We start from the raw sequence: 72,089 nt of genomic DNA on the forward strand, positions 1-72,089 counted from the left end.
CTACCACATCCTTAAGTGATTCCTCTTTGTTCCCCGAAGAATTCCCTTGCCTCTGCTGATAACTCTTTTGATAACCCTTATTGTAACCCCCAGAATCTCTTTGATTGTACCCACTCTGATCGCTTCCCGAACCATTACCATACTGTTTCTGGTTCGACTGATAACCTGTTTTTTGAGAACTGCCTTGAAAATTCGGGTTCTGTTATGTGTTCGGGTTTCCATAGCTGAAGTTTGGATGATTCCTGAGGCCCGGATGATAAGTATTTGGGTTCATATTATTGTATTTCCTTTCACCCTGCACATAGTTGACCTCTTCTTCTTCTTCCATTTCCTCATCTTGCACAACCCCAAAAGTAGCAACCTCGTGTCCTAATTCACCACAACTTTCACATACCGGATATGTTTTCCCCGACTTTCCGGCTCCTTGTACACCTGCCACCAACAACCTATCCACCTTCTTTTCGAGTCTATCCATTCTATCATCTAACCCATGACTTTCAACTGCTTTTACGACTGACCTTTTTGACATCCTGTTCGACTGTGCCTTTCTCTTTGAATTAGTCGCATGTCTATCCAAAGGTCCCCAATCCTCGTTTTCATCATTTGCTAGAAAAGATCCATTCGTTGTGGCTTGGAGGTCACGAACATAATCATTTGAGAGACTATCATGGAATGCCTTTATTAATTCCCATAAGGCAATCCCATGATGCGGACAAGTCCTTAATAATCGTTTAAACTTTTGGAATGATTCATAAAAAGTTTCACCGGTGATCTGCTGAAAGTTTCGAATGTTGTTGCGGGCCTCTGTGGTTCTCTGGGGAGTATAATACTCGTCTAAAAACTGTTATGCCAAGTCTCCCCAAGTGAAAATACTAGCCGATGGCAAAGATATGAACCATTGTTTCGCTGCATCTTTCAAACTGAACCGGAAGACTATCATCTTTACCTCTTCCGCAGTAAATCCTTGACTTGAGATGAGTGCGCATATCGAGTTGAAATCACTCAAGTGTAAATATGGTTCTTCTGTAGCCTTTCCATAAAATGTCAGTAATCCCATTAAACTGTTCTGCCTTACCGAAAAAGTACTTCAATTTCTGACCGGGATAATGATTGGTAGAGGGTTTGTGGCCACTTGTGGAATGAAATGACTTCGAACTCCTCTGACTGGTGGTGGGACATATGCTCTCGACACTCCATCATTAAACTCGTAATACGGTGCCCGTTTTTCACGATCTTGCTGGCGTCTCAGTTCCCAATCTCTATACTGATTTTATGGATGATTATGTCGAATTTATTGGTCCTCACGGGGATCTTGTTGCTGATGTCGACTCCTCTGTTCATCTCTACGCTCCTCCTCATCCTCGGAATCGGGACCAATATCGTCCCCTATGTGCCAATTTTCCACCCGTGCACGAGCACGATCAACCTCGGGTCTTTCCTCTCTCAAATCATCGTGTCTTTGACGGTTCACTAGGGCTGATCTGATTGACAAATTGTCATCAATGTTCATGGGATTACGGTTAACATTTCTTTGGTTGAACAGATTGCGGTTTCTGTCACGGTTAACATTTTGGTTTTGTGGAATTGGCTGTTCTTGGTTATTTGGTTGGTACATATTCGGGTCCCTTCGGCTTCGGTTACTCATGGTTTCTTCTTTTGGTGTTATGATTTTGGGTATTTGGTTTAGTGTGGGTTTTTTAGCTGCTCGGTTCTGTCTTGTTGTTCTCTCGATTTCGGGATCAAACTGAAGCGGCTCTTTCTCACGGGAATATCTCGTCTGCATCAACTTGTGAAGTTACCTGCACAGACACAAACACTAACACCCCGCGTATAATCAACGAAGAAAAATTAAAATCAAAAACGAAAAAACTAAAAACTAAGCTAAACTAGCACTTTGCGCGTTGATTCCCCCGCAACAGCGCCATTTTGATCGATGTCGAAAGGTCAATCAAAAATACTTATAAACATACCTTTACTAGCTATGGCAAGTAAGGTGTCGAATCCACAGGGAATCAGTGCAAAGTGCAAGTGGAACTCAAATTTTATTGTAAAAATAATTAAAGTGGACAGACGATGTCAAGCGGTTTAAATGAGTAGTTTGTAAACAATGATATGAAAATAACCAAACTCCAGGGTTCGGGTTTTGCAACAAGTTAAGGAATTGATAAACTTCTTTGGGAGTTTTCTTGTTAAAATATATGAATCAAAAGGCTTAATGAAAATCTAATTGATAATTGGTTTTACTTGTTAAAACACAAAATCAATAATATGGTTAACGATAAATGGGTCAATGACGAAAGAACTTAATCCTAATTGTTGATGACCATAAATCAATTAACTGATAAAAGATTAAGTGATCAATTAATAAAAACCATTTAAGCACAAAATCAAACACAAACAATTGATCAACCGAATGATTGATCAATTACAAATCCAAAGTTAAAGTTTAGAATATCAAAACCTAACATGCAACTCAACCCTACACTTGGAGATGGTTATGAAGCCTTTAGCCTTGTATCTTGATCTTCATGCTCTTGATTATGATGTTGGAGATGGTATTCATGGATCAATCTCGTGATTAGGATGAGTGTTAATGGTGTAAGATAGCCTCCAAGAAGTCCAAAAACTGATTATGAATGAATGGGGTCGACCTTAGGGTTTTTGGGCTTAAATATGGAAGAAAAATCCACAATCCTTTTTTTCCGTCAGAACAGACCGTAAGCTACGGTCTGGCCACCGTAAGGTACGGTCTGGAGACTCTGCTTTACGGTCTGCTAGGCCAAAACACTGTTTCCTTCATAGAATCTTCGTTTCAACTCCGTTTTCCTCCCCGTTTGCGGCCACGTCTTCGTATTTCAATTCTCTATCATCTCATAGATAATCACTTTCATTTCCACTCCATCATGAATGCTCCAAATTAGCTTCTTTAAGCTCCATTAAGCTCCGTTAAGCTCCGCACACCTGTAAACATAAAACCTATCAAAGTATTTGTGTTCGATACATATAAACAAGTAAAACACACAATATAAAACACTTAAGGCGTATACTTTTACCCACACATCAGAATCAACACTTATAGAAATGCTGAGACAAAAGGGAATGCAAACCCAATGTATGGACCATGAATTCAACACTAAGATCGTTTGGATCACGTGGTTTTGTTTTTTCACTTTTAAAACTATGTTTTTTCCCAAATTCTATTTATGTTGTTACGCCGTATTTGTATGTTTCGACGTCACTTTTAATAGAAACGCAAACATACAAGTTATTAAAACATCTCCATGGTTTCCCTTTTTTTTGTTCATAAATGCGTTTACAGTTTAGTATTACCTTTTGTAAGAATTTTATATACATTGTTAATATTGTTGTCACGTTCTTATTTTATTTGTGTTCTGATATGATTATCCAAAACTGAGATACTCGCCGCAACGCACGGGTTCTCTTACTAGTTATTATTATTATGTTTATTTTTCTTGCAACAATAATTTTTATTAATTTTCCTTTTGTGTCTTTTAAACAAAGTTAGATAGTACACAAAAGGCTTGTTTAAACACCTCATATTTCAATGAGTCATTTTACTTACTACTTACTCGTTACTAATATTTGAAATACAGATTCCAAATATTTTAGTTTTATCCACAAAATACACTACGTGAATATCGACCTTCGGCCACACATGTGGTCTTGGCGATTTGCCACACTTCGGCTTAAATGTGTGGCTAAAAGGTCTTTGACCATGTTTGAAAACCTTCCAGAATGTTTTGGCCACACATATTATTCTTCATGTGTCCATTCTATACCAACTCAGGTAATTTTCGCCACACTTTGAAAAAAACTGTGACAAAAACTAGCCACATTATAAAAACGTGTGGCGAAATGTAACCTACAGTCTAGTTTGTTTGATCATTGATACATGTGACCAAACACACATGCATTAGCCATAAACTGTGACATTTAACTAGCCACATGTTTTAATAGTGTGGCCAAATGTGACAAACGGCTACGGTATTGATAAGAGATGTGTCTAAAAGGTAAAAGATATAGCCATTTATATTACACTGTGTGACCTAATGTCACATTTTCTAGCCACATTTTTAATAAAGTGGCGAAATATGACTAACCACCATTGTATTTATTAGTAATGTGGCTAAAACGCTTAAAATATATAGCCACTTATACGAGGTTGTGTGACCAAAGAGTAGTTTACTTTTATTTTTCCTAAGTTTTTTATTGTCACAGATACACTTATTATGTGTGGCTATAAGTGATAAATTGTCACACTTAAATATTTTTAAGTGTGTCCAAATGTAATTAATGGCCACTTATACGAGGTTGTGTGACCAAAGAGTATCTTAGTTTTGCTTTTTATAAGTTTTTTATTGTCACGGATACACTTATTATGTGTGACTATAAGTGAGAAATTGTCACACTTAAATATTTTTAAGTGTGTCCAAATGTAATTAATGGCCACTTATACGAGGTTGTGTGACCAACGAGTATCTTAGTTTTCTTTTTAATAAGTTTTTTATTGTCATAGATACACTTATTATGTGTGGCTATAAGTGAGAAATAGTCACACTTAAATATTTTTAAATGTGTCCAAATATAATTAATGGCCACTTATACGAGGTTTTTGTGACCAAAGAGTATATTAGTTTTATTTTTTCTAAGTTTTTTATTGTCACAGATACACTTATTATGTGTGACTATAAGTGATAAATGGTCACACTAAAATATATTTAAGCGTGTCAAAAAGGTAATTAATGGCCAAACGTTGATTTGACGAGCGGCGACGTCATCATTGCCTTTACAGTTTCTTGTGCCGCAAATTTCAAATTGTCAGGGAGATGTACCGCCGGGTTCCGATGGTGTTTAAATACCAATCACAATCACAATCCACAAATCATAATCACAATCCATAATCACAGTCCACAATCACAATCACAATGCACCTTTCTTCCGATTATAATTTCCGATAATGGCTTCATCATGGGTCGAACGTGCACCGGGTGCTCATGCCCCTATCTATTACGATCCCACATTTTTCACCATACGATTCCACTTTTCTTCCAGCGCTGTCCGGAGGAATCAAAGGGTGAGGTATGTGGACTATTTCCACACTCACACCTTCACGTACCAACAACTTAACCGAATGGTTAGGTGGCTTGGGTACACGACTGCTGATTATTTCAGCATTGATATGGTAGTGCCGGTAATCGAGGTGGCATACATCGAGTTGAACGACTTGGAGCACTTCAAGGCGGTGTCCGTTTATGGGGCATTCCGTAGTCAGGTGAACCTTCGCCTCCAAAGGCTCAGGGACTCCACCTATACCTCGGATGGCATGTACAAGAGGATCATGCCCTCTCATACTCTAGAAGAGAATCCAGATGTAGATTCGGATACAGAATCTACAGGGAGGTCTACGATGGATGTCGATGTAGATTCTAAGATGGGTCGGATGCTAGGAGCTAGTTAGTTTTATGTAATTTGGTTTTCTATATTAATGTAAATGTTATTATATTTTGGTACTAATAGGTTATGTGAATTGATTAATCATATTTAATTTTTTTAATACCTAATCACTTATATTATGTGAATGTTATTATTGTAAATGTTATTATTAACTGTAAAGCGTGGAGCGTTTCCAAAGCGTGATATATATAACTGTTGGCTGAAATTTAATGACTTCTTTTTTTTAATACATAATCACTTATATTATGTGAATGTTATTATTGTAAATGTTATTATTAACTGAAAAGCATGGAGCGTTTCCAAAGTGTGATATATATAACTGGTGGCTGAAATTTAATGACTGCTTTTCTTTTAATACATAATCACTTATATTATGTGAATGTTATTACTTTAAATATTATTATTAACTGTAAAGCGTGGAGCGTTTCCAAAGCGTGATATATATAACTGGTGGCTGAAATTTAATGACTGTTTTTTTAATACATAATCACTTATATTATGTGAATGTTATTATTGTAAATGTTATTATTAACTGTAAACCGTGGAGCATTTCCAAAGCGTGATACATATAACTGGTGGCAGAAATTTAATGACTGCTTTTATTTTAATACATAATCATTTATATTATGTGAATGTTATTATTGTAAATGTTATTATTAACTGTAAAGCGTGGAGCGTTTTCAAAGCGTTATATATATAATTGGTGGCTGAAATTCAATGACTGCTCTTTTTTTTAATACATAATCACTTATACTATGTGAATGTTATTATTGTAAATGTTAATATTAACTATAAAGCGTGGAGCGTTTCCAAAGCGTGATATATATAACTGGTGGCTGAAATTTAATGAGTGCTATATATTAATACCTAATCACTTATATTATGTGAATGTTATTATTGTAAATGTTATTATTAACTGTAATGCGTGGGGCGTTTCCAAAGCGTGATATATAAAACTGGTGGCTGAAATTTAATGACTGTTTTTTTTGTAATACATAATCACTTATATTATGTGAATGTTATTATTGTAAATGTTATTATTAACTGTAAAGTGTGGAGCGTTTCAAACAAACAATATATAAAACTGGTGGCTGAAATTTAATGACTACTTTTTTTATAATACATAATCACTTATATTATTTGAATGTTATTATTATAAATGTTATTATTAACTATAAAGCGTGGAGCGTTTCCAAAGCACGATATATATAACTGGTGGCTGAAATTTAATCACTACTTTTTTTAATACATAATCACTTATATTATGTGAATGTTATTATTGTAAATGTTATTATTAACTGTAAAGCGAGGAGCGTTTCCAAAGCACGATATATATAACTGGTGGCTGAAATTTAATGTGACAATCGTCAATTTCAGGTTAACTCCGTTAACTCAACTCCGTCAATTCAAACTTAAGATCACTGAATCTATAATGCACACTTCATTACATTTAAACTAGGGTTTAAATGACGCTTAACACTTACTACATGTGTAGTCTTTCGGGATTTGCACCGAAACGCAAACGAGTTGACGCAAACGATTGATAAATAAACGATAAACGTCAACATAATAGTTATGTGTTAATTATGTGTTAACATATGTGTTACTTGATTATATTGTGTGTAATGCTAGACAAGAAACAAGAACTAAGTTAGTTAAGTTAGAAAAACAACAATTGAAAGTGGAGGGACTTTAGTGTAACTTGTATGTCTATAAATATATCCTTAACACTTAACCCTAACTTATTATTATTAACCCCAAAGCTCCGATCGGCCTCCCTCCCTTGCTCTCCTTGGCTGCCGTCCACAAACACACACATATACACCATCAAATCAAGCTTGTGATTGAAGAACTAGGTGCTAGGAAGGTATATTTGATTATCCCTTACATTCTTGTAGCTTAATTTTGATGTTTGTTGGGTTAACCACAAACCCTAGACCTGCCGATTTTGTGTATGTAGATAGCTAACATGATTGTGGTTGATTGAATGATGATTTGATAAGTAGATTGAATCTTGTTGCATGTTGATTGTTGTGTCTTTGATTTGAGTTCAAACACAAACCCTAATCAAGTATGTAATATGTAATTGATGTGTATAAATGGTGTTTATGGAGTCTAGAGGATCATATGAATGCATGATAGTTCATAGGTTGTTAATATATGGAGTTTGGATGCAAACAGATTCTGGACAGAATGTGTATACGATGTTTAAGTGACTGTAACAACGTGTAAACGTGAAAGTTGGTTGAGATTGTGGGTACTGCAGTAAACTAGGTTGAGTCTAGTTTCTATAAAGTATAAGTTTGTAATTTTTGGACAAGTAGAAGTTAACTTTGATGATTTTACAAAAACGTTGTGCAAAGCTGAGCTGTTAGACCTGCTGTTAGGTTATGTTGTAAATGTTATATCTCATGAACTACGAGACCAATTGGGTTGGTTCCACTTCTGGAAGTTGACTCATTGAGTTAGGAACCAAACCCAAGTGGTCTTGCATTTATTGGATTTTTCGTTTAACGGGAATTGCAAATAACATTCTGTTGTGCATGAATCTGACTGTTATGAGTTTGCTGTAATGATTTGATGATTGTGAGAAAACTATGAGAAATAATAATGTCATAAAATGCGTTCTGGAAACCTAAGACATATGTGCTTCTGTGATGATTTTTGGTAAATTAATTGAGATGCTATGATCAGTGAAATAGTACAATCTTTCTAGTAGGATTTCTGTCTCGGTGAAACTAGCTGCTGAGTTGTGTAAGAATGCATGAAATATGATATTTGTTATATAATTGTTATGTTTTGACCAAAATACCCTTGCGGGGAATAGTTGCTAATTGATTGCCATGATTTGACCAAATTGCCCTTATGGGGAATAATGGCTAGTTAATTGTTATTTGTTGACCAAAATGCCCTTACGGGGAATAATTGTTAGTAATGTACGTTATGAATACATGACACGTATATGATTGCTTACACATGTGATGTGTCACACAAACACTTGTGAAAGTCACACACGATTCACAAACGAAACACGAAACATGTTATGTGCATAGGTATTATGTGCCGGGTCTAGAGACTCGATAATATTCCGACACTTAGAAAAATCTCTTTGTTGTTTTAGAACGTTAGAGAGAGTTTTTCGGTGACGCGCATCTTGGTGATTATTTTGGGAAATTCTTCGCAAACAGTGAGTTTCACTTTCCCCGTTTTAAACTGTTTTAAACGCTTTTCTTTTGGGGGAGATAACATACTCCACAACGCATTTTTAAGATTTTGTTAGTAAATTATATATCACTTGTAAAGACTAAGTGGCAAACGAAACAATTGAAGTCCTACACATCGAACCGGTTAATATTTTGAATAGCGAGTTACTGTTGAGTAGTACTACTGGGTTTGACAAACCCCACCCAACGCTAAACTCGACTGGAGGTCGAGCGGGTGTAATTTTGGCTAACACGTACCATGGTCTGGAGGACCTGGTGACAAGGCACCTACTAAACGAGTCAGCTTCGGTGTCGAACACTTAGTAATACTTGTTGTATAGATTAGCTACCTAACGATATATAATTTGACATAACACTATCTGGTAACGCAAAACGCCGTAACGTGGTTACGCAAAACGCTTAAACGCCGTAACGTGGTTACGCAAAACGCTTAAACGCCGTAAAGTGGTTACGCAAAACACTTAACGTAAAACGCTGAACGCAAACGCTAAATGATTTATTTTATATAACTTGTGAACTCACCAACCTTGTGTTGACACTTTTAGTATGTTATTCTCAGGTAGCCGAGGCGGGCGCGCTGTTTAGGAGCATGCATTAAATGAAAACACTTTTGTTCTGCAAACTTATTTTTAACAGTTATCTTTGGTTTTAAGTCGTCCTGCGTGACGCAACTTTTGATTAAAGGTTTTTACGCTTCCGCATTTAATTACTCGTAAACGTTTTCATGGTTTTGAAACTTTATTTTATGGTTTGATTATAACTGATGATTCCGATCCTGCCAGTTCACACCCTCTGACGGTAAAACTCCGTTAGTGGATTTTGAGGGTGTGACAGATTGGTATCAGAGCCATTGGTTATAGCGAACTAGAAGCTGCATGCATACTAGACTATAACCGCGACGACCCATTAGTTATAATGATACGCACTGCATAGGTTTGTGTAGTCTTGTAATCTTATCTCTTTACCTCTTTCACTCATACGCGCGCGCATACACGGCTTACCTGTAGGAATGTCGATGCCACCCTCATCATCATCCGATTCGATGACGCATGCTCACGGGAAGGAACCGCAGTTACCTACCGCCTCGCCACCCCGCGTAGTCCCGGAACTCGAAGCTCCCGCACCGAAGAGGTACCGCCTATCCGGAGGCATTTACGAAAACGACGTTAGCTGGGATTGGTACCCTAACATGATCAGACGTATGGTCTATCGCGAACAAGTTCCCCCGTTGCCTCACCCGAACCACCCTGCTTATCCCAACACCCTACCACCCATAACCGAACCTGTAGAGAGAGTTCTCGCAGCTGTTGTTTCATGCTTGGAGCGTGACGTGGGTTACATGCGCTATACGAGGGAGAACGTTTCCAGAATGTTAAAAGACGGAACCGAGACTAAGGAGGAGATTGCCCGCATGGCAGCGGCAATGAAAGATATGCAAGAGACTACTGAGCAACAGATGAAGGTTATGATGAAGATGCAAGCTGAGATGATAGACTTGAAAGAGCAACTCCAAGAAGCAAGGACCCGAACCGAGATAGCTCTAGAGCGTTGCGATGTCTTACAAATGCAACTTGCTCAGAATGCAGCCGAACCTGAGGCAGAGCCTGAAGTAGAACCTGAAGAAGATCTCGAAGAGGAGCCTGAGGAAGATCCCGAGGAAGATCCCGAGGAGGAACCCGAAGAAGAACCGGAGGAAGAACCGGCTGAGGAGGAGGCACACTCAGAGGTGTCCTCAGATGACGACATCTAGTAATGATGACACTTAGATGGAGGGGTTGTCTCCATCCGAACTATTATTTTTCTATGATTTTAAGGATTGATTGGAAATACTTTGTAGCGAATACAATGGTTTTAATCATGAATTTTTTTAGACTAATATGTGGTTGTGATGTGATGTTGTTTCTTACTTTCTTTCTTACCTACCTTTTTATTACATGTATGGTGTGTTGTATATGAAAGAAAAATTCATGTTTAACATTTGATACTGTGATTCTAGGAAATGGCTGGAAGAAACGCTAGACGAGGACGTGGTAACATCAGCATGACTGCAGCTGAACTCCAAACTCTGCTGAACGACCATGTTGTGGCCGCTTTAGCCGCACACGTTCAGAATCAAGCTGGAGGTCCGAGTGGAACGTGTACCTTCAAGAACTACCTTGACTGCAAGCCCAGTACGTTTAAGGGCACTGAGGGAGCTATAGGCTTCCTGCGTTGGGCTGAGAAGGCCGAGTCGGCCTTTGAGATGTGTAATTGTCCCCCTGCCAGTAGGGTCAAATTCGCTGCTGGGACACTTGAGGATTCCGCCCTCACTTGGTGGAATTCAAACGTCCAGATCCTTGGGTTAGAACTGGCTAACGCGATGAACTGGGAGGAGTTCAAAAACATGATGCGAGAGGAGTATTGTCCGAGAGAAGAGATTTCAAAGTTAGAATCAGAATTTTGGTCGTTGAAGATGGTGGGTTCGGAAATCGAAGCCTACGCTACTCGTTCGCATGAGTTGGCTGTGATGTGTCCGCGGATGGTGGATCCGCCGAGCAAGAGGATAGAAATGTACATTGATGGATTAGCACCGCAGATTCAGGGCATGGTGACGTCTTCCAGGCCAGCCACGATCCAACAAGCGATCCGTTTAGCTCACAAACTGACGGATCAGGCTGTGACCCAAGGTACGTTACCACCGAGGGGTTCGACTGTTAAAGCCCGTGACAACCAGAGTAACGACAATAACAGCAACAGCAACCCGAACAGCGGGAAGAGGAAGTTTGATAACACCAGATCTTCATCCTCGAACCTCCCACCGCAACAACACTACCGTAAGCCCGAATTCACTCGGAGCTTTAACACTCTGAATCACAACAACAACAACAACGGTAGCGGGCAGGTTTCGAGCGGATATGCTGGGAAATATCCAAAGTGCAACAGGTGCAACTATCATCATGTTGGCCAGTGTGACCGTGTCAAGGGTCAAAGATGTGGAAAGATTGGTCACCAAGCGAAAGAATGTAGAGGAGACCTTGCGGCAAAGGGTGCTCCTAAGCCACCGATGACGACGAAGGGATGTTTTGAATGTGGGCAGGAAGGCCATTTCCGGAAAGATTGCCCCAAGCTGAAACAGAATGACAACAATGGGGGTAATGGAAGTGGCAGTAATGGTGGAGGCAATGGCAAGGGAAGAGCGTTTGTGATTGGATCGGGTCAAGCCCGCAATGATCCGCATGTGGTGTCTGGTAAGTTCCCTGTAAACGATTGTTTTGCTTCTGTTTTGTTTGACACTGGAGCTGATAGGAGTTTTGTGTCGAAAGCCTTTAGCCAACTTTTAGACTTAACTCCAACCCCGTTAGATGCTAAGTTTCCTGTTGAATTATCTAACGGTAAAACTGTAATAACAACTCATATACTTGCGGGATGTAAGTTGAAACTGTCAGGTCATGTCTTTGACATCGACCTTATTCCTTTTACGCTTAGTAGTTTCGATGTCGTTGTCGGCATGGACTGGTTATCCGAGAACCGAGCGGAGATTATATGCCATGATAAGATAGTCCATATTACCACCCCTTCTGGCGAGATCATTTCGGTCCGAGGCGAGAGAAGCGGCATGACCACCAGCGTCATTACCCTTATGAAGGCACAGAAGTATTTACGAAAGGGTCATCCAGCAATTTTGGCGCAGATTGTTGAGAAACCCGCGGAGGAGAAACGAATTGAAGACATACCGGTTGTGCGAGACTTCCCGGAAGTTTTCCCGGAGGATTTACCTGGACTCCCTCCTATTCGTCAAGTCGAATTTCAGATCGAGTTGACACCCGGTGCAGCACCCATAGCACGAGCCCCGTATCGGCTCGCACCGGCGGAACTTCAGGAGTTGTCCACTCAGTTGCAAGATTTGTTGGATAAAGGTTTTATCCGACCTAGCTCATCGCCATGGGGAGCCCCTGTCTTGTTTGTCCGAAAGAAAGACGGGACTTTCCGAATGTGCATCGACTACCGGGAGTTGAACAAGGTGACGGTCAAGAACCGTTATCCTTTACCCCGAATTGATGATTTGTTTGACCAGCTTCAAGGATCGAGTTACTACTCGAAGATCGATCTCCGATCCGGTTACCACCAACTGAGAGTGCGCGAAGAAGATATCTCAAAGACGGCTTTCAGAACACGGTATGGTCACTACGAGTTTTCGGTTATGCCTTTTGGCCTAACCAATGCGCCAGCCGTATTTATGGATCTCATGAATCGAGTATGCAAGGCGTACCTCGACAAGTTTGTGATTGTTTTCATCGATGATATTCTCGTCTAATCCAAGAACGAGACTGACCTCGAAGAGCACTTAAGGGTAATTCTGGAACTATTGAAGAAGAAACAACTGTATGCTAAACTCTCGAAATGTGAATTTTGGCTTCGCGAGGTTCACTTTTTAGGACATGTGATCAACGAGAATGGTATCCATGTCGATCCCAGTAAGGTAGAGGCCATCAAAAACTGGGAAGCACCTAAGACTCCGACTGAGGTGCGACAATTCCTAGGACTGGCCGGCTACTACCGGCGTTTCATCGAGTGATTTTCAAAAATTGCTCAACCCCTCACCGCTTTGACCCACAAGGGCACTAAGTACAATTGGGGTGACGCGCAAGAATCCGCTTTTCAACTGTTGAAAACCAAGCTTTGTAGCTCCCCTATTTTAGCCCTCCCTGAGGGAACGGAAAATTTTGAGGTACACTGTGACGCATCTATACAAGGTCTCGGTTGTGTGCTGATGCAACTCGAGAAGGTTATAGCCTACACCTCTCGACAACTACGGGTTCACGAGAAGAACTACACGACCCATGATTTGGAACTCGGAGCTGTGGTGTTTGCTCTTAAGATATGGAGGCATTACTTGTACGGTACCAAGTTTACCATTTACACCGACCACAAGAGTCTCCAACATATCTACGATCAGAAGGAGCTGAACATGCGACAGCGTCGTTGGGTCGAGCTGCTTAAAGATTATGATTGTGCCATCAAGTACCACCCTGGCAAGGCCAATGTGGTGGCCGACGCCCTCAGCAGAAAAGAAACAGATAAACCCAGACGGGTGAGAGCATTGCAACTCACGATTCATGCCAGCTTACCCGATCAGATTCGTGATGCGCAACTTGAAGCTTTGAAAGATGATAATCTTCCATCGGAACTCATGCGGGGCATGAACAAGCAACTTGAAACCAGATCGGACGGGGTCCGATATTTTGAGAACCGGATTTGGGTTCCACGATACGAAGAGTTGAGAACTCTAGTGATGGACGAAGCTCACAAGTCCCGATATTTATCCACCCTGGCTCAGATAAAACGTATCATGATTTAAAGGCACTTTACTGGTGGCCGAACAAGAAAGCCGACATTGCCACCTACGTGAGCAAATGCTTGACTTGTGCCAGAGTCAAGATAGAATACCAGAAACCATTTGGTCTACTGCAACAACCGGAACTCCCAATGTGGAAATGGAACACATCTCAATGGATTTTATTACGGGTTTGCCTAAGACACCGACGGGATGCGATACCATCTGGGTGATCGTTGACCGATTGACTAAATCGGCACACTTCCTAGAAATTAAGGAAACGGACAAAATGGAAAGACTGACTCGTGTTTACATGAAGGAAGTAGTGTCGAGACACGGAGTGCCTGTCTCGATCATTTCCGATCGAGATTCTCGTTTCACTTCGCACTTTTGGAAGTCGCTGCAAAGCGCACTGGGCACCCGTCTCGATATGAGTAGAGAATACCATCCTCAGACTGATGGGCAAAGTGAACGAACTATTCAGACCCTGGAGGATATGTTGCGTGCATGCGTTTTGGATTTCGGAAGAAGTTGGGAACCCCACTTACCCTTGGTAGAGTTTTCGTACAATAACAGCTACCACGCAAGTATTAAGGCAGCGCCGTTTGAAGCGCTGTACGGACGGAAGTGTCGATCACCACTCTGCTGGGCAGAGGTGGGTGACAGCCAAATCACTGGTCCAGAACTGGTACTCGAAACTTCGGAAAAGATTGTTCAAATCCGAAATCGCATGGCAGCAGCACGAGATCGCCAAAAGAGTTACGCAGACAAGCGCCGAAAACCTCTCGAATTTCAAGTGAACGATCGGGTGTTACTCAAAGTCTCACCTTGGAAAGGTGTGGTTCGCTTTGGGAAGCGAAACAAACTCAACCCACGGTATGTTGGTCCGTACCGGATAACTGAGCGCATTGGTCCGGTGGCGTACCGACTGGACCTACCAACAGAACTCAGTGGCGTACACGATGTATTCCACGTATCAAATTTGAAGAAAGGCCTATCTGATGAAACCCAAGTAGTCCATTTGGAGGAACTACAAGTTGATGAACAGTTACGTTTCATTGAGGAACCAGTCGAGGTTTTGGATTGGGAAACCAAAACGCTCAAACACAGCAAAATTCCAATCGTTATGGTTCGTTGGAACTCGAGACGTGGACCGGAGTTCACGTGGGAACGCGAGGATCAAATGATGAAAAAGTATTCTCACCTTTTTGAAGGGCTAACCAAACACAGAAAACAGCGAAACTCGGCAAACCGTCAGACATCACCGGAGGTTTGAATTAAATTTCGGGACGAAATTTCTTTCTACTAGGGGATGATATGACAAACTGAAATTTTTTTTTTTTACTCTTTCAGACTCTCATCACGACTTGACTCAAATTTTCGGGACGAAAATTCTTTAACATGGGAATGATGTGACAATCGTCAATTTCAGGTTAACTCCGTTAACTCAACTCCGTCAATTCAAACTTAAGATCACTGAATCTATAATGCACACTTCATTACATTTAAACTAGGGTTTAAATGACGCTTAACACTTACTACATGTGTAGTCTTTCGGGATTTGCACCGAAACGCAAACGAGTTGACGCAAACGATTGATAAATAAACGATAAACGTCAACATAATAGTTATGTGATAATTATGTGTTAACATATGTGTTACTTGATTATATTGTGTGTAATGCTAGACAAGAAACAAGAACTAAGTTAGTTAAGTTAGAAAAACAACAATTGAAAGTGGAGGGACTTTAGTGTAACTTGTATGTCTATAAATATATCCTTAACACTTAACCCTAACTTATTATTATTAACCCCAAAGCTCCGATCGGCCTCCCTCCCTTGCTCTCCTTGGCTGCCGTCCACAAACACACACATATACACCATCAAATCAAGCTTGTGATTGAAGAACTAGGTGCTAGGAAGGTATATTTGATTATCCCTTACATTCTTGTAGCTTAATTTTGATGTTTGTTGGGTTAACCACAAACCCTAGACCTGCCAATATTGTGTATGTAGATAGCTAACATGATTGTGGTTGATTGAATGATGATTTGATAAGTAGATTGAATCTTGTTGCATGTTGATTGTTGTGTCTTTGATTTGAGTTCAAACACAAACCCTAATCAAGTATGTAATATGTAATTGATGTGTATAAATGGTGTTTATGGAGTCTAGAGGATCATATGAATGCATGATAGTTCATAGGTTGTTAATATATGCAGTTTGGATGCAAACAGATTCTGGACAGAATGTGTATACGATGTTTAAGTGATTGTAACGAAGTGTAAACGTGAAAGTTGGTTGAGATTGTGGGTACTGCAGTAAACTAGGTTGAGTCTAGTTTCTATAAAGTATAAGTTTGTAATTTTTGGACAAGAAGAAGTTAACTTTTATGATTTTACAAAAACATTGTGCAAAGCTGAGCTGTTAGACCTGCTGTTAGGTTATGTTGTAAATGTTATATCTCATGAACTACGAGACCAATTGGGTTGGTTCCACTTCTGGAAGTTGACTCATTGAGTTAGGAACCAAACCCAAGTGGTCTTGCATTTATTGGATTTTTCGTTTAACGGGAATTGCAAATAACATTCTATTGTGCATGAATCTGACGGTTATGAGTTTGCTGTATTGATTTGATGATTGTGAGAAAACTATGAGGAATAAAAATGTAATAAAATGTGTTCTGGAAACCTAAGACATATGTGCTTCTGTGATGATTTTTGGTAAATTAATTGAGATGCTATGATCGGTGAAATAGTACAATCTTTCTAGTAGGATTTCTGTCTCGGTGAAACTAGCTGCTGAGTTGTGTAAAAATGCATGAAATATGTTATTTGTTATATAATTGTTATGTTTTGACCAAAATACCCTTTGCGGGGAATAGTTGCTAATTGATTGCCATGATTTGACCAAATTGCCCTTATGGGGAATAATAGCTAGTTAATTGTTATTTGTTGACCAAAATGCCCTTACGGGGAATAATGGCTAGTAATGTACGTTTTGAATACATGACACGTATATGATTGCTTACACATGTGATGTGTCACAAAAACACTTGTGAAAGTCACACACGATTCACAAACGAAACACGAAACATGTTATGTGCATAGGTATTATGTGCCGGGTCTAGAGACTCGATAATAATCCGACACTTAGAAAAATCTCTTTGTTGTTTTAGAACGTTAGAGAGAGTTTTTCGGTGACGCGCATCTTGGTGATTATTTTGGGAAATTCTTCGCAAACAGTGAGTTTCACTTTCCCCTTTTTAAACTGTTTTAAACGCTTTTCTTTTGGGGGAGATAACATACTCCACAACGCATTTTTAAGATTTTGATAGTAAATTATATATCACTTGTAAAGACTAAGTGGCAAACGAAACAATTGAAGTCCTACACATCGAACCGGTTAATATTTTGAATAGCGAGTCACTGTTGAGTAGTACTACTGGGTTTGACAAACCCCACCCAACGCTAAACTCGACTGGAGGTCGAGCGGGTGTAATTTTGGCTAACACGTACCATGGTCTGGAGGAGCTGGTGACAAGGCACTTACTAAACGAGTCAGCTTCGGTGTCGAACACTTAGTAATACTTGTTGTATAGATTAGCTACCTATCGATATATAATTTGACATAACACTATCTGGTAACGCAAAACGCCGTAACGTGGTTACGCAAAACGCTTAAACGCCGTAACGTGGTTACGCAAAACACTTAACGTAAAACGCTGAACACAAACGCTAAACGATTTATTTTATATAACTTGTGAACTCACCAACCTTGTGTTGACACTTTTAGTATGTTATTCTCAGGTAGCCGAGGCGGGCGCGCGGTTTAGGAGCATGCATTAAATGAAAACACTTTTGTTCTGCAAACTTATTTTTAACAGTTATCTTTGGTTTTAAGTCGTCCTGCGTGACGCAACTTTTGATTAAAGGTTTTTACGCTTCCGCATTTAATTACTCGTAAACGTTTTCATGGTTTTGAAACTTTATTTTATGGTTTGATTATAACTGATGATTCCGATCCTGCCAGTTCACACCCTCTGACGGTAAAACTCCGTTAGTGGATTTTGAGGGTGTGACATATTGGTATCAGAGCCATTGGTTATAGCGAACTAGAAGCTGCATGCATACTAGACTATAACCGCGACGACCCATTAGTTATAATGATACGCACTGCATAGGTTTGTGTAGTCTTGTAATCTTATCTCTTTATCTCTTTCACTCATACGCACGCGCATACACGGCTTACCTGTAGGAATGTCGATGCCACCCTCATCATCATCCGATTCGATGACGCATGCTCACGGGAAGGAACCGCAGTTACCTACCGCCTCGCCACCCCGCGTAGTCCCGGAACTCGAAGCTCCCGCACCGAAGAGGTACCGCCTATCCGGAGGCATTTACGAAAACGACGTTAGCTGGGATTGGTACCCTAACATGATCAGACGTATGGTCTATCGCGAACAAGTTCCCCCGTTGCCTCACCCGAACCACCCTGCTTATCCCAACACCCTACCACCCATAACCGAACCTGTAGAGAGAGTTCTCGCAGCTTTTGTTTCATGCTTGGAGCGTGACGTGGGTTACATGCGCTATACGAGGGAGAACGTTTCCACAATGTTAAAAGACGGAACCGAGACTAAGGAGGAGATTGCCCGCATGCCAGCGGTAATGAAAGATATGCAAGAGACTAGTGAGCAACAGATGAAGGTTATGATGAAGATGTAAGCTGAGATGATAGACTTGAAAGAGCAACTCCAAGAAGCAAGGACCCGAACCGAGATAGCTCTAGAGCGTTGCGATGTCTTACTAATGCAACTTGCTCAGAATGCAGCCGAACCTGAGGCAGAGCCTGAAGTAGAACCTGAAGAAGATCCCGAAGAGGAGCCTGAGGAAGATCCCGAGGAGGAACCCGAAGAAGAACCGGAGGAAGAACCGGCTGAGGAGGAGGCACACTCAGAGGTGTCCTCAGATGACGACATCTAGTAATGATGACACTTAGATGGAGGGGTTGTCTCCATCCGAACTATTATTTTTCTATGATTTTAAGGATTGATTGGAAATACTTTGTAGCGAATACAATGGTTTTAATCATGAATTTTTTTATACTAATATGTGGTTGTGATGTGATGTTGTTTCTTACTTTCTTTCTTACCTACCTTTTTATTACATGTATGGTGTGTTGTATATGAAAGAAAAAATCATGTTTAACATTTGATACTGTGATTCTAGGAAATGGCTGGAAGAAACGCTGGACGAGGACGTGGTAACATCAGCATGACTGCAGCTGAACTCCAAACTCTGCTGAACGACCATGTTGCGGCCGCTTTAGCCGCACACGTTCAGAATCAAGCTGGAGGTCCGAGTGGAACGTGTACCTTCAAGAACTACCTTGACTGCAAGCCCAGTACGTTTAAGGGCACTGAGGGAGCTATAGGCTTCCTGCGTTGGGCTGAGAAGGCCGAGTCGGCCTTTGAGATGTGTAATTGTCCCCCTGCCAGTAGGGTCAAATTCGCTGCTGGGACACTTGAGGATTCCGCCCTCACTTGGTGGAATTCAAACGTCCAGATCCTTGGGTTAGAACTGGCTAACGCGATGAACTGGGAGGAGTTCAAAAACATGATGCGAGAGGAGTATTGTCCGAGAGAAGAGATTTCAAAGTTAGAATCAGAATTTTGGTCGTTGAAGATGGTGGGTTCGGAAATCGAAGCCTACGCTACTCGTTCGCATGAGTTGGCTGTGATGTGTCCGCGGATGGTGGATCCGCCGAGCAAGAGGATAGAAATGTACATTGATGGATTAGCACCGCAGATTCAGGGCATGGTGACGTCTTCCAGGCCAGCCACGATCCAACAAGCGATCCGTTTAGCTCACAAACTGACGGATCAGGCTGTGACCCAAGGTACGTTACCACCGAGGGGTTCGACTGTTAAAGCCCGTGACAACCAGAGTAACGACAATAACAGCAACAGCAACCCGAACAGCGGGAAGAGGAAGTTTGATAACACCAGATCTTCATCCTCGAACCTCCCACCGCAACAACACTACCGTAAGCCCGAATTCACTCGGAGCTTTAACACTCTGAATCACAACAACAACAACAACGGTAGCGGGCAGGTTTCGAGCGGATATGCTGGGAAATATCCAAAGTGCAACAGGTGCAACTATCATCATGTTGGCCAGTGTGACCGTGTCAAGGGTCAAAGATGTGGAAAGATTGGTCACCAAGCGAAAGAATGTAGAGGAGACCTTGCGGCAAAGGGTGCTCCTAAGCCACCGATGACGACGAAGGGATGTTTTGAATGTGGGCAGGAAGGCCATTTCCGGAAAGATTGCCCCAAGCTGAAACAGAATGACAACAATGGGGGTAATGGAAGTGGCAGTAATGGTGGAGGCAATGGCAAGGGAAGAGCGTTTGTGATTGGATCGGGTCAAGCCCGCAATGATCCGCATGTGGTGTCTGGTAAGTTCCCTGTAAGCGATTGTTTTGCTTCTGTTTTGTTTGACACTGGAGCTGATAGGAGTTTTGTGTCGAAAGCCTTTAGCCAACTTTTAGACTTAACTCCAACCCCGTTAGATGCTAAGTTTCCTGTTGAATTAGCTGACGGTAAGACTATAATAAAGACTCATGTACTTGCGGGATGTAAGTTAAAACTGTCAGGTCATGTCTTTGATATCGACCTTATTCCATTTACACTTAGTAGTTTCGATTTCGTTGTCGGCATGTACTGGTTATCCGAGAACCGAGCGGAGATTATATGCCACGATAAGATAGTCCATATTACCACCCCCTTCCGGCGAGATCATTTCGGTCCGAGGCGAGAGAAGCGACATGACCACCAGCGTCATTACCCTTATGAAGGCGCAGAAGTATCTACGAAAGGGTCATCCGGCAATTTTGACACAGATTGTTGAGAAACCCGCGGAGGAGAAACGAATTGAAGATATACCTGTTGTGCGAGACTTCCCGGAAGTGTTCCCAGAGGATTTGCCCGGACTCCCTCCTATTCGTCAAGTTGAATTCCAAATCGAGTTGACACCCGGTGCAGCACCCATAGCACGAGCCCCGTATCGGCTCGCACCGGCGGAACTTCAGGAGTTGTCCACTCAGTTGCAAGATTTGTTGGATAAGGGTTTTATCCGACCTAGCTCATCGCCATGGGGAGCCCCTGTCTTGTTTGTCCGAAAGAAAGACGGGACTTTCCGAATGTGCATCGACTACCGGGAGTTGAACAAGGTGACGGTCAAGAACCGTTATCCTTTACCCCGAATTGATGATTTGTTTGACCAGCTTCAAGGATCGAGTTACTACTCGAAGATCGATCTCCGATCCGGTTACCACCAGCTGAGAGTGCGCGAAGAAGATATCTCAAAGACGGCTTTCAGAACACGGTATGGTCACTACGAGTTTTCGGTTATGCCTTTTGGCCTAACCAATTCGCCAGCCGTATTTATGGATCTCATGAATTGAGTATGCAAGGCGTACCTCGACAAGTTTGTGATTGTTTTCATCGATGATATTCTCGTCTACTCCAAGAACGAGCCTGACCACGAAGAGCACTTAAGGGTAATTCTGGAACTATTGAAGAAGAAACAACTCTATGCTAAACTCTCGAAATGTGAATTTTGGCTTCGCGAGGTTCACTTTTTAGGACATGTGATCAACGAGAATGGTATCCATGTCGATCCCAGTAAGGTAGAGGCCATCAAAAACTGGGAAGCACCTAAGACTCCGACTAAGGTGCGACAATTCCTAGGACTGGCCGGCTACTACCGGCGTTTCATCGAGGGATTTTCAAAAATTGCTCAACCCCTCACCGCTTTGACCCACAAGGGCACTAAGTACAATTGGGGTGACGCGCAAGAATCCGCTTTTCAACTGTTGAAAACCAAGCTTTGTAGCGCCCCTATTTTAGCCCTCCCCGAGGGAACGGAAAATTTTGAGGTACACTGTGACGCATCTATACAAGGTCTCGGTTGTGTGCTGATGCAACTCGAGAAGGTTATAGCCTACGCCTCTCGACAACTACGGGTTCACGATAAGAACTACACGACCCATGATTTGGAACTCGGAGCTGTGGTGTTTGCTCTTAAGATATGGAGGCATTACTTGTACTGTACCAAGTTTACCATTTACACCGACCACAAGAGTCTCCAACATATCTACGATCAGAAGGAGCTGAACATGCGACAGCGTCGTTGGGTCGAGCTGCTTAAAGATTATGATTGTGCCATCAAGTACCACCCTGGCAAGGCCAATGTGGTGGCCGACGCCCTCAGCAGAAAAGAAACAGATAAACCCAGACGGGTGAGAGCATTGCAACTCACGATTCATGCCAGCTTACCCGATCAGATTCGCGATGCGCAACTTGAAGCTTTGAAAGATGATAATCTTCCATCGGAACTCATGCGGGGCATGAACAAGCAACTTGAAACCAGATCGGACGGGGTCCGATATTTTGAGAACCGGATTTGGGTTCCACGATACGGAGAGTTGAGAACTCTAGTGATGGACGAAGCTCACAAGTCCCGATATTCTATCCACCCTGGCTCAGATAAAACGTATCATGATTTAAAGGCACTTTACTGGTGGCCGAACATGAAAGCCGACATTGCCACCTACGTGAGCAAATGCTTGACTTGTGCCAGAGTCAAGATAGAATACCAGAAACCATCTGGTCTACTGCAACAACCGGAACTCCCAATGTGGAACACATCTCAATGGATTTTATTACGGGTTTGCCTAAGACACCGACGGGATGCGATACCATCTGGGTGATCGTTGACCAGTTGACTAAATCGTCACACTTCCTAGCAATTAAGGAAACAGACAAAATGGAAAGACTGACTCGTGTTTACATGAAGGAAGTAGTGTCGAGACACGGAGTGCCTGTCTCGATCATTTCCGATCGAGATTCTCGTTTCACTTCGCACTTTTGGAAGTCGCTGCAAAGCGCACTGGGCACCCGTCTCGATATGAGTACAGCATACCATCCTCAGACTGATGGGCAAAGTGAACGAACTATTCAGACCCTGGAGGATATGTTGCGTGCATGCGTTTTGGATTTCGGAAGAAGTTGGGAACCCCACTTACCCTTGGTAGTGTTTTCGTACAATAACAGCTACCACGCAAGTATTAAGGCAGCGCCGTTTGAAGCGCTGTACGGATGGAGGTGTCGATCACCAATCTGCTGGGCAGAGGTGGGTGACAGCCAAATCACTGGTCCAGAACTGGTACTCGAAACTTCGGAAAAGATTGTTCAAATTCGAAATCGCATGGCAGCAGCACGAGATCGCCAAAAGGGTTACGCAGACAAGCGCCGAAAACCTCTCGAATTTCAAGTGAACGATCGGGTGTTACTCAAAGTCTCACCTTGGAAAGGTGTGGTTCGCTTTGGGAAGCGAAACAAACTCAACCCACGGTATGTTGGTCCGTACCGGATAACTGAGCGCATTGGTCCGGTGGCGTACCGACTCGACCTACCAACAGAACTCAGTGGCGTACACGATGTATTCCACGTATCAAATTTGAAGAAATGCCTATCTGATGAAACCCAAGTAGTCCCTTTGGAGGAACTACAAGTTGATGAACAGTTACGTTTCATTGAGGAACCAGTCGAGGTTTTGGATTGGGAAACCAAAACGCTCAAACACAGCAAAATTCCAATCGTTAAGGTTCGTTGGAACTCGAGACGTGGACCGGAGTTCACGTGGGAACGCGAGGATCAAATGATGAAAAAGTATCCTCACCTTTTTGAAGGGCTAACCAAACACAGAAAACAGCGAAACTCGGCAAACCGTCAGACATCACCGGAGGTTTGAATTAAATTTCGGGACGAAATTTCTTTCTACTAGGGGATGATATGACAAACTGAAATTTTTTTTTTTTTACTCTTTCAGACTCTCATCACAACTTGACTCAAATTTTCGGGACGAAAATTCTTTAACATGGGAATGATGTGACAATCGTCAATTTCAGGTTAACTCCATTAACTCAACTCCGTCAATTCAAACTTAAGATCACTGAATCTATAATGCACACTTCATTACATTTAAACTAGGGTTTAAATGACGCTTAACACTTACTACATGTGTAGTCTTTCGGGATTTGCACCGAAACGCAAACGAGTTGACGCAAACGATTGATAAATAAACGATAAACGTCAACATAATAGTTATGTGATAATTATGTGTTAACATATGTGTTACTTGATTATATTGTGTGTAATGCTAGACAAGAAACAAGAACTAAGTTAGTTAAGTTAGAAAAACAACAATTGAAAGTGGAGGGACTTTAGTGTAACTTGTATGTCTATAAATATATCCTTAACACTTAACCCTAACTTATTATTATTAACCCCAAAGCTCCGATCGGCCTCCCTCCCTTGCTCTCCTTGGCTGCCGTCCACAAACACACACATATATACCATCAAATCAAGCTTGTGATTGAAGAACTAGGTGCTAGGAAGGTATATTAGATTATCCCTTACATTCTTGTAGCTTAATTTTGATGTTTGTTGGGTTAACCACAAACCCTAGACCTGCCGATTTTGTGTATGTAGATAGTTAACATGATTGTGGTTGATTGAATTATGATTTGATAAGTAGATTGAATCTTGTTGCATGTTGATTGTTGTGTCTTTGATTTGAGTTCAAACACAAACCCTAATCAAGTATGTAATATGTAATTGATGTGTATAAATGGTGTTTATGGAGTCTAGAGGATCATATGAATGCATGATAGTTCATAGGTTGTTAATATATGGAGTTTGGATGCAAACAGATTCTGGACAGAATGTGTATACGATGTTTAAGTGATTGTAACGAAGTGTAAATGTGAAAGTTGGTTGAGATTGTGGGTACTGCAGTAAACTAGGTTGAGTCTAGTTTCTATAAAGTATAAGTTTGTAATTTTTGGACAAGTAGAAGTTAACTTTTATGATTTTACAAAAACATTGTGCAAAGCTGAGCTGTTAGACCTGCTGTTAGGTTATGTTGTAAATGTTATATCTCATGAACTACGAGACCAATTAGGTTGGTTCCACTTCTGGAAGTTGACTCATTGAGTTAGGAACCAAACCCAAGTGGTCTTGCATTTATTGTATTTTTCGTTTAACGGGAATTGCAAATAACATTCTGTTGTGCATGAATCTGACGGTTATGAGTTCGCTGTAATGATTTGATGATTGTGAGAAAACTATGCGGAATAAAAATGTAATAAAATGTGTTCTGGAAACCTAAGACATATGTGCTTCTGTGATGATTTTTGGTAAATTAATTGAGATGCTATGATCGGTGAAATAGTACAATCTTTCTAGTAGGATTTCTGTCTCGGTGAAACTAGCTGCTGAGTTGTGTAAAAATGCATGAAATATGATATTTGTTATATAATTGTTATGTTTTGACCAAAATACCTTTTGCGGGGAATAGTTGCTAATTGATTGCCATGATTTGACCAAATTTCCCTTATGGGGAATAATGGCTAGTTAATTGTTATTTGTTGACCAAAATGCCCTTACGGGGAATAATTGCTAGTAATGTACTTTATGAATACATGACACGTATATGATTGCTTACACATGTGATGTGTCACAAAAACACTTGTGAAAGTCACACACGATTCACAAACGAAACACGAAACATGTTATGTGCATAGGTATTATGTGCCGGGTCTCGAGACTCGATAATAATCCGACACTTAGAAAAATCTCTTTGTTGTTTTAGAACGTTAGAGAGAGTTTTTCGGTGACGCGCATCTTGGTGATTATTTTGGGAAATTCTTCGCAAACAGTGAGTTTCACTTTCCCCTTTTTAAACTGTTTTAAACGCTTTTCTTTTGGGGGAGATAACATACTCCACAACGCATTTTTAAGATTTTGTTAGTAAATTATATATCACTTGTAAAGACTAAGTGGCAAACGAAACAATTGAAGTCCTACACATCGAACCGGTTAATATTTTGAATAGCGAGTCACTGTTGAGTAGTACTACTGGGTTTGACAAATCCCACCCAACGCTAAACTCGACTGGAGGTCGAGCGGGTGTAATTTTGGCTAACACGTACCATGGTCTGGAGGAGCTGGTGACAAGGCACTTACTAAACGAGTCCGCTTCGGTGTCGAACATTTAGTAATACTTGTTGTATAGATTAGCTACCTATCGATATATAATTTGACATAACACTATCTGGTAACGCAAAACGCCGTAACGTGGTTACGCAAAACGCTTAAACGCCGTAACGTGGTTACGCAAAACGCTTAAACGCCGTAACGTGGTTACGCAAAACACTTAACGTAAAACGCTGAACGCAAACGCTAAACGATTTATTTTATATAACTTGTGAACTCACCAACCTTGTGTTGACACTTTTAGTATGTTATTCTCAGGTAGCCGAGGCGGGCGCGCGGTTTAGGAGCATGCATTAAATGAAAACACTTTTGTTCTGCAAACTTATTTTTAACAGTTATCTTTGGTTTTAAGTCGTCCTGCGTGACGCAACTTTTGATTAAAGGTTTTTACGCTTCCGCATTTAATTACTCGTAAACGTTTTCATGGTTTTGAAACTTTATTTTATGGTTTGATTATAACTGATGATTCCGATCCTGCCAGTTCACACCCTCTGACGGTAAACTCCGTTAGTGGATTTTGAGGGTGTGACAGATTGACGCGCATCTTGGTGATTATTTTGGGAAATTCTTCGCAAACAGTGAGTTTCACTTTCCCCCTTTTAAACTGTTTTTAAACGCTTTTCTTTTGGGGGAGATAACATACTCCACAACGCATTTTTAAGATTTTGTTAGTAAATTATATCACTTGTAAAGACTAAGTGGCAAACGAAACAATTGAAGTCCTACACATCGAACCGGTTAACATTTTGAATAGCGAGTCACTGTTGAGTAGTACTACTGGGTTTGACAAACCCCACCCAACGCTAAACTCGACTGGAGGTCGAGCGGGTGTAATTTTGGCTAACACGTACCATGGTCTGGAGGACCTGGTGACAAGGCACTTACTAAACGAGTCAGCTTCGGTGTCGAACACTTAGTAATACTTGTTGTATAGATTAGCTACCTATCGATATATAATTTGACATAACACTATCTGGTAACGCAAAACGCCGTAACGTGGTTACGCAAAACGCTTAAACGCCGTAACGTGGTTACGCAAAACGCTTAAACGCCGTAACGTGGTTACACAAATCACTTAACGTAAAACGCTGAACGCAAACGCTAAACGATTTATTTTATATAACTTGTGAACTCACCAACCTTGTGTTGACACTTTTAGTATGTTATTCTCAGGTAGCCGAGGCGGGCGCGCGGTTTAGGAGCATACATTAAACGAAAACACTTTTGTTCTGCAAACTTATTTTTAACAGTTATCTTTGGTTTTAAGTCGTCCTGCGTGATGCAACTTTTGATTAAAGGTTTTTACGCTTCCGCATTTAATTACTCGTAAACGTTTTCATGGTTTTGAAACTTTATTTTATGGTTTGATTATAACCGATGATTCCGATCCTGCCAGTTCACACCCTCTGACGGTAAAACTCCGTTAGTGGATTTTGAGGGTGTGACATTTAATGACTACTTTTTTTTAATACATAATCACTTATATTATGTGAATGTTATTATTTTAAATGTTATTATTAACTGTAAAGCGTGGAGTGTTTCCAAAGCACGATATATATAACTGGTGGCTGAATTTTAATGACTGTGTTTTTAATACATAATCACTTATGTTATGTAAATGTTATTATTGTAAATGTTATTATTAACAATAAAGCGTGATATATATAACTGGTGGCTGAAATTTAATGACTGCTTTTTTTCAATACATAATCACTTATATTATGTGAATGTTATTATTGTAAATGTTATTATTAACTGTGTAACGTGGAGCGTTTCCAAAGCATGATATATATAACTGGTGGCTGAAATTTAATGATTGCTTTTTTTTGTAATACATAATCACTTATATTAGGTGAATGTTATTATTGTAAATGTTATTATTAACTGTAAAGCGTGAAGCGTTTCCAAAGCGTGATATATATAACTGGTGGCTGAAATTTAATCACTACTTTTTTAATACATAATCACTTATATTATGTGAATGTTATTATTGTAAATGTTATTATTAACTTTAAAGCGTGGAGCGTTTCCAAAGCGTGATATATATAACTGGTGGCTGAAATTTAATGACGGCTTTTTTTGTATACATAATCACTTATATTATGTTAATGTTATTATTGTAAATGTTATTATTAACTGTATAACGTGGGGCGTTTCCAAAGCATGATATATATAACTGGTGGCTGAAATTTAATGATTGCTTTTTTTTTAATACATAATCACTTATATTATGTGAATGTTATTATTGTAAATGTTATTATTAACTGTAAAGCGTGGAGCGTTTCCAAAGCGTGATATATATAACTGGTGGCTTAATTTTAATGACTGTTATTTTAATACATAATCACTTATGTTATGTAAATGTTATTATTTTAAATGTTATTATTTACTGTAAAGCGTGATATATATAACTGGTGGCTGAAATTTAATGATTGCTTTTTTTTAATACTTAATCACTTATATTATGTGAATGTTATTATTGTAAATGTTATTATTAACTGTAAAGCGTGGAGCGTTTCCAAAGCGTGATATATATAACTAGTGGCTGAAATTTAATGACTACTTTTTTTAATACATAATCAAATATTTTATGTGAACTTTATTATTGTAAATGTTATTATTAACTGTAAAGTGTGGAGCGTTTCCAAAGCATGATATATATAACTGGTGGCTGAAATTTAATGACTGTTTTTTATTAATACATAATCACTTATATTATGTGAATGTTATTATTGTAAATGTTATTATTAACTGTAAAGCGTGGAGCGTTTTCAAAGCTTGATATATATAACTGGTGGCTGAAATTTATTGACTGCTATTTTTTAATACCTAATCACATATATTATGTGAATGTTATTATTGTAAATTTTATTATTAACTGTAAAGCGTGTAGCGTTTCCAAAGGGTGATATATATAACTGGTGGCTGAAATTTAATGACTGCTGTTTTTTAATACATAATCATTTATATTAGGTGAATGTTATTATTGTTATGTTATTATTAACTGTAAAGCGTGGAGCGTTTTCAACGCTTGATATATATAACTGGTGGCTGAAATTTATTGACTGCTATTTTTTAATACCTAATCACATATATTATGTGAATGTTATTATTGTAAATTTTATTATTAACTGTAAAGCGTGTAGCGTTTCCAAAGGGTGATATATATAACTGGTGGCTGAAATTTAATGACTGCTGTTTTTTAATACATAATCATTTATATTAGGTGAATGTTATTATTGTTATGTTATTATTAACTGTAAAGCGTGGAGCGTTTTCAAAGCGTGATATATATAATTGGTGGCTGAAATTCAATGACTGCTATTTTTTTTAAGACATAATCACTTATACTATATGAATGTTATTATTGTAAATGTTAATATTAACTATAAAGCGTGGAGCGTTTCCAAAGCGTGATATATAACTGGTGGCTGAAATTTAATGACTGCTATATTTTAATACCTAATCACTTATATTATGTGAATGTTATTATTGTAAATGTTATTATTAACTGTAAAGCGTGGGGCGTTTCCAAAGCGTGATATATAAAACTGGTGGCTGAAATTTAATGACTGCTTTTTTTGTAATACATAATCACTTATATTATGTGAATGTTGTTATTGTAAATGTTATTATTAACTATAATGTGTGGAGCGTTTCAAACACACAATATATATAACTGGTGGCTGAAATTTAATGACTACTTTTTTTATAATACATAATCACTTATATTATTTGAATGTTATTATTATAATATTATTATTAACTATAAAACGTGGAGCGTTTCCAAAGCACGATATATATGACTGGTGGCTGAAATTTAATCACTACTTTTTTAATACATAATCACTTATATTATGTGAATGTTATTATTGTAAATGTTATTATTAACTGTAAAGCGTGGAGCGTTTCCAAAGCGTGATATATATAACTGGTGGCTGAAATTTAATGACAGCTTTTTTTTAATACATAATCACTTATATTATGTGAATGTTATTATTGTAAATGTTATTATTAACTGTAAAGCGTGGAGCGTTTCCAAAGTGTGATATATATAACTAGTGGCGGAAATTTAATGACTACTTTTTTTAATACATAATCAAATATTTTATGTGCATTTTATTATTGTAAATGTTATTATTAACTGTAAAGTGTGGAGCGTTTCCAAAGCATGATATATTTAACTGGTGGCTGAAATTTAATGATTGTTTTTTATTAATACATAATCACTTATATTATGTGAATGTTATTATTGTAAATGTTATTATTAACTGTAAAGCGTGGAGCGTTTTCAAAGCTTGATATATATAACTGGTGGCTGAAATTTATTGACTGCTATTTTTTAATACCTAATCACATATATTATGTGAATGTTATTATTGTAAATGTTATTATTAACTGTAAAGCGTGTAGCGTTTCCAAAGGGTGATATATATAACTGGTGGCTGAAATTTAATGACTGCTTTTTTTAATACATAATCACTTATATTATGTGAATGTTATTATTGTAAATGTTATTATTAACTTTAAAGCGTGGAGCGTTTCCAAAGCGTGATATATATAACTGGTGGCTGAAATTTAATGACTGTTTTTTTTAATACATAATCACTTTTATTATGTGAATGTTATTATTGTAAATGTTATTATTAACTCTAAAGCGTGGAGCGTTTCCAAAGCGTGATATATATAACTGGTGGCAGAAATTTAATGACTGCTTCTATTGTAATACTTAATCACTTATATTATGTGAATCTTATTATTGTAAATGTTATTATTAACTGTAAAGCGTGGAGCGTTTCCAAAGCGTGATATATATAAATGGTGGCTGAAATTTAATTACTGCTGTTTTTTAATACATAATCATTTATATTATGTGAATGTTATTATTGTAAATGTTATTATTAACTGTAAAGCGTGGAGCGTTTTCAAAGCGTGATATATATAACTGGTGGCTGAAATTTATTGACTGCTATTTTTTAATACCTACTCACATATATTATGTGAATGTTATTATTGTAAATGTTATTATTAACTGTAAAGCGTGTAGCGTTTCTAAAGGGTGATATATATAACTGGTGGCTGAAATTTAATGACTGATTTTTTTAATACATAATCACTTTTATTATGTGAATTTTATTATTGTAAATGTTATTATTAACTGTAAAGCGTGGAGCGTTTCCAAAGCGTGATATATATAACTGGTGGTTGAAATTTAATGTGTTTTTTTTAATACATAATCACTTATATTATGTGAATGTTATTATTGTAAATGTTATTATTAACTCTAAAGCGTGGAGCATTTCCAAAGCGTGATATATATAACTGGTTGCATAAATTTAATGACTGCTTCTATTGTAATACATAATCATTTATATTATGTGAATGTTATTATTGTAAATGTTATTATTAACTGTAAAGCGTGGAGCGTTTTCAAAGCGTGATATATATAACTGGTGGCTGAAATTCAATGACTGCATTTTTTTTAATACATAATCACTTATATTATGTGAATGTTATTATTGTAAATGTTAATATTAACTATAAAGCGTGGAGCGTTTCCAAAGCGTGATATATATAACTGGTGGCTGAAACTTAATGACTGCTTTTTTTGTAATACATAATCACTTATATTATGTGAATGTTATTATTGTAAATGTTATTATTAACTGTAAAGTGTGGAGCGTTTCAAAAACACAATATATATAACTGGTGGCTGAAATTTAATGACTACTTTATTATAATACATAATCACTTGTATTATGTGAATGTTATTATTATAAATGTTATTATTAACTATAAAGCGTGGAGCGTTTCATAAGCACGATATATATAACTGGTGGCTGAAATTTAATGACTACTTTTTTTAATACATAATCACTTATATTATGTGAATGTTATTATTGTAAATGTTATTATTAACTGTAAAGCGAGGAGCGTTTCCTGTAACATCCCGAAATTTCCAAAATGACATTAATTATATTACTTAATAATAGAGGGAAAGTTTACTCGGGTTATCGAGAAATAAATAAATAGAGTAGGAGTTGGTATGGGTCGGGCTAGTGTTGGGTAATGGATATGGGTTATGGACTTGGGTTATGAAAGAAGGAAGGAGAGTCCATGGGCTTAAGCCCATGATCCCTAAATATAAATACCATTAATCACCCTTTAATCCTCATTCTCACATATTCCATACACACACCCAAAACACACACGACCCGAACCAAGATCCGAAGGCGAAAACCCGAGCTTGTTGGTGCTAGAACGTCGTGACGGACCAAAACAACATCAAGGCTTAACCGGGTTCGTAGTTAAACTCGTTCAAGGTACGTTTATAGTTAGAAATCGTTCGTATAGGTTCGGTTTGATTTGAGAAATGATAGATCTGAGTTTGTATGGTAAAAACGAATCCAACAAAGCTAATCTTACTGAAAATGGTTAAGATTTGATGGGTTAATCGATTGATAAAAGAACCCGTAACCTATATGCCTTAATCGCACCCTTTAAACATCGATGTTAGGTCGATTTGATGGTTGGGGTTTGTAGGCGCTGGTCAGACGATCCCGTGGGTACCTAAATCGAGTTATTTGGTTAAGAAACGAAGGTGATTAAGGGATTTAAGAACGAACAGTAGCGGCAGACGACAACTTCGCCTGCAAGCTAAGTTCGCCTGATGAACTTCGCCTGCAAGCTAAGTTCGCCTGATGACAACTTCGCCTAAAGACAAGTTCGCCTGATGACAACTTCGCCTAAAGCCAAGTTCGCCTGATGACAACTTCGCCTAAAGCCAAGTTCGCCTGATGACAACTTCGCCTAAAGCGAAGTTCGCCTGATGACAACTTCGCCTAAAGCCAAGTTCGCCTGATGACAACTTCGCCTAAAGCCAAGTTCGCCTGATGACAACTTCGCCTAAAGCCAAGTTCGCCTGATGACAACTTCGCCTAAAGCTAAGTACGCCTAAGGTTTAACTTCGCCTAAAGCTAAGTCCGCCTAAGGTTTAACTTCGCCTAAATTCAAGTTCGATTAGAGAATAGATTAAAACGATAAGTAAAAGTAAGCTAATACTAGGCCACCAGATTAGATCAGGCGAGTATTGATACGTGTAACTTATACAGTCAGCCGAGCACAGTTAAAGAAGGGATTTACAACTATCAGAGGAAGAAGTAGAGTTCAGGTGAGTTTCTAGCCCCATTCCTTGTTATGTTTTCGGGGCTGTGTGCATACTCGATGTGTTGTTAATACATTTATCCTAAGTGATAAGTGTATGCCATATGTGATATATGTGATGGATATGAATGATTGTTTGTCGGTACGCGAACGATCTTCGGATATTGCGCGTACTGTCAGGTTAAAAATAAAGGTACGAATATTATATATCGAAGATGTATGAATATTACAAATGAATACTTGTCGGGGCGTGAACGATCTTCGGATATTGAACGTAACGACAAGGGGTATGGTTGTTAAATGAAGGATGTAAAGAACGCCAAGAATGTTTTTATGCTATAATGTAATTATTGTATATGTGAATTATGTGTATACAGGTACACGAATGGTATGTGAGTTCTACGTTCGACATAGTAAGTTAGGAGGGCAAATCCCTCTAGCTTCTGTTGGACATAGACTCGGCTGGTGATGGCGTAGTTAAGGACTGCGAGCCTTATACGTGATGTAGATGATAGATATAAACGTAGATAGAGACGGTAGGCCTTATACGTGTTATAGGAGATAGACGCCAACGTAGATAAGGACGGCGGACCTTATACGTAACGTAGATAAGGACTGCGGACCTTATACGTAATATAGGTAGGCGTCAGCACAGGAAAGGACTGTGGACCTTATACGTGCTTTAGCATGGGGGAGGACTGCGGACCTCGTACGTGCTAGAATTAGGTTGCAACATAGGGAAGGATCGTGGACCTTGTACGTACCATGAATGGTGAACATAGGTAAGGACGGCGGACCTTTTACGTGTTCACGACCTTGAGTACAGGTATAGACGGCGGACTATGAACGTACTCTCGGTAGACTGAGGTTAGTGATTGTAGATATGTATGTATGTATGGTAGTAAGTATGTATGTAGAACAGAAGGGTAATTGGTTAAGTATTGATATGTATCTTCGGATATGTATGTATGTGTATTGTGTGGCGTCCGATTAACTAGAACTCACTCAGCGTAGCTGACTTTTAGTATGCACGCAGGTGAGTAGGATGAGGCAGCTCGCTTGAGGAGACACGTGGCACTGAATAAGAGGCTGGCATCGGAAGACTCAAGACGTTTAAGTTAATGTTCGTTAATTTTGAAAGACAAAATGATGTTTTAAGACAAGATGTGTTTTGTTACGAAATGTTTTATGAAAGTTTTTATATTCCGCGAAAGTTTTAATGAACTCTGATTTGTAAGAACTGTGTTTATGAGTAAATCCGACGCTAAAGTAGGGCTACCGGGTTCGGGGCCTTACAAGTTGGTATCAGAGCAAAGTTCGAGAGATTTAAGCATCCTACATGCTTAGACTCGAACAGAGAATGGAGTTTAAGTAAGAAAAGAAAGAAGATGTCAGTTCAAGAATGCCATGTGTCGCTCAAGCAAGATCAGTAAAGGTAAAGTGTATGATTAAATGATATATGTTGATGAGAAAGAAAAGATATGTGAACGTCAGGGATAGGAATAATTGATTGTTTGATTTGACTAACTGCTTAAGTAGAACCAGCACAAATATACTCATAAAGGGAAGTGTATAGGACACGGAAAGCAACGTGATCAGCTAGTCACAGCTGGCCACTGTTATTACCTGTTAGCCTTGCTATCCTTGTACTAAATAGTTCCTTGAGTGATGATGTTTGTGTTTTCCCTTTTAGAATACTAATGGCTGGAGCTGGGGAATTTGTTGGAACTGGGGGTCGCACTGGACGTCGTAGCAGGCCTCGTCTTGTCCGGCAACCCTCGGTAGAAGAAGCTTCCCACACCGAAGATGAAGAAGCGCAGCTGGAGGGGACCAGAACAACAACGAAGAGGTTCAACTTAGCTCTGCAGTTCAAGCAGCCATTGTTCAAGCTGTAGTTGCTGCTGTGAAGAACCTGAATCCCGAAAGATCTGCTGGAAGCCGTGAACGAACTGCTTAAGGGGCAGGTGGTGATGGTAGGAAGGATGGGGAAGGAGAAAGAGAGGCCTCGAGTGAGGATAAGTCTGTGAAGGTCGATGACAGGAAAAGAGGCCAAGATGGGTGCAACTATAAGTCCTTCAAAGGATGCGACCCGCCAAAGCTGACTGGGTTGGGAGACGCAATCGCTACTCTCCAATGGATAACCACTATGTACAAGATTATCCGCATTAGCGAATGCCGTCCCGACCAGGCTGTGGGTTATGCTACTCAGTCATTTGAGGAAGAAGCTATGTATTGGTGGGAAAGTGCGGAGCAGAGAAAGACTAGGGATGAGATCAAGGCGTTGAGATGGGACGATCTGAAAGAGTTGGTGATGAAGAAGTTTTGTGCAGATGCCGAGGTTGAAAGGACGGAAATGAAGTTCCTGAATTTAAAGGCCGGTACGATGACGCATCGTGAGTATACTACTGAATTCAACCGACTATCTAGGTTGGTGCCTGATATGGTTGACACTGAGGTCCAGAGAATCAAAAGTTATGTGAGGGGATTGCCACAAAAAGTCCGCATGTTAGTCAGGGCAAATAAACCTGCTACTTTTGACTCTGCTGTTGAACTTGCAGAAGTGGTTTATGCTGACCTGGCTGAGGACGATGTGGTGGTGGAAGAAAAGAAGGCGAAGAAATGGGCTACCTCTGCTAAGCAGTCTGGCGAGATGGTGACAACAACTGATGAGAGGAAGGCCAAGGTTGGGAACAAGGATGCATGTAAGACGTGTGGGCGAGTGCACCGGGGAGAATGCAAGACTGGGACAGACAGGTGCTATCGGTGTGGAAAGAGTGGGCATTATTCTCGAGAATGCCTTGATCGTCCAAAGTGCTTCAAATGCGGAAAAGCTGACCACATGGCTAGGGATTGCAAGGAATCAGGGGCAGGAGGTGTGAAAGGGTTAAGACTTGGGGAAACTGCAGAGAGGAACACTTGATGAAGGAATAATTGCTCATGCAATGGTTTTATTAAGTTACTTTTGCTTAAGGACTTGTTTTGTGTTAAGGTTTAAAACTTATGTTTATCAGTGACGTGTAATATGTTGAGGTTGGTTATGAATGATTATTATGCTATGATGAAAGGTTGTTTTAGACAATAGTGTTAAAAGAAATAATCGAAGCCTTGGAAGGATGAGATGAGTCTTGGTACATCGAGGGTCTCATGGATGAGCTACCTTAAATAGCTAAAACACATGACCACCATTCGATGGCTGCAAAGTCGGGAGTAAGAAGGATAACCCAGAAAGCAAAGGCGATTCAATAAAGTGTGTAAATATAAGGAGTTTTCCTTTTATAGGGAATAAGTTAGGTTTCGGGGACGAAACCTCTTTAAGGGGGGAAGACTTGTAACATCCCGAAATTTCCAAAATGATATTAATTATATTACTTAATAATAGAGGGAAAGTTTACTCAGGTTATCGGGAAATAAATAAATAGAGTAGGAGTTGGTATGGGTCGGGCTAGTGTTGGGTAATGGATATGGGTTATGGACTTGGGTTATGAAAGAAGGAAGGAGAGTCCATGGGCTTAAGCCCATGATCCCTAAATATAAATACCATTAATCACCCTTTAATCCTCATTCTCACATATTCCATACATACACCCAAAGCACACACGACCCGAACCAAGATCCGAAGGCGAAAACCCGAGCTTGTTGGTGCTGGAACGTCGTGACGGACCAAAACAACATCAAGGCTTAACCGGGTTCGTAGTTCGACTCGTTCAAGGTACGTTTATAGTTAGAAATCGTTCGTATAGGTTCGGTTTGATTTGAGAAATAATAGATCTGAGTTTGTATGGTAAAAACGAATCCAACAAAGCTAATCTTACTGAAAATGGTTAAGATTTGATGGGTTAATCGATTGATAAAGAACCCATAACCTATATGCCTAAATCGCACCCTTTAAACATCGATGTTAGGTCGATTTGATGGTTGGGGTTTGTAGGCGCTGGTCAGACGATCCCGTGGGTACCTAAATCGAGTTATTTGGTTAAGAAACGAAGGTGATTAAGGGATTTAAGAATGAACAGTAGCTGCAGACGACAACTTCGCCTGCAAGCTAAGTTCGCCTGATGACAACTTCGCCTAAAGCCAAGTTCGCCTGATGACAACTTCGCCTAAAGCCAAGTTCGCCTGATGACAACTTCGCCTAAAGCCAAGTTCGCCTGATGACAACTTCGCCTAAAGCCAAGTTCGCCTGATGACAACTTCGCCTAAAGCCAAGTTCGCCTGATGACAACTACACCTAAACCTAAGTTCGCCTAAGGTTTAACTTCGCCTAAAGCTAAGTTCGCCTAAGGTTTAACTTCGCCTAAAGTCAAGTTCGATTAGAGAATAGATTAAAACGATAAGTAAAAGTAAGCTAATACTAGGCCACCAGATTAGATCAGGCGAGTATTGATACGTGTAACTTATACAGTCAGCCGAGCACAGTTAAAGAAGGGATTTACGACTATCAGAGGAAGAAGCAGAGTTCAGGTGAGTTTCTAGCCCCATTCATTGTTATGTTTTCGGGGCTGTGTGGATACTCGATGTGTTGTTAATACATTTATCCTAAGTGATAAGTGTATGCCATATGTGATATATGTGATGGATATGAATGATTGCTTGTCGGTACGCGAACGATCTTTGGATATTGCGCGTACTGTCAGGTTAAAAATAAAGGTACGAATATTATATATCGAAGATGTATGAATATTACAAATGAATACTTGTCGGGGCGTGAACGATCTTCGGATATTGCACGTAACGACAAGGGGTATGGTTGTTAAATAAAGGATGTAAAGAACGCCAAGAATGTTTTTATGCTATAATGTAATTATTGTATATGTGAATTATGTGTATACAGGTACACGAATGGTATGTGAGTTCTACGTTCGACATAGTAAGTTAGGATGGCAAATCCCTCTAGCTTCTGTTGGACATAGACTCGGCTGGTGGTGGCGTAGTTAAGGACTGCGAGCCTTATACGTGATGTAGATGATAGATATAAACGTAGATAGAGACGGTAGGCCTTATACGTGTTATAGGAGATAGACGCCAACGTAGATAAGGACGGCGGACCTTATACGTAACGTAGATAAGGACTGCGGACCTTATACGTAATATAGGTAGGCGTCAGCACAGGAAAGGATTGTGGACCTTATACGTGCTTTAGCATGGGGGAGGACTGCGGACCTCGTACGTGCTATGAATTAGGTTGCAACATAGGGAAGGATCGTGGACCTTGTACGTACCATGAATGGTGAACATAGGAAAGGACGGCGGACCTTTTACGTGTTCACGACTTTGAGTACAGGTATAGACGGCGGACTATGAACGTACTCTCGGTAGACTGAGGTTAGTGATTGTAGATATGTATGTATGTATGGTAGTAAGTATGTATGTAGAACAGAAGGGTAATTGGTTATGTATGGATATGTATCTTCGGATATGTATGTATGTGTATGTATTGTGTGGCGTCCGATTAACTAGAACTCACTCAGCGTAGCTGACTTTTAGTATGCACGCAGGTGAGTAGGATGAGGCGGCTCGCTTGAGGAGACACGTGGCACTGAATAAGAGGCTGGCATCGGAAGACTCAAGACGTTTAAGTTAATGTTCGTTAATTTTGAAAGACAAAATGATGTTTTAAGACAAGATGTGTTTTGTTACGAAATGTTTTATGAAAGTTTTATATTCCGCGAAAGTTTTAATGAACTCTGATTTGTAAGAACTGTGTTTATGAGTAAATCAAAAGCTAATGTAGGGCTACCGAGTTCGGGGCCTTACATTTCCAAAGCACGATATATATAACTGGTGGCTGAAATTTAATGACTACTTTTTTTAAATACATAATCACTTATATTATGTGAATGTTATTATTTTAAATGTTATTATTAACTGTAAAGCGTGGAGTGTTTCCAAAGCACGATATATATAACTGGTGGCTGAATTTTAATGACTGTTTTTTAATACATAATCACTTATATTATGTAAATGTTATGATTGTAAATGTTATTATTAATTATAAAGCGTGATATATATAACTGGTGGCTGAAATTTAATGACTGTTTTTTTTAATACATAATCACTTATATTATGTGAATGTTATTACTGTAAATGTTATTATTAATTGTATAGCGTGGAGCGTTTACAAAGCATGATATATATAACTGGTGGCTGAAATTTAATGATTGCTTTTTTTTTAATAAATAATCACTTATATTATGTGAATGTTATTATTATAAACGTTATTATTAACTGTAAAGCGTGGAGCATTTCCAAAGCGTGATATATATAATTGGTGGCTGAATTTTAATGACTGTTTTTTTAATACATAATCACTTATGTTATGTAAATGTTATTATTATAAATGTTATTATTTACTGTAAAGCGTGATATATATAACTGGCGGGTGAAATTTAATGATTGTTTTTTTTAATACTAATCACTTATATTATGTGAATGTTATTATTGTAAATGTTATTATTAACTGTAAAGCGTGGAGCGTTTCCAAAGCGTGATATATATAACTGCTGGCAGAAATTTAATTACTGCTTTTATTGTAATACTTAATCACTTATATTATGTGAATGTTATTATTGTAAATGTTATTATTAACTGTAAAGCGTGGAGCGTTTCCAAAGCGTGATATATATAACTGGTGGCTGAAATTTAATGTATGTTTTTTTTGTAATACTTAGTCACTTATATTATGTGAATGTTATTATTGTAAATGTTATTATTAACTGTAAAGCGTGGAGGGTTTCCAAAGCGTGATATATATAACTGGTGGCTGAAATTTAATGACTGCTTTTTTTAATACATAATCAAATATATTAAGTTAATTTTATTATTGTAAATGTTATTATTAACTGTAAAGTGTGGAGCGTTTCCAAAGCATGATATATATAACTGGTGGCTGAAATTTAATGACTGTTTTTTATTAATACATAATCACTTATATTATGTGAATGTTATTATTGTAAATGTTATTATTAACTGTAAAGCGTGGAGCATTTTCAAAGCGTGATATATATAACTGGTGGCTGAAATTTATGACTGCTATTTTTTAATACCTAATCACATATATTATGTGAATGTTATTATTGTAAATGTTATTATTAACTGTAAAGCGAGGAGCGTTTCCAAAGCACGATATATATAACTGGTGGCTGAAATTTAATGACTACTTTTTTTTAATAAATAATCACTTATATTATGTGAATATTATTATTTTAAATGTTATTATTAACTGTAAAGCGTGGAGTGTTTCCAAAGCACGATATATATAACTGGTGGCTGAATTTTAATGACTGTTTTTTTAATACACAATCACTTATGTTATGTAAATGTTATGATTGTAAATGTTATTATTAACTATAAAGCGTGATATATATAACTGGTGGCTGAAATTTAATGACTGCTTTTTTTTAATACATAATCACTTATATTATGTGAATGTTATTATTGTAAATGTTATTATTAACTGTATAGCGTGGAGCGTTTACAAAGCATGATATATATAACTGGTGGCTGAAATTTAATGATTGCTTTTTTTTTAATACATAATCACTTATATTATGTGAATGTTATTATTGTAAATGTTATTATTAACTGTACAGCGTGAAGCGTTTCCAAAGCGTGATATATATATTTGGTGGCTGAATTTTAATGACTGTTTTTTTAATACATAATCACTTACGTTATGTAAATGTTATTATTATAAATGTTAATATATACTGTAAAGCGTGATATATATAACTGGTGGCTGAAATTTAATGATTGCTTTTTTTTAATACATAATCACTTATATTATGTGAATGTTATTATTGTAAATGTTATTATTAACTGTAAAGCGTGGAGCGTTTCGAAAGCGTGATATATATAACTGGTGGCTGAAATTTAATGTATGTTTTTTTTGTAATACTTAGTCACTTATATTATGTGAATGTTTTTATAGTAAATGTTATTATTAACTGTAAAGCGTGGAGCGTTTCCAAAGCGTGATATATATAACTGGTGACTGAAATTTAATGACTACTTTTTTTAATACATAATCAAATATATTATGTGAATTTAATTATTGTAAATGTTATTATTAACTGTAAAGTGTGGAGCGTTTTCAAAGCGTGATATATATAACTGGTGGCTGAAATTTAGTGACTGCTATTTTTTAATACCTAATCACATATATTATGTGAATGTTATTATTGTAAATGTTATTATTAACTGTAAAGCGTGTAGCGTTTCAAAGCACGATATATATAACTGGTGGCTGAAATTTAATTACTACTTTTTTTTAATGCATAATCACTTATATTATGTGAATGTTATTATTGTAAATGTTATTATTAAATGTAAAGCGTGGAGCGTTTCCAAAGCACGATATATATAACTGGTGGCTGAAATTTAATGACTACTTTTTTTAATATATAATCACTTATATTATATGAATGTAATTATTGTAAATGTTATTATTAACTGTAAAGCGTGGAGTGTTTCCAAAACACGATATATATAACTGGTGGCTGAAATTTAATGACTGCTTTTTTAATCCATAATCACTTATATTATGTGAATGTTATTATTGTAAATGTTATTATTAACTTTAAAGCACGTAGCGTTTCCAAAGCGTGATATATATAACTGGCGGCTGAAATTTAATGACTGTTTTTTTAATACTAATCACTTATATTATGTGAATGTTATTATTGTAAATGTTATTATTAACTGTAAAGCGTGGAGCGTTTCCAAATCGTGATATATATAACAGCTGGCAGAAATTTAATGACTGCTTTTGATGTAATACTTAATCACTTATATTATGTTAATGTTATTATTGTAAATGTTATTATTAACTTTAAAGGGTGGAGCGTTTCCAATGCGTGATATATATAACTAGTGGCTGAAATTTAATGACTGCTTTTTTTTAATATATAATCACTTATATTATGTGAATGTTATTATTGTAAATGTTATTATTAACTGTAAAGCGTGGAGCGTTTCGAAAGCGTGATATATATAACTGGTGGCTGAAATTTAATGTATGTTTTTTTTGTAATACTTAGTCACTTATATTATGTGAATGTTTTTATAGTAAATGTTATTATTAACTGTAAAGCGTGGAGCGTTTCCAAAGCGTGATATATATAACTGGTGACTGAAATTTAATGACTACTTTTTTTAATACATAATCAAATATATTATGTGAATTTAATTATTGTAAATGTTATTATTGACTGTAAAGTGTGGAGCGTTTTCAAAGCGTGATATATATAACTGGTGGCTGAAATTTAGTGACTGCTATTTTTTAATACCTAATCACATATATTATGTGAATGTTATTATTGTAAATGTTATTATTAACTGTAAAGCGTGTAGCGTTTCAAAGCACGATATACAAAACTGGTGGCTGAAATTTAATGACTACTTTTTTTTAATAAATAATCACTTATATTATGTGAATGTTATTATTGTAAATGTTAATATTAAATGTAAAGCGTGGAGCGTTTCCAAAGCACGATATATATAACTGGTGGCTGAAATTTAATGACTACTTTTTTTAATAAATAATCACTTATATTATATGAATGTAATTATTGTAAATGTTATTATTAACTGTAAAGCGTGGAGTGTTTCCAAAACACGATATATATAACTGGTGGCTGAAATTTAATGACTGCTTTTTTTAATCCATAATCACTTATATTATGTGAATGTTATTATTGTAAATGTTATTATTAACTGTAAAGCATGTAGCGTTTCCAAAGCGTGATATATATAACTGGCGGCTGAAATTTAATGACTGTTTTTTTAATACTAATCACTTATATTATGTGAATGTTATTATTGTAAATGTTATTATTAACTGTAAAGAGTGGAGCGTTTCCAAATCGTGATATATATAACTGCTGGCAGAAATTTAATGACTGCTTTTAATGTAATACTTAATCACTTATATTATGTTAATGTTATTATTGTAAATGTTATTATTAACTGTAAAGCGTGGAGCGTTTCCAAAGCGTGAAATATATAAATGGTGGCTGAAATTTAATGACTGTTGTTTTTTAATACATAATCATTTATATTATGTAAATGTTATTATTGTAAATGTTCTTATTAACTGTAAAGCGTGGAGCGTTTTCAAAGCGTGATATATATAACTGGTGGCTGAAATTCAATGACTGCTTTTTTTTAATACATAATCACTTATATTATGTGAATGTTATTATTGTAAATGTTATTATTAACTGTAAAGCGTGGAGCGTTTCCAAAGCGTGATATATATAACTGGTGGCTGAAATTTAATGACTGCTATTTTTTAATACATAATCACTTATATTATGTGGTTGTTATTATTGTAAATGTTATTATTAACTGTAAAGCGTGGAGCGTTTCCAAAGCGTGATATATATAACTGGTGGCTGAAATTTAATGACTGCTATATTTTATTACCTAATCACTTATATTATGTGAATGTTATTATTGTAAATGTTCTTATTAACTGTAAAGCGTGGAGCGTTTCCAAAGCGTGATATATAAAACTGGTGGCGAAATTTAATGACTGCTTTTTTTGTAATAATTAGTCACTTATATTATGTGAATGTTATTATTGTAAATGTTATTATTAACTGTAAAGTGTGGAGCGTTTCAAAAACACAATATATATAACTGGTGGCTGAAATTTAATGACAACTTTTTTATAATACATAATCACTTGTATTATGTGAATGTTGTTATTATAAATGTTATTGTTAACTATAAAGCGTGGAGCGTTTCCTAAGCACGATATATATAACTGGTGGCTGAAATTTTATGACTACTTTTTTTTAATACATAATCACTTATATTATGTGAATGCTATTATTGTAAATGTTATTATTAACTGTAAAGCGAGGAGCGTTTCCAAAGCACGATATATATAACTGGTGGCTGAAATTTAATAACTACTTTTCTTTAATACATAATCACTTATATTATATGAATGTAATTATTTTAAATGTGATTATTAACTGTAAAGCGTGGAGTGTTTCCAAAGCACGATATATATAACTGGTGGCTGAATTTTAATGACTGTTTTTTTAATACATAATCACTTATGTTATGTAAATGTTATGATTGTAAATGTAATTATTAACTATAAAACGTGATATATATAACTGGTGGCTGAAATTTAATGACTGCTTTTTTTTAATACATAATCACTTATATTATGTGAATGTTATTATTGTAAATGTTATTGTTAACTGTATAGCGTGGAGCGTTTACAAAGCATGATATATATAACTGGTGGCTGAAATTTAATGATTGCTTTTTTTTTAATACATAATCACTTATATTATGTGAATGTTATTATTGTAAATGTTATTATTAACTGTAAAGCGTAGAGCGTTTCCAAAGCGTGATATATATAATTGTTGGCTGAATTTTAATGACTGTTTTTTTAATACATAATCACTTATGTTATGTAAATGTTATTATTATAAATGTTATTATTTACTGTAAAGCGTGATATATATAACTGGTGGCTAAAATTTAATGATTGCTTTTATTTAATACATAATCACTTATATTATGTGAATGTTATTATTGTAAATGTTATTATTAACTTTAAAGCGTGGAGCGTTTCCAAAGCGTGATATATATAACTGGTGGCGAAATTTAATGACTGCTTTTTTTGTAATAATTAGTCACTTATATTATGTGAATGTTATTATTGTAAATGTTATTATTAACTGTAAAGTGTGGAGCGTTTCAAAAACACAATATATATAACTGGTGGCTGAAATTTAATGACTACTTTTTTATAATACATAATCACTTGTATTATGTGAATGTTGTTATTATAAATGTTATTATTAACTATAAAGCGTGGAGCGTTTCCTAAGCACGATATATATAACTGGTGGCTGAAATTTTATGACTACTTTTTTTTAATACATAATCACTTATATTATGTGAATGCTATTATTGTAAATGTTATTATTAACTGTAAAGCGTGGAGCGTTTCCAAAGCGTGATATATATAACTGGTGGCTGAAATTTAATGACTGCTATATTTTATTACCTAATCACTTATATTATGTGAATGTTATTATTGTAAATGTTCTTATTAACTGTAAAGCGTGGAGCGTTTCCAAAGCGTGATATATATAACTGGTGGCTGAAATTTAATGACTGCTATTTTTTAATACCTAATCACATATATTATGTGAATGTTATTATTGTGAATGTTATTATTAACTGTAAAGCGTGGAGCGTTTCCAAAGCACGATATATATAACTGGTGGCTGAAATTTAATGACTACTTCTTTTAATACATAATCACTTATATTATATGAATGTAATTATTGTAAATGTTATTATTAACTGTAAAGCGTGGAGTGTTTCCAAAACACGATATATATAACTGGTGGCTGAAATTTAATGACTGCTTTTTTTAATACATAATCACTTATATTATGTGAATGTTATTATTGTAAATGTTATTATTAGCTGTAAAGCATGTAGCGTTTCCAAAGCGTGATATATATAACTGGCGGCTGAAATTTAATGACTGTTTTTTTTAATACATAATCACTTATATTATGTGAATGTTATTATTGTAAATGTTATTATTAACTGTAAAGCGTGGAGCGTTTCCAAAGCGTGATATATATAACTGGTGGCAGAAATTTAAAGACTGCTTTTATTGTAATACTTAATCACTTATTTTATGTGAATGTTATTATTGTAAATGTTATTATTAACTGTAAAGCGTGGAGCGTTTCCAAAGCGTGATATATATAAATGGTGGCTGAAATTTAATGACTGCTGTTTTTTAATACATAATCATTTATATTATGTGAATGTTATTATTGTAAATGTTATTATTAACTGTAAAGCGTGGAGCGTTCTCAAAGCGTGATATATAAAACTGGTGGCTGAAATTCAATGACTGCTTTTTTTTTTAATACATAATCACTTATATTATGTGAATGTTATTATTGTAAATGTTAATATTAACTGTAAAGCGTGGAGCGTTTCCAAAGCGTGATATATATAACTGGTGGCTGAAATTTAATGACTGCTATTTTTTAATACATAATCACTTATATTATGTGATTGTTATTATTGTAAATGTTATTATTAACTGTAAAGCGTGGTGCGATTTCAAAGCGTGGTATATATAACTGGTGGCTGAAATTTAATGACTGCTATTTTTTAATACATAATCACTTATATTATGTGAATGTTATTATTGTAAATGTTATTATTAACTGTAATGTGTGGTGCGTTTTCAAAGCGTCATATATATATATATAGCTGGTGGCTGAAATTTAATGACTGCTATTTTTTAAATACATAATCACTTATATTATATGAATGTTATTATTGTAAATGTTATTATTAACTGTAAACCGTGGAGCGTTTCGAAAGCGTGATATATATAACTGGTGGCTGAAACTTAATGTATGTTTTTTTTGTAATACTTAATCACTTATATTATGTGAATGTTATTATTGTAAATGTTGTTATTAACTTTAAAGCGTGGAGCGTTTCCAAAGCGTGATATATATAACTGTTGGCTGACATTTAATGACTACTTTTTTAATACATAATCACATATATTATGTGAATTTTATTATTGTAAATGTTATTATTAACTGTAAACCGTGGAGCGTTTCCAAAGCATGATATATATAACTGGTGGCTGAAATTTTGTAAGGCCCCGAACCCGGTAGCCCTACTTTAGCGTCAGATTTACTTATAAACACAGTCATTCAATTCAGAGTTTATTAAAACTTTTCGCGGAATATAAAACATCAATCATTTGTTACAAAACATTAAATCTTTTCTTTGATACCATAACATAAAACTTTATATTTAAAACATCTTTACTTCTTTCTTCATATGCCAGCCGTTCAATCCATGCCATGCGTCATCCTCTTGCTAGCTCTGTAATCGGCTCACCTGCGTGCATACTAAAAGTCAGCTACGCTGAGTGAGTTCTAGTTAATCAGGCAACATACAATCTATTCCCATATATTACTTCCCGTATCCGAAGGCACATATTAATACCTTAACCTTGTATAAATATCCGTAGGAGGATCGTCACGTAATATCTATTAAACACTATACTATCCATAGAAGGAACACTTTACTATCCATTAAGGAACACTATACCTTCCATAAAAGGAACACTATACCTTCCATAAAAGGAACACTATACCTTATTATTTAATATCCATGTAAGGAGCTAGTCACTTCCCTTGACGATACGTGAAATATCCGAAGATCGTTCACGTACCGTCAAGCGATCAATCGTATCGATCACATATACCATACACGGCATACACATAAAATTATATCCTTTCGTTCATACTTTCTTACTTTCTTTTGTATTAACTTACTTTCATATCTTACGTTATAAAGAGCATTACGCGCTACATTCCTCGAGTATTACTAGGGCTCGGTACCCTCTTCGTAACCATACAACCATACGTTATCATTTCTTTCTTCTATTATCTCTATCATGTTCATACACATAAACATACATAACATACTTACCTAATTCTTAGCGCTGCAACCTGACAGTACGTGCAATATCCGAAGATCGTTCACGTACCATCAAGCAATCATTCATATATTTCACATTATCCATATAAGGCATACACTTATCTCTTAGGATAAGTGTATTAACAAACATATTGAGTATGCACACAGCCCCGAAAACGTAACACATAAATGGGGCTAGAAACTCACCTGAATTCTGCTTCTTTTTCTGATAGCTGTAAATCCCTTCTCTATCTGAGCTCGGCTGACTGTACAAGTTACACGTATCAATACTCGCCTGATCTAATCTGGTGGCCTAGTAGTGGCTTACTTAACTTATCGCTTTTTAATTTATTTTCTAATCAAACTTAGCTCTAGGCGAAGTTAACCTTAGGCGAACTTAGCTGTAGGCGAAGTTACCAGCTAGGCGAACTTAGCTTTACAGCGAAGTTGCCATCAGGCGAACTTGGCTTCAGGCGAAGTTGTCATCAGGCGAACTTGGCCTCAGGTGAAGTTACCAGTTAGGCGAACTTAACTTTACAGCGAAGTTGCCATTAGGCGAACTTAGCTTGCAGGCGAAGTTCGTCAGGCGAACTTAGTTTGCAGGCGAAGTTCATCGCGTTGAAGGCGAAGTTGCCCAGATGCAGGCGAAGTTACCCAGACAGACGCTGTTCGGTTTCTTTCCAGCATTTTGAGCGTTTTTAACACCCTTGCTATGGTTCAATATCACCCACTACGCTTCCCGACCATCTTCGGTCGCTTATACACTAAAAAGCTTGGATCTTTAAACCTTAAAGGTCAAGAATCATACCTTTTTGAGCTTGTTTGGATATTGTTTAACTTGTTAACACAACTAATCGCTCTCTCTCTCGGACCTGCCCGATTCTTCCCTTGGCTCATCCGGTTCCGGCGAAGTTAGTGGGTATGTGTGTGTTAGGGAGTTTGGTGAAATATGAAAGATATTTTGGGGTTTAGGGGATATTTATATCCATGAAATCCCATGGACCTAAGGCCCATTCTCATTTAACCCATCTCTATTAATCCAAATCCATAACCCACGTCCAATACCCAACGCTAGCCCGACCCATACCAACTCCTATTCTATTATCTATTTCCAGATAACCCGAGTAAACTTTCCCTCTATTATTAAGTAATATAATTAATATTATCTTGAAATTTCGGGATGTTACAAGTCTTCCCTCCTTAAAGAGGTTTCGTCCCCGAAACCTAACTTATTCCCTATAAAAGGAAAACTTCTTATATTTACACGCTTTATTGAATCGCCTTCGTTTTCTGAGTTACCCTTCTTACTTCTGACTTTGCAGTCATCGAATGGTGGTCACGTGTATTAGCTATTTAAGGTAGCTTGTCCATGAGGCCCTCAATGTACCAAGTCTCGTTTCGATCTTTAAGAGGCTTTGTCTTATACCATATTAATGCTAAAGCCTAAGTCGACACTCTATCACAACACGTCAATTTATCATGACTAACATGCATTCAGACAATTCGTACCATAATTAATAAACACCAGTCTAAATTTCAACATAAATCAACACGCATCGAGTCATCAATAAGTTACACATAGATTTAATACAGCTTGAACAATGGCTGCTTGAACTGCAGGGCTAAGTTGAACTTCTTCGTTGTTGTTCTGGTCTCCTCCAGCGGCGCTCCCTTCATCTTCGGTGTGGGAAGCTTCTTCTACCGAGGGTTGCCGGACAAGACGAGGCCTGCCACGACGTCCTGTGCGACCCCCAGTTCCCACAACTTCTCCAGCTCCAGCCATCAGTATTCTTAAAGGGACAACACAAACATCATCACTCAAGGAACTATTTAGTACAAGGATAGCAAGGCTAACAGGTAATAACAGTGGCCAGCTGTGACTAGCTGATCACGTTGCTTTCCGTGTCCTATTCGCTTCCCTTTATGAGTCTATTTGTGCTGGTTCTACTTAAGCAGTTAGTCAAATCAAACAATCAATTACTTCTATCCTTATCGTTCACGTATCTTTTCTTCCTCATTAACATATATCATTTAATCATACACCTTACCTTTACTGATTTTTGCTTGAGCGACACATGGCATTCTTGAACTGGCATCTTCTTTCTTTTCTTACTTAAATCCCATTCTCTGTTCGAGTCTAAGCATGTAGGATGCTAAAATCTCTCGAACTTATGCTCTGATACCAACTTGTAAGGCCCCAAACCCGGTAGCCCTACTTTAGCGTCGGATTTACTCATAAACACAGTCCTTCAATTCAGAGTTTATTAAAACTTTTCGCGGAATATAAAACATCAATCATTTGTTACAAAACATTAAATCTTTTCTTTGATACCATAACACAAAACTTTATATTTAAAACATCTTTACTTCTTTCTTCAGATGCCAGCCGTTCAATCCATGTCATGCGTCATCCTCTTGCTAGCTCTGTAATCGGCTCACCTGCGTGCATACTAAAAGTCAGCTACGCTGAGTGAGTTCTAGTTAATCAGGCAACATACAATCTATTCCCATATATTACTTCCCGTATCCGAAGGCACATATTACTACCTTAACCTTGTAAAAATATCCATAGGAGGATCGTCACGTAATATCTATTAAAAGAACCATTACCATTACCCTACCATATATAATTTCCATAGGAGGAACACTATACTATCCACAGAAGGAACACTTTACTATCCATTAAGGAACACTATACCTTCCATAAAAGGAACACTATACCTTCCATAAAAGGAACACTATACTTTATTATTTAATATCCATGTAAGGAGCTAGTCACTTCCCTTGACGATACGTGCAATATCCGAAGATCGTTCACGTACCGTCAAGCAATCAATCGTATCGATCACATATACCATACACGGCATACACATAAAATTATATCTTTTCGTTCATACTTTCTTACTTTCTTTTGTATTATCTTACTTTCATATCTTACGTTATAAAGAGCATTACGCGCTACATTCCTCGAGTATTACTAGGGCTCGGTACCCTCTTCGTAACCATACAACCATACGTTATCATTTCTTTCTTCTATTATCTATATCATGTTCATACACATAAACATACATAACATACTTACCTTATTCTTAGCGCTGCAACCTGACAGTACGTGCAATATCCGAAGATCGTTCACGTACCATCAAGCAATCATTCATATATTTCACATTATCCATATAAGGCATACACTTATCTCTTAGGATAAGTGTATTAACAAACATATTGAGTATGCACACAGCCCCGAAAACGTAACACATAAATGGGGCTAGAAACTCACCTGAATTCTGCTTCTTTTTCTGATAGCTGTAAATCCCTTCTCTATCTGAGCTCGGCTGACTGTACAAGTTACACGTATCAATACTCGCCTGATCTAATCTGGTGGCCTAGTAGTGGCTTACTTAACTTATCGTTTTTTAATTTATTTTCTAATCAAACTTAGCTCTAGGCGAAGTTAACCTTAGGCGAACTTAGCTGTAGGCGAAGTTACCAGCTAGGCGAACTTAGCTTTACAGCGAAGTTGCCATCAGGCGAACTTGGCTTCAGGCGAAGTTGTCATCAGGCGAACTTGGCCTCAGGCGAAGTTACCAGTTAGGCGAACTTAACTTTACAGCGAAGTTGCCATTAGGCGAACTTAGCTTGCAGGCGAAGTTCGTCAGGCGAACTTAGCTTGCAGGCGAAGTTCATCCCGTTGAAGGCGAAGTTGCCCAGATGCAGGCGAAGTTACCCAGACAGCCGCTGTTCGGTTTCTTTCCAGCATTTTGAGCGTTTTTAACACCCTTGCTATGGTTCAATATCACCCACTACGCTTCCCGACCATCTTCGGTCGCTTATACACTAAAAAGCTTGGATCTTTAAACCTTAAAGGTCAAGAATCATACCTTTTTGAGCTTGTTTGGATCTTGTTTAACTTGTTAACACAACTAATCGCTCTCTCTCGGACCTGCCCGATTATTCCCTTGGCTCAGCCGGTTCCGGCGAAGTTAGTGGGTATGTGTGTGTTAGGGAGTTTGGTGAAATATGATAGATATTTTGGGGTTTAGGGGATATTTATATCCCTGAAATCCCATGGACCTAAGGACCATTCTCATTTAACCTATCTCTATTAATCCAAATCCATAACCCACGTCCAATACCGAACGCTAGCCCGACCCATACCAACTCCTATTCTATTATCTATTTCCAGATAACCCGAGTAAACTTTCCCTCTATTATTAAGTAATATAATTAATATTATCTTGAAATTTCGGGATGTTACAAATTTAATGATTTTTTTTTATTAATACATAATCACTTATATTATGTGAATGTTATTATTGTAAATGTTATTATTAACTGTAAAGCATGTAGCGTTTCCAAAGCACGATATATATAACTGGTGGCTGAAATTTAATGACTACTTTTTTTTAATACATAATCACTAATATTATGTGAATGTTATTATTGTAAATGTTATTATTAAATGTAAAGCGTGGAGCGTTTCCAAAGCACGATATATATAACAGGTGGCTGAAAGTTAATGACTACTTTTTTTAATACATAACCACTTATATTATATGAATGTAATTATTGTAAATGTTATTATTAACTGTAAAGCGTGGAGTGTTTCCAAAACACGATATATATAACTGGTGGCTGAAATTTAATGACTGCTTTTTTTAATACATAATCACTTATATTATGTGAATGTTATTATTGTAAATGTTATTATTAACTGTAAAGCATGTAGCGTTTCGAAAGCGTGATATATATAACTGGCGGCTGAAATTTAATGACTGTTTTTTTTAATACATAATCACTTATATTATTTGAATGTTATTATTGTAAATGTTATTATTAACTGTAAAGTGTGGAGCGTTTCCAAATCGTGATATATATAACTGGTGGCAGAAAATTAATGACTGCTTTTATTGTAATACTTAATCACTTATATTATGTGAATGTTATTATTGTAAATGTTATTATTAACTGTAAAGCGTGGAGCGTTTCCAAACCGTGATATATATAAATGGTGGCTGAAATTTAATGACTGCTGTTTTTTAATACATAATCATTTATGTTATGTGAATGTTATTATTGTAAATGTTATTATTAACTGTAAAGCGTGATATATATAACTGGTGGCTGAAATTCAATGACTGCTTTTTTTTTAATACATAATCACTTATATTATGTGAATGTTATTATTGTAAATGTTAATATTAACTGTAAAGCGTGGAGCGTTTCCAAAGCGTGATATATATAACTGGTGGCTGAAATTTAATGACTGCTATTTTTTAATACATAATCACTTATAATATGTAATTGTTATTATTGTAAATGTTATTATTAACTGTAAAGCGTGGTGCAATTTCAAAGCTTGATATATATAACTGGTGGCTGAAATTTAATGACTGCTATTTTTTAATATATAATCACTTATATTATGTGAATGTTATTATTGTAAATGTTATTATTAACTGTAAAGTGTGGTGCGTTTTCAAAGCGTCGTATATATATAGTTGGTGGCTGAAATTTAATGACTGCTATTTTTTAAATACATAATCACTTATATTGTTTAAATGTTATTATTGTAAATGTTATTATTAACTGTAAACCGTGGAGTGTTTCGAAAGCGTGATATATATAACTGGTGGCTGAAATTTAATGTATGTTTTTTTTGTAATACTTAATCACTTATATTATGTGAATGTTATTATTGTAAAAGTTATTATTAACTGTAAAGCGTGGAGCGTTTCCAAAGCGTGATATATATAACTGGTGGCTGACATTTAATGACTACTTTTTTTAATACATAATCACATATATTATGTGAATTTTATTATTGTAAATGTTATTATTAACTGTAAACCGTGGAGCGTTTCCAAAGCATGATATATATAACTGGTGGCTGAAATTTAATGATTGTTTTTTATTAATACATAATCACTTATATTATGTGAATGTTATTATTGTAAATGTTATTATTAACTGTAAAGCGTGGTGCGTTTTCAAAGCTTGATATATATAACTTGTGGCTGAAATTTAATGACTGCTATTTTTTAATACCTAATAACTTATATTATGTGAATGTTATTATTGTAAATGTTATAATTAACTGTAAAGCGTGGAGCGTTTCCAAAGCGTGATATATATAAACGGTGGCTGAAATTAAATGTATGTTTTTTTTGTAATACTTAATCACTTATATTATGTGAATGTTATTATTGTAAATGTTATTATTAACTGTAAAGCGTGGTGCGTTTTCAAAGCGTGATATATATAACTGGTGGCGAAAATTTAATGACTGCTATTTTTTAATACATAATCACTTATATTATGTGAATGTTATTATTGTAAATGTTATTATTAACTGTAAAGCGTGGTGCGTTTTCAAAGCGTCATATATATATAACTGGTGGCTGAAATTTAATGACTGCTATTTTTTAAATACATAATCACTTATATTATGTGAATGCTATTATTGTAAATGTTATTATTAACTGTAAACCGTGGAGCGTTTTGAAAGCGTGATATATATAACTGGTGGCTGAAATTTAATGTATTTTTTTTTTGTAATACTTAATCACTTATATTATGTGAATGTTATTATTGTAAATGTTATTATTAACTGTAAAGCGTGGAGCGTTTCCAAAGCGTGATATATATAACTGGTGGCTGACATTTAATGACTACTTTTTTTAATACATAATCACATATATTATGTGAATTTTATTATTGTAAATGTTATTATTAACTGTAAAGCGTGGAGTGTTTACAAAGCACGATATATATAACTGGTGGCTGAAATTTAATGACTGCTTTTTTTAATACATAATCACTTATATTATGTGAATGTTATTATTGTAATGTAAGGCCCCGAACCTGGTAGCCCTACTTTAGCGTCGGATTTACTCATAAACACAGTTCTTACAAATCAGAGTTCATTAAAACTTTCGCGGAATATAAAAACTTTCATGAAACGTTACAGCAATCCAAAACTTGCCTTAATTAAACATTCTTGTCTTTCAAAATAAACGTCAATTACATTAAAACATCTTGAGTCTTCAGATGCCGGTCTCCTATTCGCCCACCATGTGCCCGCTCAAGCTAGCTGTCTCATTCTACTCACCTGCGTGCATACTAAAAGTCAGCTACGCTGAGTGAGTTCTAGTTAATCAAGCAACTTATCATACAACCACTACATACAATATATACGTATCCGAAGACACATAGTCCACAGTCTAACATGCCACGGCTTAACCACTTAATTACCCCTATAGCTTAGCCTCTTAATTACCCCTACAGCTTAGCCACTTATGCCACTTTATGCCACTTGATGCCACTTTAATAACGAATATCGTTATGCCACTTTGCCACTTTAATAACGAAGTCACGTATAGGCTTACCCTACCACGTACTATCGTCATGCCACTAACACTATTACTAGACTCTGCCACTTCTATCACAATCTACCCCTACTTGTCTACAACACACTTTATATCAATACAATATTTACATAATAAGCAAGTCACATCATAGAATACATACACACTAACAACCACTTGACAATCACTATCCTTGGCGATACGTGCAATATCCGAAGATCGTTCACGTACCGACAAGCATTACATAATAGCTACTTGTATAACATCTATACACTTACCACTTAAGGTAAGTGTATTCACACTTTCACATCTAACCTGCTTACCTTACCACTTAGCCTCTTATTTACACCTACCACCTTGCCACTTTGCCACTTTAATAACGTATAACGTTATGCCACTTTGCCACTTTAATAACGTAAAACGTTATGCCACTTTGCCACTTTAATAACGTATAACGTTATGCCACTTTGCCACTTTAATAACGTAAAACGTTATGCCACTTTGACACTTTAATAACGTAAAACGTTATGCCACTTTGCCACTTTAATAACGTATAACGTTATGCCACTTTGCCACTTTGCCACTTTAATGACGTAGTCACGTATAGGCTTACCCTACCACGTACTATCGTCATGCCACTAACACTCTTACTACACTCTTGCCACTTCTAACACGCTCTACCTCTACTTGTCTACAACATGCTTCATATCATTTACATAATAAGCAAGTCACATCATAGCATTCATACCCACGTAATAACGATGGCACGTACAGGCTTTCCCTATCACGCGCTCACGTTATGCCACTAACACCCTTAGACTCTTGCCACTTCTAACACACTCTACCTCTACCTGCCTATATCACACTTCATATCAGTTCAGTATTTACGTAATGAACAAGTCACATCGTAACATTCATACACGCTATCAACCACTTGGAATTTACTATCCTTGGCGATACGTGCAATATCCGAAGATCGTTCACGTACCGACAAGCATTATAAAACATATACCTCGTATAACATCTATAGCATACACTTACCACTTAAGGTAAGTGTATTCACACTTCACATCGAGTATGTCACACCCTCAAAATCCACTAACGGAGTTTTACCGTCAGAGGGTGTGAACTGGCAGGATCGGAATCATTAGTTATAACCAAACCAAAGAAAAACGTTTAAATGAAAGTAAGTGCGGAAGCGTAAAACCTTAATTCAAAAGTTGCGTCACGCAGGACGACTTAAAACCAAATGTAACTGTTAAAATTAAGTTTGCAGAATAAAGATGTTTTCAATTAATGCATGCTCCTAAACCGCGCGCCCGCCTCGGCTACCTGAGAATAACATACTAAAAGTGTCAACACAAGGTTGGTGAGTTCACAAGTAAAATAAGATAAATCATTTAGCGTTTTGCGTAACCTCGTTACGACGTTTAAATGTTGCGTAACCTCGTTACGACGTTTAAATGTTGCGTAACCCCGTTACGACGTTTGAGTGTGTTACCACGTTACAGCGTTTGAGTGTGTAACTACGTTACAGCGTTTAAGTGTGTAACCACGTTACAGCGTTTAAGTGTGTAACCACGTTACAGCGTTTAAGTGTTTTGCATTACCAGATAGTGTTATGTCAAATTATATATCGATAGGTAGCTAATCTATACAACAAGTATCGCTAAGTGGTTCGCGACCGAAGCTGACTGTTTATCAAGTGCCCGTCACCAGGTCCTCCAGACCATGGTAAGTGTTAGCCAAAATTTACACCCACTCAACCTCCAGTTGAGCTTAGCGTCGGGTGGGGTTTGTCAAACCCAGTAGTACTACCCAAAAGTGACTCGCTATTCCAAATATTAACCGGTCCGATGCGTGGGACTTCAAATGTTACGTATGCCGCTTAGCCTTTACAAGTGATATATAATTTATAACAAAATCTTTCATATGCGTTTATCTCAGAAAATATGTTTATCGGAGTATGTTATCTCCCCCCAAGTGAAAAACGTTTGAAAACAGTTTAAGAGTGGGGTAAGTGAACTCACTGTTTGCGAAGAATATCCGATCTAGATCACCGAGTGATGCGCGTCGTAGAAAACTCTCTAGCGTTCTAAAATAACAAAGAGATTTTCTAAGTATCGGAATGTTTAACGAGTCTCTAGACTCGGCACATAATACCTATGCACGTAACATGTTTCGTGTTTCGTTTGTGAATCGTGTGTGACTTAAACAAGTAAAATTGTGATACGATACATGAGTGAGCAATTACTTTCGTGTCACGTATTAATAACATACTTATTAGCAATTATTCCCGTAGGGGCATTTTGGTCAACAAACAAAGACTAACTAACCATTATTCCCCATAAGGGCAATTTGGTCAATTCATGGCAATCAACTAGCAACTATTCCCCGCAAGGGTATTTTGGTCAAAATACAACAATTATATAAAAACTATCATATTTCATGCATTCCTATACAACTCAGCAGCTAGTTTCGTTATGACAGAATTTCTACTTGAAAGATTGCACTAGTTTACCGATTATAACGTCTCAATTAATTTACCAAAAATTACCACAGGAGCATACATATCTTAGGTTTCCAGAACATCTTTTATCTTATTTTTATTCCATATAGATTGTTCATAATGATCAAAACATTACAGCTAACTTATATCAGTCAGATTCATGCACATCAGAATGTTATTTGCAATTCCCGTTAAACGAAAAATCCAATAAATGCAAGACCACTTGGGTTTGGTTCCTAACTCAGTGAGTCAACCTCCAGAAGTGGAACCAACCCAATTGGTCTCGTAGTTCATGAGATATAACATTTACAACATAACCTAACAGCAGGTCTAACAGCTCAGCTTTGCATCACGTTTTTGTAAAATCATAAAAGTATACTTCCACTTATCCAAAAATTACGAATTTATACTTCATAGAAACTAGACTCAACCTAGTTTACTGCAGTACCCACAATCTCAATCAATTTTCACGTTTACACTTCGTTACAGTCAGTTAAACATCGTATATACGTTCTGTCCAGAATCTGTTCACATCAAAACTCATCATAATAACAATCTATGAACTATCATGCATCCATATAACCCTCTAGACACTATAACTACTATCCATGCATATCAATCACACCATACATACAAGATTAGGGTTTGTGTTTTAATTCAAATCAAGAACAACAATCAATCATGTATCAATATCAATCTAGTTATCAATCTATTATCCAACCAACAAGAATCATAACAATCACATACATACAAGATCGGCCGATTTAGGGTTTTCACACAACCCATCAAACATCAAAATTAAACAACAAAGAGGTAAGAGATGATCAAGTATACCTTCCTAGCACCTAGTTCTTGGATTAATCTCTTGATTTGATGTGTATATGTGTGTGATGGTGGACGGCAGCCGTGGGTCAAGAGAGGGAGAGAGAGCCGATCGGTGGTGTTGTAGGTTTAGAATAATAGGTTAGGGTTTGTTTATTAGTGATATATTTATAAACAAACAAGTTACACTCTAGTCCTTCTACTTTCAAGTGTTGTTTTTCTAGAACATTCTATCCTAACTTGCACATAATCATGACAATAATATAACACATAATCCTAACACATAGTTATCACATCATTAGTGTTTTAGTGTGCTTCGTTTATTCCTCAATCGTTTGCGTTTCGGTGCAAATCCCGAAAGACTACTACACATGTAGTAAGTGTTAAGCGTCATTTAAACCCTAGTTTAAATGTAATGAAGTATGCGTTATAGATTCAACGATCTTAAAGTTTGAATTAACGGAGTTGAGTTAACGAGGTTAACCTGAAATTGACGATTGTCACATCATTCCCATGTTAAAGAATTTTCGTCCCGAAAATTTGAGTCAAGTCGTGATGAGAGCCTGAAAAGGTAAGAAAGATTTTCAGTTTGTCATATCATCCCCTAGTAGAAAGAAATTTCGTCCCGAAATTTAGTTCATACCTCCGGTGATGTTTGACGGTTTGCCGGGTTTCGCGGTTTTCGGTGTTTGGTTAGCCCTTCAAAAAGGTGAGGATACTTTTTCATCATGTGATCCTCGCGTTCCCACGTGAACTCCGGTCCACGTCTCGAGTTCCAACGAACCTTAACGATTGGAATTTTGCTGTGCTTGAGCGTTTTGGTTTCCCAATCCAAAACCTCGACTGGTTCCTCAATGAAACGTAACTGTTCATCAACTTGTAGTTCCTCCAAAGGGACTACTTGGGTTTCATCAGATAGGCATTTCTTCAAATTTGATACGTGGAATACACCATGTACGCCACTGAGTTCTGTTGGTAGGTCCAGTCGGTACGCCACCGGACCAATGCGCTCAGTTATCCGGTACGGACCAACATATCGTGGGTTGAGTTTGTTTCGCTTCCCAAAGCGAACCACACCTTTCCAAGGTGAGACTTTGAGTAACACCCGATCGTTCACTTGAAATTCGAGAGGTTTTCGGCGCTTGTCGGCGTAACTCTTTTGGCGATCTCGTGCTGCTGCCATGCGATTTCGGATTTGAACAATCTTTTCCGAGGTTTCGAGTACCAATTCCGGACCAGTGATTTGGCTGTCACCCACCTCTGCCCAGCAGAGTGGTGATCAACACTTTCGTCCGTACAGCGCTTCAAACGGCGCTGCCTTAATACTTGCGTGGTAGCTGTTAATATACGAAAACTCTACCAAGGGTAAGTGGGGTTCCCAACTTTTTCCGAAATCTAAAACGCATGCACGCAACATATCCTCCAGGGTCTGAATAGTCCGTTCACTTTGCCCATCCGTCTGAGGATGGTATGCTGTACTCATATCGAGACGGGTGCCCAGTGCGCTTTGCAGCGACTTCCAAAAGTGCGAGGTGAAACGAGAATCTCGATCGGAAATGATCGAGACAGGCACTCCGTGTCTAGACACCACTTCTTTCATGTATACGCGAGTCAGTCTTTCCATTTTGTCCGTTTCCTTAATTGCTAGGAAGTGTGCCGATTTAGTCAACCGGTCAACGATCACCCAGATGGTATCGCATCCCGTCGGCGTCTTAGGCAAACCCGTAATAAAATCCATTGAGATGTGTTCCCATTTCCACATTGGGAGTTCCGGTTGTTGCAGAAGACCAGATGGTTTCTGGTATTCTATCTTGACTCTGGCACAAGTCAAACATTTGCTCACGTAGGTGGCAATGTCGGCTTTCATGTTCGGCCACCAGTAAAGTGCCTTTAAATCATGATACATTTTATCTGAGCCAGGGTGGATAGAATATCGGGACTTGTGAGCTTCGTCCATCACTAGAGTTCTCAACTCTCCGTATCGTGGAACCCAAATCCGGTTCTCAAAATATCGGACCCCGTCCGATCTGGTTTCAAGTTGCTTGTTCATGCCCCGCATGAGTTCCGACGGAAGATTATCATCTTTCAACGCTTCCAGTTGCGCATCGCGAATTTGATCGGGTAAGCTGGCATGAATCGTAAGTTGCAATGCTCTCACCCGTCTGGGTTTATCTGTTTCTTTTCTGCTGAGGGCGTCGGCCACCACATTGGCCTTGCCAGGGTGGTACTTGATGGCACAATCATAATCTTTAAGCAGCTCGACCCAACGACGCTGTCGCATGTTCAGCTCCTTCTGATCGTAGATATGTTGGAGACTCTTGTGGTCGGTGTAAATGGTAAACTTGGTACCGTACAAGTAATGCCTCCATATCTTAAGAGCAAACACCACAGCTCCGAGTTCCAAATCGTGGGTCGTTTAGTTCTTCTCGTGAACCCGTAGTTGTCGAGAGGCGTAGGCTATAACCTTCTCGAGTTGCATCAGCACACAACCGAGACCTTGTATAGATGCGTCACAGTGTACCTCAAAGTTTTCCGTTCCCTCGGGGAGAGCTAAAATAGGGGCGCTACAAAGCTTGGTTTTCAACAGTTGAAAAGCGGATTCTTGCGCGTCACCCCAGTTGTACTTAGTGCCCTTGTGAGTCAAAGCGGTGAGGGGTTGAGCAATCTTTGAAAATCCCTCGATGAAACGCCGATAGTAGCCGGCCAGTCCTAGGAATTGTCGCACCTCAGTCGGAGTCTTAGGTGCTTCCCAGTTTTTGATGGCCTCTACCTTACCGGGATCGACATGGATACCATTCTCGTTGATCACATGTCCTAAAAAGTGAACCTCGCGAAGCCAGAATTCACATTTCGAGAGTTTAGCATACAGTTGTTCCTTCTTCAGTAGTTCTAGAATTATCCTTAAGTGCTCTTCGTGGTCAGTCTCGTTCTTGGAATAGACGAGAATATCATCGATGAAAACAATCACGAACTTGTCGAGGTACGCCTTGCATACTCGATTCATGAGATCCATAAATACGGCTGGTGCGTTGGTTAGGCCAAAAGGCATAACCGAAAACTCGTAGTGACCATACCGTGTTCTGAAAGCCGTTTTTGAAATATCTTCTTCGCGCACTCTCAGCTGGTGATAACCGGATCGTAGATCGATCTTCGAGTAGTAACTCGATCCCTGAAGCTGGTCAAACAAATCATCAATTCGGGGTAAAGGATAACGGTTCTTGACCGTCATCTTGTTCAACTCCCGGTAGTCGATGCACATTCGGAAAGTCCCGTCTTTCTTTCGGACAAACAAGACAGGGGCTCCCCATGGCGATGAGCTAGGTCGGATAAAACCTTTATCCAACAAATCTTGCAACTGAGTGGACAACTCCTGAAGTTCCGCCGGTGCGAGCCGATACGGGGCTCGTGCTATGGGTGCTGCACCGGGTGTCAACTCGATCTGAAATTCGACTTGACGAATAGGAGGGAGTCCAGGTAAATCCTCCGGGAAAACTTCCGGGAAGTCTCGCACAACCGGTATGTCTTCAATTCGTTTCTCCTCCGCGGGTTTCTCAACAATCTGCGCCAAAATTGCCGGATGACCCTTTCGTAAATACTTCTGTGCCTTCATAAGGGTAATGACGCTGGTGGTCATGCCGCTTCTCTCGCCTCGGACCGAAATGATCTCGCCAGAAGGGGTGGTAATATGGACTATCTTATCATGGCATATAATCTCCGCTCGGTTCTCGGATAACCAGTCCATGCCGACAACGACATCGAAACTACTAAGCGTAAAAGGAATAAGGTCGATGTCAAAGACATGACCTGACAGTTTCAACTTACATCCCGCAAGTATATGAGTTGTTATTACAGTTTTACCGTTAGATAATTCAACAGGAAACTTAGCGTCTAACGGGGTTGGAGTAAGGTTTAAAAGTTGGCTAAAGGCCTTTGACACAAAACTCCTATCAGCTCCAGTGTCAAACAAAACAGAAGCAAAACAATCGTTTACAGGGAACTTACCAGACACCACATGCGGATCTCTGCGGGCTTGACCTGATCCAGTCACAAACGCTCTTCCTTTGCCATTTCCTCCACCATTACTGCCACTTCCATTGCCCCCATTGTTGTCATTATGTTTCAGCTTGGGGCAATCCTTCCGGAAATGACCTTCCTGTCCACATTCAAAACATCCCTTAGTCGTCATCGGTGGCTTAGGAGCACCCTTCGCCGCAAGGTCTCCTCTACATTCCTTCGCTTGATGACCTATCTTTCCGCATCTTTGACACTTGACACGGTCACATTGACCAACATGATGAAAGTTGCACCTGTTGCACTTTGGATATTTCCCAACATATCCGCTCGAAACCTGCCCGCTACCGTTGTTGTTGTTGTTGTGATTCTGAGTGTTGAAACTCCGAGTAAATTCGGGCTTACGGTAGTGGTGTTGCGGTGGGAGGTTTGAGGATGAAGATCTGGTGTTGTCAAACTTTCTCTTCCCGCTGTTCGGGTTGCTGTTGTTGTTACTGTTGCTGACGTGGTCATTACTCGGGTTGTCACGGGCTTTAACAGTCGAACCCCTCGGTGGTAACGCACCCTGGGTCACATCCTGATCCGTCAGTTTGTGAGCCAAACGGATCGCTTGCTGGATCGTGGCTGGTCTGGAAGACGTCACCATACCCTGAATCTGTGGTGCTAACCCATCAATGTACATCTCTATCCTCTTGCTCGGCGGATCCACCATCCGCGGACACATCACAGCCAAGTCGTGCGAACGAGTAGTGTAGGCTTCAATCTCCGAACCCACCATCTTCAACGACCAAAACTCCGATTCTAACTTCGAAATTTCCTCCAGGGATCTTCCTCGGGATCCTCCTCAGGCTCCTCTTCGGGATCTTCTTCAGGTTCTACTTCAGGCTCTGCCTCGGGCTCGGCCTCAGGCTCTGCCTCAGGTTCTGCTGCGTTCTGAGCAAGTTGCATTTGTAGGTCATCGCAACGCTCGAGTGCTATTTCGGTTCGGGTCCTTGCTTCTTGGAGTTGCTCTTGCAAGTCTATCATCTCGGCTTGCATCTTCATCATAACCTTCGTTTGTTGCTCACTAGTCTCTTGCATTTCTTTCATTGCCGTTGCCATGCGGGCAATCTCCTCCTGAGTCTCGGTTCCGTCTTTAAACAGTCTGGAAACATTTTCTCTCGTGTAGCGCATGTAACCCACATCACGCTCCAAACAAGAAACGACAGCTGCGAGAACTCGCTCCACAGGTTCGGTTATGGGTGGTAGAGTGTTAGGGTAAGCAGGGTGGTTCGGGTGAGGCAATGGGGGAACTTGTTCACGGTAGACCATACGTCTGATCATGTTGGGGTACCAATCCCAGCTAACGTCGTTTTCATACAGGCCTCCGGATAGGCGGTACCTCTTCGGTGCAGGAGCTTCGAGTTCCGGGACTACACGGGGTGGCGAGGCAGTAGGTAACTGCGGTTCCTTCCCGTGAGCATGCGTCATCGAATCGGATGACGATGAGAGTGGCGTCGACATTCCTACATGTAAGCCGTGTATGCGCGCGTATGAGTGAAAGAGATAAGGAGATAAGATTACCAGACTACACAAACCTATGCAGTGCGTATCATTATAACTAATGGGTCGTCGCGGTTATAGTCTAGTATGCATGCAGTTTCTAGTTCGCTATAACCAATGGCTCTGATACCAATCTGTCACACCCTCAAAATCCACTAACGGAGTTTTACCGTCAGAGGGTGTGAACTGGCAGGATCGGAATCATTAGTTATAACCAAACCAAAGAAAAACGTTTAAATGAAAGTAAGTGCGGAAGCGTAAAACCTTAATTCAAAAGTTGCATCACGCAGGACGACTTAAAACCAAATGTAACTGTTAAAATTAAGTTTGCAGAATAAAGATGTTTTCAATTAATGCATGCTCCTAAACCGCGCGCCCGCCTCGGCTACCTGAGAATAACATACTAAAAGTGTCAACACAAGGTTGGTGAGTTCACAAGTAAAATAAGATAAATCATTTAGCGTTTGGCGTAACCTCGTTACGACGTTTAAATGTTGCGTAACCTCGTTACGACGTTTAAATGTTGCGTAACCCCGTTACGACGTTTGAGTGTGTTACCACGTTACAGCGTTTGAGTGTGTAACTACGTTACAGCGTTTAAGTGTGTAACCACGTTACAGCGTTTAAGTGTGTAACCACGTTACAGCGTTTAAGTGTTTTGCATTACCAGATAGTGTTATGTCAAATTATATATCGATAGGTAGCTAATCTATACAACAAGTATCGCTAAGTGGTTCGCGACCGAAGCTGACTGTTTATCAAGTGCCCGTCACCAGGTCCTCCAGACCATGGTAAGTGTTAGCCAAAATTTACACCCACTCAACCTCCAGTTGAGCTTAGCGTCGGGTGGGGTTTGTCAAACCCAGTAGTACTACCCAAAAGTGACTCGCTATTCCAAATATTAACCGGTCCGATGCGTGGGACTTCAAATGTTACGTATGCCGCTTAGCCTTTACAAGTGATATATAATTTATAACAAAATCTTTCATATGCGTTTATCTCAGAAAATATGTTTATCGGAGTATGTTATCTCCCCCAAGTGAAAAACGTTTGAAAACAGTTTAAGAGTGGGGTAAGTGAACTCACTGTTTGCGAAGAATATCCGATCTAGATCACCGAGTGATGCGCGTCGTAGAAAACTCTCTAGCGTTCTAAAATAACAAAGAGATTTTCTAAGTATCGGAATGTTTAACGAGTCTCTAGACTCGGCACATAATACCTATGCACGTAACATGTTTCGTGTTTCGTTTGTGAATCGTGTGTGACTTAAACAAGTAAAATTGTGATACGATACATGAGTGAGCAATTACTTTCGTGTCACGTATTAATAACATACTTATTAGCAATTATTCCCGTAGGGGCATTTTGGTCAACAAACAAAGACTAACTAACCATTATTCCCCATAAGGGCAATTTGGTCAATTCATGGCAATCAACTAGCAACTATTCCCCGCAAGGGTATTTTGGTCAAAATACAACAATTATATAAAAACTATCATATTTCATGCATTCCTATACAACTCAGCAGCTAGTTTCGTTATGACAGAATTTCTAATTGAAAGATTGCACTAGTTTACCGATTATAACGTCTCAATTAATTTACCAAAAATTACCACAGGAGCATACATATCTTAGGTTTCCAGAACATCTTTTATCTTATTTTTATTCCATATAGATTGTTCATAATGATCAAAACATTACAGCTAACTTATATCAGTCAGATTCATGCACATCAGAATGTTATTTGCAATTCCCGTTAAACGAAAAATCCAATAAATGCAAGACCACTTGGGTTTGGTTCCTAACTCAGTGAGTCAACCTCCAGAAGTGGAACCAACCCAATTGGTCTCGTAGTTCATGAGATATAACATTTACAACATAACCTAACAGCAGGTCTAACAGCTCAGCTTTGCATCACGTTTTTGTAAAATCATAAAAGTATACTTCCACTTATCCAAAAATTACGAATTTATACTTCATAGAAACTAGACTCAACCTAGTTTACTGCAGTACCCACAATCTCAATCAATTTTCACGTTTACACTTCGTTACAGTCAGTTAAACATCGTATATACGTTCTGTCCAGAATCTGTTCACATCAAAACTCATCATAATAACAATCTATGAACTATCATGCATCCATATAACCCTCTAGACACTATAACTACTATCCATGCATATCAATCACACCATACATACAAGATTAGGGTTTGTGTTTTAATTCAAATCAAGAACAACAATCAATCATGTATCAATATCAATCTAGTTATCAATCTATTATCCAACCAACAAGAATCATAACAATCACATACATACAAGATCGGCCGATTTAGGGCTTTCACACAACCCATCAAACATCAAAATTAAACAACAAAGAGGTAAGAGATGATCAAGTATACCTTCCTAGCACCTAGTTCTTGGATTAATCTCTTGATTTGATGTGTATATGTGTGTGATGGTGGACGGCAGCCGTGGGTCAAGAGAGGGAGAGAGAGCCGATCGGTGGTGTTGTAGGTTTAGAATAATAGGTTAGGGTTTGTTTATTAGTGATATATTTATAAACAAACAAGTTACACTCTAGTCCTTCTACTTTCAAGTGTTGTTTTTCTAGAACATTCTATCCTAACTTGCACATAATCATGACAATAATATAACACATAATCCTAACACATAGTTATCACATCATTAGTGTTTTAGTGTGCTTCGTTTATTCCTCAATCGTTTGCGTTTCGGTGCAAATCCCGAAAGACTACTACACATGTAGTAAGTGTTAAGCGTCATTTAAACCCTAGTTTAAATGTAATGAAGTATGCGTTATAGATTCAACGATCTTAAAGTTTGAATTAACGGAGTTGAGTTAACGAGGTTAACCTGAAATTGACGATTGTCACATCATTCCCATGTTAAAGAATTTTCGTCCCGAAAATTTGAGTCAAGTCGTGATGAGAGCCTGAAAAGGTAAGAAAGATTTTCAGTTTGTCATAGAGTATGCACACAGCCCCGAAAACATAACAAGGAATGGGGCTAGAAACTCACCTGAACTCTGCTTCTTCCTCCGATAGTTGTAAATACCTTCTTTAACTGAGCTCGGCTGACTGTATAAGTTACACGTATCAATACTCGCCTGATTTAATCTGGTGGCCTAGTATTAGCTTACTTTTACTTATCGTTTTTAATCTATTTGCTAATCGAACTTGACTTTTGTAACACCCCGTAACCGCAGCGGAAACGTACACGGGATGCAACAGACACATCTGATATCAACAGCATTGCTTATAAAGAAAATACCACTACATTAATTTATAACATATTACATTGTTGCGAGTTTCATTACTGTCTAGGTGTTACACACATATTTTACCAATAAGACATTAATAAATTCATTACAAAACATAGAGTAGCAAGCTTCCAACAGGTAGCACAGATAGTTAAGCACATATCAATCATTCCATCTTGGGCATACCTAGAAAACATGTAAAGAAAACGGGTCAACTACGAATAGTTTGTGAGTTTCACTAATTTAAATAAACACTGACAAATCATTTTAATAATCATTTATTAACAATATAATCATGCTGGGAACTATGTTACCCCAGAACATTTCCATTAACTTTCTGGGAACTATGTTACCCCAGAACAATAATAACCCCTGGGAACTATGTTACCCCAGAACAATAAATACCCCTGGGAACTATGTTACCCCAGAACAATAACAACCCCTGGGAACTATGTTACCCCAGAACAATAACAACCCCTGGAAACTATGTTACCCCAGAACAATAATAACCCCTGGGAACTATGTTACCCCAGAACAATAATAACCCCTGGGAACTATGTTACCCCAGAACAATAATAACCCCTGGGAACTATGTTACCCCAGAACAATAACACATGATAAACATTTTATATATTCTGTGCATCAGTCCATATATATATAAATGTACAAGTATTTCCATACGATCGGTATGTACTTAAATACTTTAAATAAGACATGTTTAAGACATGTTTTCCTCCCCGGGAAAATATAATTAAAACAATTCATTAAAAGGGGCTCGTGAAAACTCACCTTTTTGTGAGTCTGTGGGTAATACAATGAACAGCTACGTGCCTGGATCTGTAATATAATATCTAGTCGTTACTATATAATTCCCATAAACTAAATCCGTATTAATCGGTACATCTGGGGACATTGTTAACCCAGTACTGTACTCGATCCGGGGACAACGTTAACCCCGCGACACTTCTAAGGACTCAGATGGTAACATTGCTTAGAGTTTGACAGTCAATTTAGTTAAAGTGATGAAATTATAGCTCGGTTTGACACCCCGTTTGGCCGCGGGGCCCGTTTCCGGTATTTCGGTGCCGGAAACGGTAAAATCGGGTAAAATTACCCAAATCATCCGAATTATTTTCGGATGATTTATTTTTACCTAATTTACTTAGATTTATGAAAATAGTCCATTTTTAAAGTTTTCGTGTACCAGTCAGCTCGCTTATGCGAACTTTGCCGGTTTACACGTTTTAAGCTTTAAAAACTTGTTTTTATGTTCTTTTTAGCACAAATAATTACCCGATTAGTCTCGGGTCTTGAAATTTTGCACAAAACTTATTTTGACAGAAAGAAAATTTTACAAAATTTTTCCAGATTTATTTTCTTATATTTACATTTATTTATCTATTTTTAAATCTTATTAAAACACTAAATATGTCAAAAATACCAAAACACTTTAGAAAAATCCCAAATTTTTCTGGGATGATCTCTGTTATCCTCATAACTTCCTGGAATTTTTCCAGATTTATTTTCCTATATTTACATTTATTTATCTATTTTTAAATCTTATTAAAACACTAAATATGTCAAAAATACCAAAACACTTTAGAAAAATCCCAAATTTTTCTGGGATGATCTCTATCATCCTCATAACTTCCTGGAATTTTTCCAGAATTTAAAACTTATTTTTCAAGCCATTTTCACCCAAAACCGAGCTAGAAAGCCCTAGAACTCGTTTCACCGAAAAGCCTACTTAGACTTTTCCAACTGAGCTCAAATTTTTTGGGTGACTTTTATATGTTATAAAAAGCTTATCTTAAATTTTCCGGAATTTTTCATCATGTTTTGCTATTTTTCACTATTTTTGGCCAAAACCGAGCATTAAATTCACCAAATATTCATCTTTTATCCAAAAATTACCAAAAATTCACAGATCTCATATTTTCATGTGTAGATCATCTCTGTGAAATTTCGTGACCCGACTCTAAGCACACGAAAATCTGTCCAAATTTCATAAACACACGAAAACCGAACTATTTTGTGTTTTCTAGCTTTAGATCGCAAGGATCTCGGTTTCTAGCCTTTGCTAGCCGCTAGATACAACACTTACAAGCACATCAACACCACACCAAGCAAGTTATACCCACAATCAAGCCATTTCTTTCCTAGTGTCGGTTAAAACATCAAAACAACGATTTTGACCGTAAAAATCCGTTCTCGACTCTTTTTACTCATTTCTTGGACCAAGATCCCTTGTATAACTTGTATACATCTCTTGGTCATGCAAGAGTCGGTTTCATCTCGGATTTTCACCCGTCTTTCACATGGAAAATTCATTTGACAAGATTTCAACCGTAAAAATTCATTCTAAACACTTTTAACTAATTACTTGGATCAAGATCCTTTGTATAACTTGTATACATCCCTTGATCATACGAGAATCGGTTTCATCTCGGGTTTTCACCCATTTTTCACATGAAAACCTCCTTTTCCCAAGATCATGAAGTTAGAAAACAAAATTCAAGCTTAAAAACATATGTTATACCTTCAAATCTTGGTTAGAACTTGGGTTCTTTGGATGAACTTTGAAGGGTTTGGAGAGTTGAGAGAGTTTTGATTGTTTTATGTTAGAAAAAAAAAAAATGAATGTGTGAGTGTGTGTATTATGGCCGGCCCTATGGGTGGTGTGGGGGGGGGCCCCACAAGTTCAATATTAGCCACAAATTTGGATTGTGTAATCCGGATAATGTTGTGGATAATCTGGTTCAGTTCGTTTCTCGTTTAAACTCGTAATTCGGCTTAAAACGAGCCTAAAATGGTTTTTTTTCGGGTTAACATAAAATTTATATAAAACTGATTTAAAAACTTTAAAAACTTAACCCATGACATTAAAACATCATATTATTAATAATTACGCATCTTTTTCGGCTTGATTGATCGTCTCTTGCTTGGTTTGGTGTTAAAGGTTTCGTTTAGCGTACCGACGTACCATTAAATCGAAATCCTTTTTCTGTGCTATAATTTACTTATCCCGAAGCATTAATACTTCGTAAATATCACTAAACATTATATACTTCGTCTATAATGTAATTCCCGATTCGTTCGGGTTTCAATATCGTTCATTGATTAATTGTAATTCCAATACGATTCACTATATATATGAGTATGATTCATATTGTGAATCATATATACTCGTATAAACGTACTATAACTCATATAATCAGTATTAAATAACACGTAAATAGTATATTCCGGCTAGGGTATACCTGAATTTGCCGGAATCGTTACAACTTTAGGCGAAGTTAAACCTTAGGCGAACTTGGCTTTAGGCGAAGTTGTCATCAGGCGAACTTAGCTTTAGGCGAAGTTGTCATCAGGCGAACTTAGCTTTAGGCGAAGTTGTCATCAGGCGAACTTAGCTTTAGGCGAAGTTATCAGTTAGGCGAACTTGGCCGTAAGCGAAGTTATCAATTAGGCGAACTTGGCCTCAGGCGAAGTTATCGCTTTGAAGGCGAAGTTATCGCTTTGAAGGCGAAGTTGCCCAGTTCGCGGCGAAGTTGCCCAGTCCAGCCGCTGTTTGGTTTCTATCAAGCATTTTGGCGATTTTAACACCCTTGTTATGGTTCAACATCACCCACTACGTTCCCCAATCGTTTTCGGTCGTTTATACACTATAAAGCTTGGACCTTAAACTTAAAAGATCAAGAATCATGCCTTTTTGAGCTTGTTTGGATCTCGTTTAACTTGTTTAATCACAACTAATCGCTCACCCTCTTTCGGATCTTGTTTGTTCCTCTCCTCGGCCGCCGGCGGTGTATGTGGTGTGTGTGTTTTGGGTGTGTGTAGAGATATGGATAATTGGATGGAATGGAAAGGATTGGGGTTTAAGGGGGTATTTATACTCCCTCAAGCCCATGGACCGAAGGCCCATATTTCCTTTTGGTCCATATCCAAACCCATCTAATTATCTTACTAAGTCTTCATATTATGCTGTTCCACTAACTCGTTTATTTCACCCAACAAAATAATATATTAAATATTAGTTAGAAATTTCGGGATGTTACAAGTCTTACCTCCTTAAAGAGGTTTCGTCCCCGAAACCTAGCTTATTTCTCCAAAAGGAATACCTTTGTAAAAGGAATACCTTTTTCTTTATAATCGCACACTTTATTGAATCACCTTTGCTTTCTGGGTTATCCTTCTTACTCCTGACTTGTAGTCATCGAGCGGTGATCATGTGTTTTAGCTATTAAGGTAGCTTGTCCATGAGGCCCTCAATTTGCCATGTCTCATCTCACCTTCCCGAGGAACCTTGTTTTATATAGCAACGCTAACTCCTAAGGCGACGCTTTACCCTCACACAACTATTTATCATAACCAACAAGCATTCAAGATAAATTCATAGGTCGTTCATACAAAATCACAAGAAATCACAAGTACTTCATAACATAAAAGGAAATCATTCAAGCTTGCTAAACAAACATGGGTTCAACTGTAACATAAAACACTCTTTAACTATTAACATAAAACAACTGTGACATGCCACTTATTCTCCTGCAACCTCCTCAGCAGCTAATAGACCATCCTTTCACGCGTCTCCTCTTCATTCCCCCACTGCCACGGCTTTTCCACACTCCCTAGCTATGTGACCTGACTTACCACACTTGTAACACTTCTGGTCCTCGGTGCATTCACGGGAGATGTGCCCCTTCCTCCCACATCGGTAGCACTGATTTGGACCAGCCTTGCACTCCCCCAA

This window comes from Bidens hawaiensis, unplaced genomic scaffold (genome assembly GCF_021521415.1).
Source record: "Bidens hawaiensis isolate Kalapana, Puna unplaced genomic scaffold, B.hawaiensis_p1.1 tig00000190_1, whole genome shotgun sequence".
In the NCBI taxonomy this organism is placed as follows: Eukaryota; Viridiplantae; Streptophyta; class Magnoliopsida; order Asterales; family Asteraceae; genus Bidens; species Bidens hawaiensis.